Genomic DNA, 70722 nt, shown 5'->3' on the forward strand with positions numbered 1-70722 from the left:
TTCCCCTTTTCATTTTCATAGCAGCGAGAAGAAGCCAAACAAACTGTCAAACGTTGAATAATTTTTATTTTCCTCCAGTTCCTGACCGAACACTGTCAGCGAGGTGTTCCAGAGACAGCCAGGCGAGGTGGACTCCTCAACCCCAGTACCAACACCAGCACCAGTACCAAGCCCAGTACCATCCCCAGCACCAAGCCCAACACCAAGCCCAGCACCATCGCCAGCACCAAGCCCAGCCCCAAGCCCAGCACCATCCCCAGCACCAGTACCAACCCCAGCACCAGCACCAACCCCAGCACTAAGCTCAGCACCATTCCCAGCACCAGTACCAACCCCAGCACCAAACCCAGCACCAAACCCAGCACCAACCCCAGCACTAACCCCAGCACCAACTCCAGCACCATCCCCAGCACCAGTACCAACCCCAGTACCAAACCCAGCACCAAGCCCAGCACCCACCCCAGCACCTTCCCCAGCACCAAGCCCAGCACCAAGCCCAGCACCAACCCCAACACCAGTACCAACCCCAGTACCAACACCAGCACCAGTACCAGCACCAAGCCCAGCACCATCCCCACCACCAGTACCAACCCCAGCACCAGTACCAACCCCAGCACCAACCCCAGCACCCACCCCAGCACCAACCCCAGCACCAAGCCCAGCACCAAGCCCAGCACCAACCCCAACACCAGTACCAACCCCAGTACCAACACCAGCACCAGTACCAGCACCAAGCCCAGCACCATCCCCACCACCAGTACCAACCCCAGCACCAGTACCAACCCCAGCACCAACCCCAGCACCAATCCCAGCACCAAGCTCAGCACCATCCCCAGCACCAGTACCAACCCCAGTACCAACCCCAGCACCAACCCCAGCACCAAGCCCAGCACCAACAGCTGACCACAGCCCACTCTCAACCAGGAAACAGACCTCCAGCTGACCACAGCCCACTCTCAACCAGGAAACAGACCTCCAGCTGACCACAGCCCACTCTCAACCAGGAAACAGACCTCCAGCTGACCACAGCCCACTATCAACCAGGAAACAGACCTCCAGCTGACCACAGCCCACTCTAAACCAAGAAACAGACCTCCAGCTGACCACATCCCACTCTCAACCAGGAACCAGACCTCCAGCTGACCACAGCCCACTCTCAACCAGGAAACAGACCTCCAGCTGACCACAGCCCACTCTCAACCAGGAAACAGACCTCCAGCTGACCACAGCCCACTCTCAACCAGGAACCAGACCTCCAGCTGACCACAGCCCAATCTCAACCAGGAAACAGACCTCCGCTCTGCTCCGCTCGCTTACCAAGAATAGGAGAGGAACTAACTGGGCCCATATTGTGTCTCCACGTCCCAGAAGGACAATAAATAAATGAGTATGTTTATAATCTCACGTAGAGGGAACAATGAAGTTGGAGAAGGAGGGGCTCAACAGTATGTTCAGTGAGGGTCTCTGACTGTCAACAAACATAAACCAGCAGTAGTCTACATGTCTACTGACACGATGAGGGCTGCCCTAAAAGCAGCCGTGAGACTCAGCACTGCAAAAGCCAGCAGCTGCTATGACTAGACCCTTTAGAAAACATGGGAGAAAATAGCCCAAATTGGGACACGTGATTTACGAGCGTCTGTATAAATAGTAAAAACCTCAATCAGATCCTAGTGAAGAGTAAACTTAGTGACTGGGACATGTAATATCTGCATCAGGGAAGGGAAGTGTTGGGACAGGACATTTAATATCTGCATCAGGGAAGGGAAGTGTTGGGACAGGACATGTGATAACTGCATCAGGGAAGGGAAGTGTTGGGACAGAACATGTGATAACTGCATCAGGGAAGGGAAGTGTTTGGACAGGACATGTGATAACTGCATCAGGGAAGGGAAGTGTTGGGACAGGACATGTGATAACTGCATCAGGGAAGGGAAGTGTTGGGACAAAACATGTGATAACTGCATCAGGGAAGGGAAGTGTTTGGACAGGACATGTGATAACTGCATCAGGGAAGGGAAGTGTTGGGACAGGACATGTGATAACTGCATCAGGGAAGGGAAGTGTTGGGACAAAACATGTGATAACTGCATCAGGGAAGGGAAGTGTTGGGACAGGACATGTGATAACTGCATCAGGGAAGGGAAGTGTTGGGACAAAACATGTGATAACTGCATCAGGGAAGGGAAGTGTTGGGACAGGACATGTGATAACTGCATCAGGGAAGGGAAGTGTTTGGACAGGACATGTGATAACTGCATCAGGGAAGGGAAGTGTTTGGACAGGACATGTGATAACTGCATCAGGGAAGGGAAGTGTTTGGACAGGACATGTGATAACTGCATCAGGGAAGGGAAGTGTTGTTCCCCTCGTTTACTAATGGGGGACAGGCATTTCTCACACGTCCTCTCTCTGACAGCCTAGGTTACGTCCTCTCTCTGACAGCCTAGGTTACGTCCTCTCTCTGACAGCCTAGGTTACGTCCTCTCTCTGACAACCTAGGTTACGTCCTCTCTATGACAGCCTAGGTGGCATATTCCTGATCATTTGTCGTTCCCGGTCGTACCCGGTCGAGTCCGGTTGTTCCCGGAAATTCCCGGGCGTTCCCGGGCGTTCCCGTCTCTTCCTTCCTGTTCACTCAGATGGATTTTCCCCGCCGGCTCTGCCTTCAGCTCAGATCTGTGGTTGATTATCTGATAAGGGGAGTTAGTGAATCTACAATCCTTGCCGCTAGTTTTCCTCCCACACAATTCAATTACAGACAACGACAGGAGAGAATGAATAACGGGGGAGAGAGAGAGAGGTATATCTTTAAATAATGACTACATCCATAATAGACGTTTGAGTGTGTGATGATACCCTATAACAACCTCCCTCTCACTACAGAAATACAGATGGGATGCTACTGTCATCAAATACATTCATCACACATAGTCGACTGCCTAGCATTCAATTGACTTTAGAAATCCATGCTTTCATCACTGAAGACTGGATGGAGTGCCAGAGCTCCAGTCCAGTAAATGACTGACAGTTAAATAAGTACAAATATTGTCACATACACCAAATAGGTACAGTGAAATGTGTTGTTTTACATGGTCAGTCATGGTAGTAGCAAATTAGGGTTAAGTGCCTTGCTCAAGGGCACACCAACATATTTTACATCTTGTCGGCTCGGGTATTCAAACCAGAGACCTTTCGGTTACTGGCCCAACACTCCAATCTCTAGACCACCCGCCGCCTCGTTACCATCATGTGCTAAACTGTAGCTGGAATAGCTCACCCAGCCCTGGTCAGAGGGACTGTACAGCTAACCTTCCTTCTTCCCAGGCAGCTGAAGATATCTTTTATTCACTCTCTCTCGGCCATCTCCCATATCTGAAGTGTTATTATATTTCACTATGAGAGATCACAATAAAGGGAGAGACAGAGTGAAAGAGAGGAATAGAGAGAGAGATAGAATGAGTGAACACGATAGAGAGCAGTATAGAGTGATAGAGAGAAAAAGAGCAAGAGAGAGAAAGAAAGAAAGAAAGAGCGAGAGAGAGAAAGAGAAAGGAGAGAGAGAAAGAGCGAGAGAGAGAAAGAGAGAAGAGCGAGAGAGAGAAAGAGAGAACGAGAGAGAGAAAAAGAGAGAGAAAGAGAGAAAGAGAGAGAGAGAAAGAGAGCAAGAGAGAGAGAGAGAGAGAAAGAGAAAGAGAGAGAGGGAGAAAGAGAGAGCGAGAGAAAGAGAGAAAGAGAGAAAGGGAGAAAGAGAGAGCGAGAGAAAGAGAGAAAGAGAGAGAGAGAAAGAGAAAGCGAGCGAGAGAGAGAGAGCGAGAGAAAGAGAGAAAGAGAGCGAGAAAGAGAGTTATAAGTGCTAAAGCTCATCATCTACCTCTCTACACGACAGTACTAGAGGGCAGCGTGACATTTACTGAGAAGGGTCATTTTTACAGAACACTGACATTTTCACACCGAGCTGTTTGGGAAACTGTACCAGAGAGCCAGAGCACCGTGCCCTGAGCTGAACCCATCCTGCCTGGCAGCGTGGCAGTGTTGCAGCAGTAGCTACGGTAACCTGGGAGGATATACCGTACACAAGGAAAGACCATGCTCAAGCTCTTTTCCTCAGACGAGCAGCAACTGCTGTTTTTATCTCCATATAACACCGTATATACGACAATGGTTTCCTGCCACCTTCACCCCTGCTAAAATGGAGGATATACTGTCTCTTTGATCACTGTTAAGTTCTGTTATGCTATAACATAGAAGAGCTTGAGAGACTGCGATGTCAAAAGATCTCATAGCTTTAACCTCTCTTGGGTCGGGGGCAGTATTTTGACGTCCGGATGAAGAAGGTGCCCAGAGTAAACTGCCGGCTACTCAGTCCCAGAAGCTAAGATATGCATATTATTAGTAGGTTTGGATAGAAAACACTCTGAAGTTTCTAAAACTGTTTGAATGATGTCTATGAGTATAACAGAACTCATATGGCAGGCAAAAACCTGAGAAAAAAATCCAACCAGAAAGTGTGGAAATCTGAGGTTTGTAGTTTTTCAAGTGATTGCCTATACAGTATACAGTGACTTAGGGTTCATTTTGCACTTCCTAAGGCTTCCACTAGATGTCAACAGTCTTTAGAACATTGTTTCATGCTTCTACTGTGAAGAGGGAGAGAATAAGAGCTCCTGGAAGTAGATGACTGAGAAAATGACATGAGCTCAGTGGCGCGCACTCCCTTGAGAGTTAGCTGTGTTCCTTTTCTTTTTTGAAGACAAAGGAATCGTCCGGTTGGAATATTATAGAAGATTTATGATAAAAACATCCTAAAGATTGATTCTATACATCGTTTGACATGTTTCTACAAACTGTAGTATAACTTTTTTTTACTTTTCGTCTCTACTCAATGCGCGAGCACAGTGGATTTGGATAACTCGACTGAACGCGCGAACAAAATGGAGGTATTTGGACATAAAGGATGGACTTTATCGAAACAAATCAACATTTATTGTGGAACTGGGATTCCTGGGAGTGCATTCCGATGAAGATCATCAAAGGTAAGTGAATATTTATAATGCTATTTCTGAGTTTTGTTGACTCCACAAAATTGGTTTTGTGACTGAGCGCCGTACTCAGATTATTGCAAAGTTTGCTTTCGCTGTAAAGCTTTTTTGAAATCTGACACAGCGGTTGCATTAAGGAGAAGTGTATCTATAATTCTTTGAATAACAGTTGCATATTTTATCAACGTTTATGATGAGTATTTCTGTAAATTTATGTGCTCATTCACCGGAAGTTTTGGGAGGCAAAACATTTCTGAACATTACACGCCAATGTAAAATGGGGTTTTTGGATATAAATATGAACTTTATCGAGCAAAACATACATGTATTGTGTAACATGAAGTCCTATGAGTGCCATCTGATGAAGATCATCAAAGGTTAGGGATTCATTTTAGCTGTATTTCTGTTTTTTGTGACGCCTCTCCTTGCTTGGAAAATGGCTGTGGGGTTTTTCTTGTCTAGGTGCTATCCTAACATAATCTAATGCTATGCTTTCGCCATAAAGCCTTTTTGAAATCGGACAGTGTGGTTGGATTAATGACAAGATTATCTTTAAAATGGTGTATAATACTTGTATGTGTGAGAAATTTGAATTATGAGATTTTTGTTGTTTTGAATTTGGCGCTCTGCTATTTCACTGGCTGTTGGCGAGGTGGGACGCTACCGTCTCACATACCCTAGAGAAGTTTTAAGCGGACCATATCTGAAAGAATTCAACCAGCAGTGATTCTTAAATGATTGACATGTTGTTTAAACATATAAGTAACACACGTTTGTAATGCAATGCAAAACAAAGGCTGTAGTAAAACATAATGTTTCTAATAACTGGTTTTTACCTGGTTTACCTACACAAATACACCAGCCAGGTCCTTGAAGAAATCAGTAGAATTGGGAGCACAATTACCATACACTGTACCGTCCTCATTGACTGAAACCCTGCTGAGAGTGAATGGTGGAGGGAGGCCTGTTCAAAATAAACAAGCTACGGTACACTTTAAGGGCCATCAGTGCTCTCAGTATCCCACCCACAGCAGAGGGCCCAGAGCCGGATAAATACATCCTCACAGACCAGAGGAGGCAAAGAGAGACACACCAGCAGAATAAATGCTTTTGTAAAAGGCAGACAGTCTTGATAATGAGCCTACTGACATTGCAGTCATTGATTTGTCTTATTTGAAAGATGCCACAATGTAGGCCTATGAATGGCCAGTTCAGTGCAGGTAGCTAAGTATCAAGTAATAAAAAAAAAAATGAATGCAAAAATGTAAAATGACATTATAAAGGATAATTGATTGCTACCTGACCTGTTTATCCTGTGTATGAGGGAACAGCTCGTCATCTCCCATCATAAAACACTTGATAGGATCAGCTCAGTCAGAACAGCAGGTTATCTGCAGTTTTACTGCCCTGCAGTACAATCTAGTACAATATTGACAGTCCAAGCCAAGGACATAATGTAACCGATTGTATTTTTGTTCTCCACTGCTGTTTGTCCTTGACATACCAAGTCCAGCATTCTCAAGGATGGACAAAACATCTGATGAATGACACTGACTCTGGCCTTTGAAAAAAAGCCTTGGTCCTACACTCTGTACAACAAACTGTTCTTTCAAGGATTCAGTCTTTTTTTCAACTTAGTGTAATTTTCCTGACTGTACTAACTATGTCACAGTATATTTTTTAGATACCAAATGTTTCTCAAACATCATTCTGTTTTTCATTTACACTTAGATGATTAAAAAAATCACAATTGTAAAAAACTTTAACTTCGATTTCTGTCAAATTCCATATTCAAGGAGAGAGAGGCCAACATCCACACGGCCCCTCCGTATTTCCTAATCCACAAGACTCTGAGCTGCTTCCAGATTGGCCCGGGCACCTGCTGGCCCCATGGATGTGTTCCTGCTCTCCCAATCCCCTTACACAGCCTCCTGCGTCAGCCACCGCCACACTTCAGCCTCCAGGTCCCTCCAGGGCCCCACCATGCAGGCTTTAACCTCGAAAGGCAAAAAAGCAGGGGACCGAGAAATTAAACTCTCAGCCACGTTGCCTTATCAAAGACAGATCTGAGTCAGCTGGCGAGATTGCAGGGGACCCTTGTCAATGTCGCACAGGCTGAGGAATAGGGTGGATGGTTGAGGCCTTAACCCGCATGTTGACACTCTGTTGTGTATGTGTGTGTGTGTGTGTGTGTGTGTGTGTGTGTGTGTGTGTGTGTGTGTGTGTGTGTGTGTGTGTGTGTGTGTGTGTGTGTGTATATCACAGTATCTCTACTTGCACATTCATCTTCTGACATCTACCATTCCAGTGTTTAATTGCCATATTGTTATTACTTCGTCACTATGGCCTATTTATTGCCTTACCTCTCTTATCTTACCTTATTTGCACACACTGTATATAGACTTTTTCTACTGTATTATTGACTGTATGTTTGTTTATTCCATGTGTAACTCTGTGTTGTTGTTTGTGTCAAACTGCTTTGCTTTATCTTGGCCAGGTCGCAGTTGTAAATGAGAACTTGTTCTCAACTGGCCTACCTGGTTAAATAAAGGTGAAATAAAAATAAATAAAAAAATATAAAAAAGACTACCCAGCTAATTAGTTAAGTTAGCTGCGTTCTTCTTTGCATGTGATTAGCTGTGGTTTTGGGGGCAGCGAGGCAGACAGGGCTGACTGTCAGGCATCGTTCGGGGCTTAAATGCCCCACGAGAGCATTGCGACCAACGCAGCCACAGGGCTCCTTGATGAGGTGGTTATCGTGCATCTGGTACTTTTGATGATCTTCTGATCTTGACAAAACAACTTTCGTCATGTCGTTATCATGATAAAAATAAGTTGCGATAGACATAACGAGGGACATTTTATTTTAATTCATATGTCCTCGATGGACTACCGTAGCTGCTGAGAAACCACGATGAAACAAAAAACTAAACAAAGATGACTCCTCCTGCCAGCCTCAGCAGCACCAGTAGGGCGGGCACAGATTGGGATTGGTACCAGTGCCAGGCTGTGTTTACCAGACCCAATTGCCTACTGGTGGCATTTCATAGGTAGGACTGCCAATGGTCCGATGGCTTGCAGGTAAACTAACATTACCTATGAATCTTCAAGAGAGACTTGTGTGGTTCAGGCCAGAGCAGGTCTACTAGCTTACAGGGGGGGGGGTGGGGCCAGGCTCGGAGTAATAAGTACTTTTAATACGATCAGTAATGGTAAGTGATGTCATAGGGTGAACTTCAAAACAAGGAAGTGTTCCTTCCAGTTAAAAAAATATTGATTGAAAACTGAGAGAGGAGGGGTTAGAAACCTTAATGTGGGATTTATGGCCGATTCTCTGACATGACAATATTCGACTTACAATTACTACCTCATTAAAACAATCATTTGTAACTAAGTAAAACCTGTTGTGAAAACATGTCAATCAATCAAACAGAGTTTTATAGACCACCGAGAAGATGAGCCGCAGGTCTCCTGGAGCTGAAGTTACACTGACGACATAGGAACAGAGAAAATAGTGTGTTTTTTTAGATAATGCGTGTGACAGTGAGTGAGACAGGGAGTGTGTGTGAGACAGGGAGTGTGTGTGAGACAGGGAGTGTGTGAGACAGGGAGTGTGTGTGAGACAGGGAGTGTGTGAGACAGGGAGTGTGTGTGAGACAGGGAGTGTGTGTGTGACAGGGAGTGTGTGTGAGACAGGGAGTGTGTGTGTGACAGGGAGTGTGTGTGAGACAGGGAGTGTGTGTGTGACAGGGAGTGTGTGTGAGACAGGGAGTGTGTGTGTGAGAAAGTGTGTGTGTGACAGGGAGTGTGAGTGAGACAGGGAGTGTGTGTGTGAGAAAGTGTGTGTGTGACAGGGAGTGTGAGTGAGACAGGGAGTGTGTGTGACAGGGAGTGTGTGTGTGAGAAAGTGTTTGTGTGACACAGAGTGTGTGTGAGACGGAGTGTGAGTGAGACAGGTTGTGTGTGTGTGTGACAGGGAGTGTGAGTGAGACAGGGAGTGTGTGTGTGAGAAAGTGTGTGTGTGACAGGGAGTGTGAGTGAGACAGGGAGTGTGTGTGACAGGGAGTGTGTGAGTGACAGGCCTGCTCTACTCTATTATGTGAGCTGTAGATAGGAGGCATCCAGCCTGGCTGCAGCAGCCTTACACTGACCCAATAACTACACTGACCCAATAACAACACTGACCCAATAACTACACTGACCCAATAACAACACTGACCCAATAACAACACTGACCCAATAACTACACTTACCCAATAACAACACTGACCCAATAACAACACTCTAAAGCTCAGTGGCAGCCTGGCTGCAGCAGCCTTACACTGACCCAATAACAACACTGACCCAATAACTACACTGACCCAATAACAACACTGACCCAATAACAACACTGACCCAATAACAACACTCTAAAGCTCAGCTAGAACTCATCCCTCTCCCCCTCAGGGTGGCAAGCGAGGGGAGAAAACACAGCCTTTTAACTCCATAGGCAATCCTAAATCCTCCACTTCACTCACAGTACTGTAGCTCCAGCCAAGAAATATATTGAAAAGATTGGGTGTTCAAAAGCCACAGCATTGAGGAGGCAGGGAGATGCTTAACATCTTGTTCTTGTAGTCCAACTGTTAAAAGATCAACCCAATTAACAGTCTCCACAACAAACATCTGGAGCCGCAGGAAATGGATAGACGTGGTGCTGAACGAACACAGACAGGAAACAGAGGTCAAACACACACTACAGACTGAGGCCAGGCAGGACGATTTCACCAAGTTATTTATTAAAATAGGACACTTTTATATAACAATGTTTCTGTCAGAACACTAAGTTCTCACCACTTTATTTTGAGCCCATCCCTATGGCAACTGTAGAATCTGTCTCCAGACGGGAAATCGGGAGTGAAGGAGGGCCTAGTCTGGGAGGGAGGAAGGGACCTAGTGGTGGAGGGAAGCACCTAGTGGGGGAGGTGAGACCTAGTGGGGAGGGAGGGTCCTAGTGGGGGAGGTGAGACCTAGTGGGGAGGGAGGAAGGGACCTAGTGGGGGAAGGAAGGAAGGGAGGGATGAGGGACCTAGTGGGAGAGGTGAGACCTAGTGGGGAGGAAGGAAGGGACCTAGTGGGGGAAGGAAGGAAGGAAGGGAGGGATGGATGAGGGACCTAGTGGGGGAGGTGAGACCTAGTGGGGAGGGAGGGACCTAGTGGGGGAAGGAAGGAAGGGAGGGATGAGGGACCTAGTGGGAGAGGTGAGACCTAGTGGGGAGGAAGGGACCTAGTGGGGGAGGGAGGGACCTAGTGGGGGAGGGAGGGACCTAGTGGGGAGGGAGGAAGGGACCTAGTGGGGGAGGGAGGGACCTAGTGGGGGAGGGAGGGACCTAGTGGGGGAGGGAGGGACCTAGTGGGGAGGGAGGAAGGGACCTAGTGGGGGAGGGAGGGACCTAGTGGGGGAGGGAGGGACCTAGTGGGGGAGGGAGGGACCTAGTGGGGAGGGAGGGACCTAGTTCTATTACACTGTAAATGAAAGGGACTAGAACACTTTACACAATCAAACATCTGAACTTTTAAGAACCAGTGTCATAATATGATCTTAGTTGGATGCCGCCGTGATGACGTCAAGTGTCTTCATGTTGAAAATACCTCTTTTGGTCTCATGGTACCATTACATTCCTCCTCTTCTGAGAATTAAAAATAACCACCAGGAGATCCCAGAATACTACAGCCCCACAGCCATCTGCTGCAGCTAGGGCAGGGTAGGGCAGCAAGCCTGGACAAGTCAGCCAGCCAGCCCCCAGAATAGTCTCCGGTGCGTTAAACACTGACACTGTGTCAGAGCCTGTGAATGACCTAATCAGTGTTTCCCCTAACACATCTTTATTTGGGCAGCCACCCAACCAGGCAAGGTCATCTCTCCCCCACTTTAAACTATTTGAATATGATTGGTTTCAATTGGATATGTGGGTGTAGGCAGCTCTGGGTTTTTCCTTCAAGGTTCTTTGTGATCAGTCTACTGTATATAAAACAAGGGGGGGGGAAACACTGCCCACAAAACATCAGTGTTTCTTTTGTGATCAACCATTGAGATTCAAGGAGGCCTGTGTTCCTAACGGTCCATTCTTCTCTCTGGAATTGAGCGCAATCTGAATCCTCTACCTTGCTCTCTGAAGAGGGCACTTGGTCACCAACACCTTATGTAAGGAGTCAAAAGCATGGGAGTGGTGTAAGCATAGGCTAAACATGATTCCCAGTTCCCACCATATTTCCTTTCTCTCACCCCTTATCTTTTAATCCATACGGCAGAGTGAAGAGTACACACTGTCTTCAAAGAGAAGGGTAAAGAATTGGATGGCAGCCCGACTCTCTCTTCCCAGGTCAAAGAGGTTGTTAGTTGTTGCTATGCAGAGATAGACTGCCACCTACTGGACTGGTCTGGTCACAGCTGTAATTTTCCTTTCTAGCATTAGAGGGCGCTTGTCAAACTACTGAACATAGCTTTTTACAATGAGGCAAAGTGATCAGACTTTCTAAACAGAAAAAGTTGCACATACATAAAGTTCTCAAATCTCTCCAGTTAAAAACATTTAATCACACAGTTCAACACAGACCACAGCGATAAAGGAGTGAGAAATGGGTTGGGAAGTAACACTCTTAGGAAGGAAGAGAGGGCCAATCATATTCACCATAATGAATCTATCACTGTCACTCACCGCTACTGTCAACTATTCATGCACATCAACACTGACAAAAACAAATGGGCAGATTCACACTAATTTACTCACACTGAAAATTAACAATGAAAAAGGCATTAATTCCAGGGATTTTTTTTAGGACCAAAGATCTTGTCAAGTGGTTAATTAATCTGATTTTTTAGGACTAAATGATAACATTTTAGTTCCTTATATAGGACAGAATGCATTAAATCTCCACTTGTTCCAAACTAACAGATGACCAATGAGATTACTGATATTGTTTGCAGTCAATCAATGGTAAATGAATCTATGCGGTACAGACTGGACCATGCTACTGTGTACTGCTGCCAGACAGACATCCCTGGATCGAGATTAAAGCTCTTAGTCACATCCATTCTCCATCTGATAAGACTAGGCCCGTCTCACTGTCCCTCACTCTAAATAAATATCTAGAAATCTATCGCTAGCTATATTTGTGTGCATATTGGTTACCCATAAAGGAGCAGGAGGAAGTTACCCCCTAGACACTGATCTAAGGTCAATTGTACATTTCTTCCATCTAATAGGATTGGAGAAGCTGGTTGAAGGATGAGCTGATCCCAGATCTGTGCTTACTGGGCAACTTCTAACCCGGTGAAGGTATATATACACACCTAGGCCTATATGTGAATATGTACAAACAGCGCAGCAGTTATTCTTCTATGTTCTAGGTATGTCCAGCAGGTGTGCATCATCTGAGCTTGGGGAAGATCCTGATGAAGAGGATCATACTGATGAAAGTGAAGGAGACCAGGATGAGCATCAGCCACAGGGTCCAGTTGACCGACTTCTTGGTGTGCTGCTCCAAACGCTCCGACTCAACCTTCAGCTTCTCGAAGTTGGTGTCTGCCTGCCGCATAGACTGGGTCAGGGTCTGAGTGAGAGAGGAGAAAAACATACCTATTAGATCAGATCCTCTGCTGTGGCTGAAGGATAGACTAGGTCAGAGAGACAGGATACTATGAATATTTCTGCTGTGGCTGAAGGATAGACTAGGTCAGAGAGACAGGATACTATGAATATTTCTGCTGTGGCTGAAGGATAGACTGGGTCAGAGAGACAGGATACTATGAATATTTCTGCTGTTGCTGAAGGATAGACTGGGTCAGAGAGACAGGATACTATGAATATTTCTGCTGTTGCTGAAGGATAGACTGGGTCAGAGAGACAGGATACTATGAATATTTCTGCTGTGGCTGAAGGATAGACTGGGTCAGAGAGACAGGATACTATGAATATTTCTGCTGTTGCTGAAGGATAGACTGGGTCAGAGAGACAGGATACTATGAATATTTCTGCTGTGGCTGAAGGATAGACTAGGTCAGAGAGACAGGATACTATGAATATTTCTGCTGTGGCTGAAGGATAGACTGGGTCAGAGAGACAGGATACTATGAATATTTCTGCTGTGGCTGAAGGATAGACTGGGTCAGAGAGACAGGATACTATGAATATTTCTGCTGTGGCTGAAGGATAGACTGGGTCAGAGAGACAGGATACTATGAATATTTCTGCTGTGGCTGAAGGATAGACTGGGTCAGAGAGACAGGATACTATGAATATTTCTGCTCTGGCTGAAGGATAGACTTGGTCAGAGAGACAGGATCGGTTTCCATATGACACTCAATGATGATCTGATTTGATATATCAGAAATGGATGCCCATTTAAACAAACTGGTTCGGAGCAATGTTCCCTCTACATGTTTTTGTCACTGAGCAAATTTCAGGTTTTGTGAGCGGAAACTTAAAAGTGGTGAGAATTCTGTACAACTGAGGCTGTACCCACTTTAGTGGCCTTCCCTGTGGCTCAGTTGGTAGAGCATGGTGTTTGCAACGCCAGCATGGTGTGTGCAACGCCAGGGTTGTGGGTTCGATTCCCACGGGGGGCCAGTACAAAAAATGCATGAAATGAAATGTATGAAATGTATGCATTCACTACTGTAAGTCGCTCTGGATAAGAGCGTCTGCTGAATGACTAAAATGTAAAATGTACTATGAATATTTCTGCTGTTGCTGAAGGATAGACTGGGTCAGAGAGACAGGATACTATGAATATTTCTGCTGTGGCTGAAGGATAGACTGGGTCAGAGAGACAGGATACTATGAATATTTCTGCTGTGGCTGAAGGATAGACTAGGTCAGGGTGAACATAGACAAGACTTCTTCTGTGAAACTTTAAGGGGCTGTCGCCAAACACTTGCACTTTTCATAAGAGACTTTACTGGCCTTTGAAATGCATAGTGATGCATATTTTTGTCCAAAAATGGATTGACCCTGGAAATGAACCCTCCTTCCATTTAGACTAGGGGAATTCCAGGCCTCATAGCAGCAGCTGTTAAATCATATATCCCATAAGTTATTCAAGCGCTTTAGTTCTGGAATGTTTCTTATGTAATACCGCCACCTTCTGGATGGATAGCAAAACACTTTTCTGTCAACCAGAATAGAAGCTTTTGCTGAATTCCAAGGATCATATACATTTTAAGTAATATGGAAATAGCTCCAACTTGTTAGTCTGATAAGTTTGGTGAAATTCTCGCCATATTGGATACACCTGTCCAATCCTTTGAGATCTGCAGGAGTGTTAGGCGGCAGGTAGCCTAGTGGTTAGAGCCTAGTAACCAAATAGGTTGCAAGATCGAATCCCCGAGCTGACAAGGTAAAAATCTGTCGTTCTGCCCCTGAACAAGGCAGTTAACCCACCGTTCCTCAGTAGGACATCATTAAAAAATAAGAATTTGTTCTTAACTGACTTGCCTAGTTAAATAAAGGCAAAAAAAATAAAATAACAAAATAACAAAGTGTTAGGCACTAAAACCCCGGGGGGATTATCGTCATTCTTCTAACTCTACAAGTGCAGAGAGAGTCTTCCTGTTGTCTGACCTGAGAATGAGGCTAAGGGTGGAATTGTAATTCAGCATAGAAACTGTTCAGCAGAGCTTTTCTTCTACCACACCTGGTTGTCCTGTTTGATAATGTTCTGGGCCACCAGCGTGTTGTTCTTCAGGTTGCGCGCCAGGTTCAGCATGTCTTCAGCCAACTTTTCCTGTAGGTTGTGATGGTGCTGTAGCACTGCATCCAGCTCAGCTGCTGACTGCCTTTCATCCAGCACCAAACCCCTGGCAGGGGAGGGATTTGTTTTATTGATTGATTTGATTGTGGGTATAAAACAGACAAAATGTGAAATCGTACATTTGGTAAGTCCGGTTTCACATTTTAGAGCAGAGCAAGAGGAAATGAGGTTTTAATGTTACCTTCTGTTTCGCAAGTCTGTTTCCAAATTTCCTGTTTAATTACAGAGAAAATAATTACACTTTAAAATGGTCATAATATTGTACATTTGAATATATATATAAAAAATAAACATGTTTACCTTTGTTCGACAGACCCTATAAAGAAACAAATGCAATAAAACAGTTAGCAGAAATAGCACTTTATAAAGACGACAAATCATGTCTATTAAACAAACTGTAAAATTCTCAAAGTAAAAAACAGACTATTGAGACCCATCCATCAGTGATAGACAGTATGAGGTTATCTTACAGTGCCTAACAGCTCGTTCCTCATCTCCCCTGTGCACCGGGCTTTGGTCTGCATGTGAACTGTCTTACTGGCTGGCATCCTCTCATTGGCTATGGTGGGTGTACGTCCAGGAGCTAGGAACTGATTGGCCAGGGCTTTTTCTGTCCCTGACTATAAAAGAACATAGGCAGCGTATCCTTAGCTCAAGTGAAGAAAACATTAAAAACAAACTTTGGTGAGAAGAAAACACTTGTATAATGTAACGCTAATAGGTTCAAACAGATTTTAAAAAAATCACTTTTAGCTACGTATCAGAATGAAATCCAGTGCATTATACTAACCAGTTTCTCTGCTTCTAGAAGTCCTTTCAAGAAGTCAACCTTTCGTGTGTAGTCTGTCATCACCTCTACTGTGGGTTTGCTGAAGGGAGAGATGGAAAATAAAGAATGAATATTTAAAAACAACGATTTCCTCAGGGGGACATGAATTGGGCTAATACAGATCATTCGGAAAGTATTCAGTCCGATTCTTTCCACATTTTGTTACTTAACAGCCTTATTCTAAAATAGATGAAATCCCCCCCCCTCTCAAATCGACACAATACCTCATAATGACAAAGCAAAAACAGGTTGAGAAACGTTTGCGAATGTATTAAATACCTTATTTACATAAGTATTCAGACCCTTTGCTATGAGACTCGAAATTGATCTCAGGTGCATCCTGTTTCCATTGATCATCCTCAACATGTTTCTACAACTTGATTAGAGTCCACCTGTGGTAAATTAAATGGACATGATTTGGAAAGGCACACACCTGTCTATATAAGGTCCCACAGTTGACAGTGAATGTCAGAGCAAAAACCAAGCCATGAGGTCGAAGTAATTGTCCGTAGAGCTCAGAGACAAGATTGTGGCGAGGCACAGGGTACCAAAACAATGTCTGCAGCATCGAATGTCCCCAAGAACACAGTGTCCTCCATCATTCTTAAATGGAAGAAGTTTGGAACCACCAACACACTTCCTAGAGTTGGCAGCCCGGACAAACTGAGCAATCGGAGGAGAAGGGCTTTGGTCAGGGAGGTGACCAAGATTCCAACAGTCACTCTGACAGAGCTCCAGAGTTCCTCTGTGGAGATGGGAGAACCTTCCAGAAGGTCAACCATCTCTGCAGCACTCCACCAATCAGGCCTTTATGGTAGTGTGACCAGACGGAAGCCACTCCTCAGTAAAAAGGCACCTAAAGCAGGGGTTCTTAAACTTTTTCAGCCTGGGACCCAAATTAGAAGTTCTGTGTTTAGGAACATATGCAACTATACATAAATATTGGTACATTTCATTGCCCTTATGCATAACAACAGATGCAATATAGACAAAAACAAATAATAACAAAAGTAAATGGCCATATAATTAGCTATTCATGTTTATTTTCCCCCATTAAAAACTCTTACATATCTGTCTAGGTTGGAACTGTTGCTGTTAAAATTCCAAAAATCATTTTCATTCTGAACTGGAACAAACTGATTGATCACATCACACATATGAATAACAGAATACACACAGGCTTTTTGATAGTGCAACACTAAGTAACAGTACAGATGAAAAATGATCAGGCCTACTGTACATCTCACTGTACAAATGATCAGGCCTACTGTACATCTTACTGTAGAAATGATCAGGCCTACTGTACATCTCACTGTAGAAATGATCAGGCCTACTGTACATCTCACTGTAGAAATGATCAGGCCTACTGTACATCTTACTGTAGAAATGATTGTCAAAAGAAAGTCTAGGTTGGAACTGTTGCTGTTAAAATAGAAATCATAGTTTTTATTCTGAACTGGAATAAACTGATTGATCCAGGCTGTATCACATCCGGACATGAGTCCCATAGGGCGGCGCACAATTATCCCAGCGTCGTCTAGGTTTGGCCGGGGCAGGCCGTCACTGTAAATAAGAATTTGTTCTTAACTGACTTGCCTAGTTAAAAGGTTCAATTTAAATAAATACAAATATTTCAAAAAACAATCACATGTATGTAGATCAGAAAACAAAAACACACACTCTCCTAATGAGAGGTGTGTGGCTGGTTGAAGTTTTCAACAAGCATGTCTATTCTGGGATCAGTTTGACAGTACAACACTGCTCAGCATTGACACTGTTTCTGTACTTGTTTTTTTATTTTTTAAGTAATCCAGAGTTGAGAACCCTGATTGACATAGGTATGTGGGGCTGAACTGGACCAGGACATCTACTGCTTTCTCAGTTAGGCAGGAGATCACTTCCTGCTGTAGATGAGCAACCCAGAACTGTGTGTGTTTGCCTCAAAAAGTATCTTGCTTCAATAAAAATGACGACTTGTATTTTAACAGCATCGGTTCCAACCTAGACTTGTTTTCAACAATAATTTCTACAGCAAGATGTACATTTTTCATCTGTACTGTTAGTTAGGGTTGCACTATCAGTAGCTAGCTTGCTTTGGCTAACGTTAGCTATTAGCTGTGTACAAGGCCAGGGGATTGTTTGAAAGAGAAACTCACATCTACTACTATGAGATAATACTCCCTTATTTCTGTTTATCATCACCTGTTATAAAATGACAACAATGCCTTGCTAGCTGACTTAATTTTCCACTGTCGAAGCACTGATTCCTGAAGCATTCTGCCCCGTTCTGAAAGAATTCCCTGGGTATACCGTCATGCTGTGGATGTTTGGTCAGGATGTGTCGTTATATGAATTTGTTCGTTTTGATTGACTCATTACTAAGCACTTCACTGCACAAAACACATTGAGGGAGCACCTCGTTATTTCTCAAAGTTTGTATGAAAGAGAGAAACTCAGATGTATTGGCTTTTCATGACGATTGAGCTCAATCAGAACTTGTTTCGAGCATGAGTCCATTTGGTGACGTCGGTGAGTGTGAATGACAAGTCAGTGGCTGACAGCGCATCATCTGCAGCTGAACCACAGCGCTGCAGTGTGTGTCACCGAGTGATCTTCAAAAAAAACTCCAGAAAAAAAGATCTGGTAAACCGCGAAGCACACGGGCATCTCCTTCTCCCACAGCTGCCAAACTCAACAGAGAGCGCACTGAACAGAGACCACAGTTGCACTTGGCCAAATCAATTCCAGTAATTCATTAAATAATTATACATTTACTCTGACACGTTGCGATCCATACTTTCAGAAAGGTCCACCTAAAGGACTCTCAGACAATGAGAAACAACATTCTCTGGTCTGAGGAAACCAAGGTGGAACTCTGTGGCCTGAATGCCAAGCGTCACATCTGGAGGGAACATGGCATCATCCCTATGGTGAAGCATGGTGCTGGCAGCGTCATGCTGTAGGGATGTTTTCAGCCGCAGACTACTCAGGATCGAGGGAAAGATGAATGGAGGAAAGTACAGAGAGATCCTTTATGAAAACCTGCTCCAGAGGGCTCAGGACCTGAGACTGGGGCAAAGTTTAACCTTCCAACAGGACAACGACCCTAAGCATACGGTCAAGACAGAGAGATCTTTTATGAAAACCTTCGGGACAATTCTCTGAATGCCCTTGAGTTGCCCAGCCAGAGCCCAGACTTGAACCCGATCGAACATCTCTGGTGAAGCCCTGAAAATAGCTCTGCAGCGAAGCTGCCCATCCAACCTGACAGAGAGGATCTGCAGAGAAGAATGGGAGAAACTCCAAATTCTGGTGTCCCATTTTTTATTTGTAATAAATTAGTAGGAAATTCTTAACCTGTTTTTGCTTAGTCATTATTTGTATACTGTGAGTAGCTTGTGTGGAAAAAACAATTTAATCAATTTTAGAATAAGGCAGTAACGTAACAAAATGTGAAACAAAAGTCAAGGGGTCTGAATACTTTCAAAACGCAGTTCCCTTCAAGTACAAGCCAATCAATAATATATATTTTTTAAATCATAAATATCTGCATTATCATAATAGCAGTTTATCTGACCGCTTGATTGAGGTGAAAGGATCACCTTTATATAAAATCAGAAACAATAAATACATGTAAGATTTAGTTGAGAGAGAGGTTAGTTAGGTAAGTATTAAGTAAGTTCAAAGTCTGGCATTGCCCTGTTTTAACAATGTTACATTGCCCACAAAATCTACCTAAGTTTGTGTTGTATTGTGAAGACTACAATACTGTACTGTTAGACAATAAAGTAAACTGTTTACGTTTAAACTTTGACACTCATAGGTAAAAGGTCTCAGCCTAGATATACCTTGGACTTTTCCTCAAAGCCACCAACATCTCTTCAAGAGCACCAACATACTAGAAGGAAAGAGCAAAAGTCAAGACCTACAGTTAGGTAGAGTCATAATAGGGATGGCATTTAGAGAGACAATTTCCAAGTTTCTTAAAAACATGGGAACACAGTTTGAGCAGCTATGCAGAAAACAACAACTAGTAAGCAAAATATTCTTTGCAAACGATGACAAAGGCAGGCTATTCGGGGGGGGGGGTGTAACTGTTAGCTGGAACGGTAACTAGTTAGGCTTTCTGAAGGGAGGGGTCAGCTGTAACGTTAGCTAGTTGCCATCAAAACATATGACTGATTGGAAAGGCCTGAACGTAATCTTCTAGCGAACACAATCAGATAAAAAAATAAATTCGCTGGGAAAAGTGTAACTTAGAATTACTGTAGTTCGCTACACAACCTTGTCAAATGATTTAACGTTAGCTTGCCAACTAAACCAAGGTGTGAGATGATCATGGCTAGTTACATAGATCTTTCGCAAGATTCATTGACCTGTCGTATTTAGATTATAGCTAATCTTATAATATAAAATGGTATAAATAAGTCATGTGTGCTTGCATTAGCTAATACTGTTAACTACTACGATTAGCTACTAATTTGCTAGAAAATACAGTCAGTTGTAGTATAGTTAGCCAACTTGCTCGTTCCAAGTTGCTGACGACGTGGCTATCTAGCATGCTAACCTACTGACAAGCTAACGCAACGTTAGCAGACACTGTCAACATCATTTGACAGGACATTCGTTTCTCATTGACTGTGTTTGAAGAAGGTTGCATTGGTCAACGACTACAACGTCTAAATGTCTTACCTTTTCCAACCTCCATTCCGTTTCCACTCGCTTCTCCGAAGCTATAGATTCGCAGCGGGACAATAATCGGATAAAATTGATTTCTAACCTAGACGAAGCCATGTTTGAATATGACAGGGTGTCGCAAAGATTTTGCGGAAGTAGTACCGTTTCCACTAGTTACCACATGTATATCGGAAACATTAATTAAAGTTAAAATAAATTACAAATTTAAGTTTACGGTTAGACATAAGGTTAGCAGAGTGGTTTGGGTTTAACATATTTAAATAATATACATTTTTGTTCTTCGGTGGATTTTTTTTTATGGCGATTTACGAGGATAAATTGTAGACATAGGCGGGGTTGATGAGTTTGTGTCTGTGGTAACTAGTGACGACCACACAAAACCCTAGAATAAACGTTGCACATTTACCACGTTTTGTCTTTAAAAAATCTATAATCTTTTGAGAAAAATGTTATGAAATATATTTACAATTACAATTTATGAATCAAAATGTATTGACCACATTGAAATATATAACAAATTGGCCTGTTTTACAAGAGAAACACGGTATATAAGCAGGCCTAAATAAAACAGAAAAATCACAAAAATCCTGTTTCTAAAGAGCTTTATTATGAGCATATGTTATTAATCAAACTGCATGCTTTATGTTAGTTACAATGTTTCTGTTTGACTGTTCCTCTTTGGCATTTTTCCAGTACATTATTATTTGTTGGATATATGTTTGCTTTAATTTTAATAGCTATTTTATTTTATTTTTTTAAGATTTATACAGCAGGCAGTACATGAGGAGATCAGATTCAGTATACATTACTTTTGAGATATTATAGGAAAGTTGCATATAGGCAGGCTAGAGTCCTACATTGGCATTTAACACATAGGACAAAAAAAAGCTTGAGAACATAAGATGAAGCTAATGCCATGGTGGTCAGCAGCCATCAGGATGGTTCTCTGGACAACTGGGGGATGACTTGCGTTTCCTCCATTTGATCAGGTAAGCCAGCAAGCAGAGAATGGATAGGGATCCCACTGTGGAGCCCAGTGCAACCATGGCTGTGGTGGTGGTGGAGCTGGAGGCCTCCACTGCTGGAGAACATAGTCAAACCATCATCACACTGATGAAGAGGTGGAAACTCAACCAACCCCTTGTCAAATTGGCTTTACTCAACACCATGTATATCACTGGTCTTCCATTGAGTTTGAAAAGTCATGCATGCGATATGAATAAGTAGCCTAATATTTACTTTAGTGATAAGTAGACTGTATTACTATCATTTTAAATGGCATTCAGACCTCAATCGCATCCATTAAATATAGAACTGCCTGCTCAGATTGATCTACGTATCTCACATTGACTTTCGCCTTCCTTATTTTAAATATCTGCATTTACATTTTAGTCATTTAGCAGAAGCTCTTATCCAGAGCGACTTACAGTAGTTAGGAAATACATTTTCTTACTTTTTTACACTAAGCAGGCAGGATTTAATGGATGAGATTGTGGTATGAATGCCATGAAAAAATGAAAGTAATACATTCTACTTATCACTAAAATAAATATTAGGCTACTTATTCATATAGCATGCATGACTTTTCAAACTCAATGGAAGACCAGTGATCTACATGGTGTTGAGTAAAGCCAATTTGACAAGGGGTTGGTTGAGTTTCCACCTCTAAAGCAGTTGCTGCTTTCAAGACAACTGGGAAATCCCCCAAAAACGAGGTCAAATCATGACGTCAGTGATCTTCAGGTTGCAAAGTCGGAGCTCTAGAAAGATGGCAGCGTTTCCGACTCGGAATTTCGAGCTCGTATTTTTCTGAGTTACCAGTTGTCTTGAACCCACTGAAGTCAGATGTTGGAGATATCTGAGTTCCCAGTTGCTTTGAACGCAGCAACAGTCAAACCATCATCAAAGTTGCCACGTTCAGAACAACTGGGAACTCTGAACTCAGAACTCTCAGACTTCCGACTTTAGTGCCTTCAAAACAACTGGGAACTCTGGAAAAAAAACGAGCTCCGACAGAGAAAAATCGTTTTGAACGGTCATCAACTCGGAAACTCAGGCATCTTTCTAGAGCTCCCTTTGTCAAATTGGCTTTACTCAACACCATGTAGATTAAAAAAAGAAAAAGAAATTAACAAAAAAACGAGGTTAAAATCATGACGTCAGTGATCTTCAGGTCGGAATGTCAGAGCTCTAGAAAGATGCCAGAATTTCCGACTTGGAATTCCAAGCTCATATTTTTCAGAGTTACCAGTTGTCTTGAACCCACTGAAGTTGGAAGTTGGAGATATCTGTGTTCACAGTTCACAGTTGCTTTGAATGCAGCAACAGTCAACCCATCATTAAAGTTGCCACGTTCAAAACAACTGGGAACTCGGAACTCAGAACTCTCAGACTTAAGTGCCTTCAAAACAACTGGAAACTCAGAAGAAAAAAAAACGAGCTCCGACTGGGAAAATAGTTTTGAATGGTCATCCAATTCGGAAACTCAGGCATCTTTCTAGAACTCCCCTTGTCAAATTGGCTTTACTCAACACCATGTAGATCACTGGTCTTTCATTGAGTTTGAAAAGTCATGCATGCGATATGAATATGTAGCCTAATATTTACTTTAGTGATAAGTAGACTGTTTTACTATCATTTTAAATGGCATTCAGACCTCAATCTCATCCATTAAATATACTGTAGAACTGCCTGCTCAGATTTATCCATCTCACCTTGACCTTCGCCTTCCGTGTTGACAGGTTCTGACGTTTGTGATCCTATCTGTTCAGCTGACAAAGGAATAACAGTACAGTAAAAAAGAAGTAGGAAAAAATATTCGATTCGTTTTATCTTCAGTCTGAAATGTGGAGACACCCAAAAGATGACGTTCAATTCTATTACATTTAATATAGCATACTCACGAGACGTGGCAGTGCTTCTGGGATTATTATAGACATCACCAGCATCACCTGACAACAACAAATCAACACAGTCAAACCATCATCACACTGATGAAGAGGTGGAAACTCAACCAACCCCTTGTCAAATTGGCTTTACTCAACACCATGTAGATCACTGGTCTTCCATTGAGTTTGAAAAGTCATGCATGCGATATGAATAAGTAGCCTAATATTTACTTTAGTGATAAGTAGACTGTATTACTATCATTTTAAATGGCATTCAGACCTCAATCGCATCCATTAAATATAGAACTGCCTGCTCAGATTGATCTACGTATCTCACATTGACTTTCGCCTTCCTTATTTTAAATATCTGCATTTATATTTTAGTCATTTAGCAGAAGCTCTTATCCAGAGCGACTTACAGTAGTTAGGAAATACATTTTCTTACTTTTTTACACTAAGCAGGCAGGATTTAATGGATGAGATTGTGGTATGAATGCCATGAAAAAATGAAAGTAATACATTCTACTTATCACTAAAATAAATATTAGGCTACTTATTCATATAGCATGCATGACTTTTCAAACTCAATGGAAGACCAGTGATCTACATGGTGTTGAGTAAAGCCAATTTGACAAGGGGTTGGTTGAGTTTCCACCTCTAAAGCAGTTGCTGCTTTCAAGACAACTGGGAAATCCCCCAAAAACGAGGTCAAATCATGACGTCAGTGATCTTCAGGTTGCAAAGTCGGAGCTCTAGAAAGATGGCAGCGTTTCCGACTCGGAATTTCGAGCTCGTATTTTTCTGAGTTACCAGTTGTCTTGAACCCACTGAAGTCAGATGTTGGAGATATCTGAGTTCCCAGTTGCTTTGAACGCAGCAACAGTCAAACCATCATCAAAGTTGCCACGTTCAGAACAACTGGGAACTCTGAACTCAGAACTCTCAGACTTCCGACTTTAGTGCCTTCAAAACAACTGGGAACTCTGGAAAAAAACGAGCTCCGACAGAGAAAAATCGTTTTGAACGGTCATCAACTCGGAAACTCAGGCATCTTTCTAGAGCTCCCTTTGTCAAATTGGCTTTACTCAACACCATGTAGATTAAAAAAAAGAAAAAGAAATTAACAAAAAACGAGGTTAAAATCATGACGTCAGTGATCTTCAGGTCGGAATGTCAGAGCTCTAGAAAGATGCCAGAATTTCCGACTTGGAATTCCAAGCTCATATTTTTCAGAGTTACCAGTTGTCTTGAACCCACTGAAGTTGGAAGTTGGAGATATCTGTGTTCACAGTTCACAGTTGCTTTGAATGCAGCAACAGTCAACCCATCATTAAAGTTGCCACGTTCAAAACAACTGGGAACTCGGAACTCAGAACTCTCAGACTTAAGTGCCTTCAAAACAACTGGAAACTCAGAAGAAAAAAAAACGAGCTCCGACTGGGAAAAATAGTTTTGAATGGTCATCCAATTCGGAAACTCAGGCATCTTTCTAGAACTCCCCTTGTCAAATTGGCTTTACTCAACACCATGTAGATCACTGGTCTTCCATTGAGTTTGAAAAGTCATGCATGCGATATGAATAAGTAGCCTAATATTTACTTTAGTGATAAGTAGACTGTATTACTATCATTTTAAATGGCATTCAGACCTCAATCGCATCCATTAAATATAGAACTGCCTGCTCAGATTGATCTACGTATCTCACATTGACTTTCGCCTTCCTTATTTTAAATATCTGCATTTATATTTTAGTCATTTAGCAGAAGCTCTTATCCAGAGCGACTTACAGTAGTTAGGAAATACATTTTCTTACTTTTTTACACTAAGCAGGCAGGATTTAATGGATGAGATTGTGGTATGAATGCCATGAAAAAATGAAAGTAATACATTCTACTTATCACTAAAATAAATATTAGGCTACTTATTCATATAGCATGCATGACTTTTCAAACTCAATGGAAGACCAGTGATCTACATGGTGTTGAGTAAAGCCAATTTGACAAGGGGTTGGTTGAGTTTCCACCTCTAAAGCAGTTGCTGCTTTCAAGACAACTGGGAAATCCCCCAAAAACGAGGTCAAATCATGACGTCAGTGATCTTCAGGTTGCAAAGTCGGAGCTCTAGAAAGATGGCAGCGTTTCCGACTCGGAATTTCGAGCTCGTATTTTTCTGAGTTACCAGTTGTCTTGAACCCACTGAAGTCAGATGTTGGAGATATCTGAGTTCCCAGTTGCTTTGAACGCAGCAACAGTCAAACCATCATCAAAGTTGCCACGTTCAGAACAACTGGGAACTCTGAACTCAGAACTCTCAGACTTCCGACTTTAGTGCCTTCAAAACAACTGGGAACTCTGGAAAAAAAACGAGCTCCGACAGAGAAAAATCGTTTTGAACGGTCATCAACTCGGAAACTCAGGCATCTTTCTAGAGCTCCCTTTGTCAAATTGGCTTTACTCAACACCATGTAGATTAAAAAAAAGAAAAAAGAAATTAACAAAAAAACGAGGTTAAAATCATGACGTCAGTGATCTTCAGGTCGGAATGTCAGAGCTCTAGAAAGATGCCAGAATTTCCGACTTGGAATTCCAAGCTCATATTTTTCAGAGTTACCAGTTGTCTTGAACCCACTGAAGTTGGAAGTTGGAGATATCTGTGTTCACAGTTCACAGTTGCTTTGAATGCAGCAACAGTCAACCCATCATTAAAGTTGCCACGTTCAAAACAACTGGGAACTCGGAACTCAGAACTCTCAGACTTAAGTGCCTTCAAAACAACTGGAAACTCAGAAGAAAAAAAAACGAGCTCCGACTGGGAAAAATAGTTTTGAATGGTCATCCAATTCGGAAACTCAGGCATCTTTCTAGAACTCCCCTTGTCAAATTGGCTTTACTCAACACCATGTAGATCACTGGTCTTTCATTGAGTTTGAAAAGTCATGCATGCGATATGAATATGTAGCCTAATATTTACTTTAGTGATAAGTAGACTGTTTTACTATCATTTTAAATGGCATTCAGACCTCAATCTCATCCATTAAATATACTGTAGAACTGCCTGCTCAGATTTATCCATCTCACCTTGACCTTCGCCTTCCGTGTTGACAGGTTCTGACGTTTGTGATCCTATCTGTTCAGCTGACAAAGGAATAACAGTACAGTAAAAAAAGAAGTAGGAAAAAATATTCGATTCGTTTTATCTTCAGTCTGAAATGTGGAGACACCCAAAAGATGACGTTCAATTCTATTACATTTAATATAGCATACTCACGAGACGTGGCAGTGCTTCTGGGATTATTATAGACATCACCAGCATCACCTGACAACAACAAATCAACACAGTCAAACCATCATCACACTGATGAAGAGGTGGAAACTCAACCAACCCCTTGTCAAATTGGCTTTACTCAACACCATGTAGATCACTGGTCTTCCATTGAGTTTGAAAAGTCATGCATGCGATATGAATAAGTAGCCTAATATTTACTTTAGTGATAAGTAGACTGTATTACTATCATTTTAAATGGCATTCAGACCTCAATCGCATCCATTAAATATAGAACTGCCTGCTCAGATTGATCTACGTATCTCACATTGACTTTCGCCTTCCTTATTTTAAATATCTGCATTTACATTTTAGTCATTTAGCAGAAGCTCTTATCCAGAGTGACTTACAGTAGTTAGGAAATACATTTTCTTACTTTTTTACACTAAGCAGGCAGGATTTAATGGATGAGATTGTGGTATGAATGCCATGAAAAAATGAAAGTAATACATTCTACTTATCACTAAAATAAATATTAGGCTACTTATTCATATAGCATGCATGACTTTTCAAACTCAATGGAAGACCAGTGATCTACATGGTGTTGAGTAAAGCCAATTTGACAAGGGGTTGGTTGAGTTTCCACCTCTAAAGCAGTTGCTGCTTTCAAGACAACTGGGAAATCCCCCAAAAACGAGGTCAAATCATGACGTCAGTGATCTTCAGGTTGCAAAGTCGGAGCTCTAGAAAGATGGCAGCGTTTCCGACTCGGAATTTCGAGCTCGTATTTTTCTGAGTTACCAGTTGTCTTGAACCCACTGAAGTCAGATGTTGGAGATATCTGAGTTCCCAGTTGCTTTGAACGCAGCAACAGTCAAACCATCATCAAAGTTGCCACGTTCAGAACAACTGGGAACTCTGAACTCAGAACTCTCAGACTTCCGACTTTAGTGCCTTCAAAACAACTGGGAACTCTGGAAAAAAAACGAGCTCCGACAGAGAAAAATCGTTTTGAACGGTCATCAACTCGGAAACTCAGGCATCTTTCTAGAGCTCCCTTTGTCAAATTGGCTTTACTCAACACCATGTAGATTAAAAAAAAGAAAAAAGAAATTAACAAAAAAACGAGGTTAAAATCATGACGTCAGTGATCTTCAGGTCGGAATGTCAGAGCTCTAGAAAGATGCCAGAATTTCCGACTTGGAATTCCAAGCTCATATTTTTCAGAGTTACCAGTTGTCTTGAACCCACTGAAGTTGGAAGTTGGAGATATCTGTGTTCACAGTTCACAGTTGCTTTGAATGCAGCAACAGTCAACCCATCATTAAAGTTGCCACGTTCAAAACAACTGGGAACTCGGAACTCAGAACTCTCAGACTTAAGTGCCTTCAAAACAACTGGAAACTCAGAAGAAAAAAAAACGAGCTCCGACTGGGAAAAATAGTTTTGAATGGTCATCCAATTCGGAAACTCAGGCATCTTTCTAGAACTCCCCTTGTCAAATTGGCTTTACTCAACACCATGTAGATCACTGGTCTTTCATTGAGTTTGAAAAGTCATGCATGCGATATGAATATGTAGCCTAATATTTACTTTAGTGATAAGTAGACTGTTTTACTATCATTTTAAATGGCATTCAGACCTCAATCTCATCCATTAAATATACTGTAGAACTGCCTGCTCAGATTTATCCATCTCACCTCGACCTTCGCCTTCCGTGTTGACAGGTTCTGACGTTTGTGATCCTATCTGTTCAGCTGACAAAGGAATAACAGTACAGTAAAAAAGAAGTAGGAAAAAATATTCGATTCGTTTTATCTTCAGTCTGAAATGTGGAGACACCCAAAAGATGACGTTCAATTCTATTACATTTAATATAGCATACTCACGAGACGTGGCAGTGCTTCTGGGATTATTATAGACATCACCAGCATCACCTGACAACAACAAATCAACACAGTCAAACCATCATCACACTGATGAAGAGGTGGAAACTCAACCAACCCCTTGTCAAATTGGCTTTACTCAACACCATGTAGATCACTGGTCTTCCATTGAGTTTGAAAAGTCATGCATGCGATATGAATAAGTAGCCTAATATTTACTTTAGTGATAAGTAGACTGTATTACTATCATTTTAAATGGCATTCAGACCTCAATCGCATCCATTAAATATAGAACTGCCTGCTCAGATTGATCTACGTATCTCACATTGACTTTCGCCTTCCTTATTTTAAATATCTGCATTTACATTTTAGTCATTTAGCAGAAGCTCTTATCCAGAGCGACTTACAGTAGTTAGGAAATACATTTTCTTACTTTTTTACACTAAGCAGGCAGGATTTAATGGATGAGATTGTGGTATGAATGCCATGAAAAAATGAAAGTAATACATTCTACTTATCACTAAAATAAATATTAGGCTACTTATTCATATAGCATGCATGACTTTTCAAACTCAATGGAAGACCAGTGATCTACATGGTGTTGAGTAAAGCCAATTTGACAAGGGGTTGGTTGAGTTTCCACCTCTAAAGCAGTTGCTGCTTTCAAGACAACTGGGAAATCCCCCAAAAACGAGGTCAAATCATGACGTCAGTGATCTTCAGGTTGCAAAGTCGGAGCTCTAGAAAGATGGCAGCGTTTCCGACTCGGAATTTCGAGCTCGTATTTTTCTGAGTTACCAGTTGGCTTGAACCCACTGAAGTCAGATGTTGGAGATATCTGAGTTCCCAGTTGCTTTGAACGCAGCAACAGTCAAACCATCATCAAAGTTGCCACGTTCAGAACAACTGGGAACTCTGAACTCAGAACTCTCAGACTTCCGACTTTAGTGCCTTCAAAACAACTGGGAACTCTGGAAAAAAACGAGCTCCGACAGAGAAAAATCGTTTTGAACGGTCATCAACTCGGAAACTCAGGCATCTTTCTAGAGCTCCCTTTGTCAAATTGGCTTTACTCAACACCATGTAGATTAAAAAAAGAAAAAGAAATTAACAAAAAACGAGGTTAAAATCATGACGTCAGTGATCTTCAGGTCGGAATGTCAGAGCTCTAGAAAGATGCCAGAATTTCCGACTTGGAATTCCAAGCTCATATTTTTCAGAGTTACCAGTTGTCTTGAACCCACTGAAGTTGGAAGTTGGAGATATCTGTGTTCACAGTTCACAGTTGCTTTGAATGCAGCAACAGTCAACCCATCATTAAAGTTGCCACGTTCAAAACAACTGGGAACTCGGAACTCAGAACTCTCAGACTTAAGTGCCTTCAAAACAACTGGAAACTCAGAAGAAAAAAAAACGAGCTCCGACTGGGAAAAATAGTTTTGAATGGTCATCCAATTCGGAAACTCAGGCATCTTTCTAGAACTCCCCTTGTCAAATTGGCTTTACTCAACACCATGTAGATCACTGGTCTTTCATTGAGTTTGAAAAGTCATGCATGCGATATGAATATGTAGCCTAATATTTACTTTAGTGATAAGTAGACTGTTTTACTATCATTTTAAATGGCATTCAGACCTCAATCTCATCCATTAAATATACTGTAGAACTGCCTGCTCAGATTTATCCATCTCACCTTGACCTTCGCCTTCCGTGTTGACAGGTTCTGACGTTTGTGATCCTATCTGTTCAGCTGACAAAGGAATAACAGTACAGTAAAAAAAGAAGTAGGAAAAAATATTCGATTCGTTTTATCTTCAGTCTGAAATGTGGAGACACCCAAAAGATGACGTTCAATTCTATTACATTTAATATAGCATACTCACGAGACGTGGCAGTGCTTCTGGGATTATTATAGACATCACCAGCATCACCTGACAACAACAAATCAACACAGTCAAACCATCATCACACTGATGAAGAGGTGGAAACTCAACCAACCCCTTGTCAAATTGGCTTTACTCAACACCATGTAGATCACTGGTCTTCCATTGAGTTTGAAAAGTCATGCATGCGATATGAATAAGTAGCCTAATATTTACTTTAGTGATAAGTAGACTGTATTACTATCATTTTAAATGGCATTCAGACCTCAATCGCATCCATTAAATATAGAACTGCCTGCTCAGATTGATCTACGTATCTCACATTGACTTTCGCCTTCCTTATTTTAAATATCTGCATTTACATTTTAGTCATTTAGCAGAAGCTCTTATCCAGAGCGACTTACAGTAGTTAGGAAATACATTTTCTTACTTTTTTACACTAAGCAGGCAGGATTTAATGGATGAGATTGTGGTATGAATGCCATGAAAAAATGAAAGTAATACATTCTACTTATCACTAAAATAAATATTAGGCTACTTATTCATATAGCATGCATGACTTTTCAAACTCAATGGAAGACCAGTGATCTACATGGTGTTGAGTAAAGCCAATTTGACAAGGGGTTGGTTGAGTTTCCACCTCTAAAGCAGTTGCTGCTTTCAAGACAACTGGGAAATCCCCCAAAAACGAGGTCAAATCATGACGTCAGTGATCTTCAGGTTGCAAAGTCGGAGCTCTAGAAAGATGGCAGCGTTTCCGACTCGGAATTTCGAGCTCGTATTTTTCTGAGTTACCAGTTGTCTTGAACCCACTGAAGTCAGATGTTGGAGATATCTGAGTTCCCAGTTGCTTTGAACGCAGCAACAGTCAAACCATCATCAAAGTTGCCACGTTCAGAACAACTGGGAACTCTGAACTCAGAACTCTCAGACTTCCGACTTTAGTGCCTTCAAAACAACTGGGAACTCTGGAAAAAAAACGAGCTCCGACAGAGAAAAATCGTTTTGAACGGTCATCAACTCGGAAACTCAGGCATCTTTCTAGAGCTCCCTTTGTCAAATTGGCTTTACTCAACACCATGTAGATTAAAAAAAGAAAAAAGAAATTAACAAAAAACGAGGTTAAAATCATGACGTCAGTGATCTTCAGGTCGGAATGTCAGAGCTCTAGAAAGATGCCAGAATTTCCGACTTGGAATTCCAAGCTCATATTTTTCAGAGTTACCAGTTGTCTTGAACCCACTGAAGTTGGAAGTTGGAGATATCTGTGTTCACAGTTCACAGTTGCTTTGAATGCAGCAACAGTCAACCCATCATTAAAGTTGCCACGTTCAAAACAACTGGGAACTCGGAACTCAGAACTCTCAGACTTAAGTGCCTTCAAAACAACTGGAAACTCAGAAGAAAAAAAACGAGCTCCGACTGGGAAAAATAGTTTTGAATGGTCATCCAATTCGGAAACTCAGGCATCTTTCTAGAACTCCCCTTGTCAAATTGGCTTTACTCAACACCATGTAGATCACTGGTCTTTCATTGAGTTTGAAAAGTCATGCATGCGATATGAATATGTAGCCTAATATTTACTTTAGTGATAAGTAGACTGTTTTACTATCATTTTAAATGGCATTCAGACCTCAATCTCATCCATTAAATATACTGTAGAACTGCCTGCTCAGATTTATCCATCTCACCTTGACCTTCGCCTTCCGTGTTGACAGGTTCTGACGTTTGTGATCCTATCTGTTCAGCTGACAAAGGAATAACAGTACAGTAAAAAAAGAAGTAGGAAAAAATATTCGATTCGTTTTATCTTCAGTCTGAAATGTGGAGACACCCAAAAGATGACGTTCAATTCTATTACATTTAATATAGCATACTCACGAGACGTGGCAGTGCTTCTGGGATTATTATAGACATCACCAGCATCACCTGACAACAACAAATCAACACAGTCAAACCATCATCACACTGATGAAGAGGTGGAAACTCAACCAACCCCTTGTCAAATTGGCTTTACTCAACACCATGTAGATCACTGGTCTTCCATTGAGTTTGAAAAGTCATGCATGCTATATGAATAAGTAGCCTAATATTTACTTTAGTGATAAGTAGACTGTTTTACTATCATTTTAAATGGCATTCAGACCTCAATCTCATCCATTAAATATACTGTAGAACTGCCTGCTCAGATTGATCTACGTATCTCACATTGACTTTCGCCTTCCTTATTTTAAATATCTGCATTTACATTTTAGTCATTTAGCAGAAGCTCTTATCCAGAGCGACTTACAGTAGTTAGGAAATACATTTTCTTACTTTTTTACACTAAGCAGGCAGGATTTAATGGATGATATTGTGGTATGAATGCCATGAAAAAATGATAGTAGTACATTCTACTTATCACTAAAGTAAATATTAGGCTAGTTATTCATCTAGCATGCATGACTTTTCAAACTCAATGAAAGACCAGTGATCTACATGGTGTTGAGTAAAGCCAACTGAACAAGGGGTTGGTTGAGTTTCCACCTCTTAATCAGTTGCTGCTTTCAAGACAACTGGGAAATCCCCCAAAAACGAGGTCAAATCATGACGTCAGTGATCTTCAGGTTGCAAAGTCGGAGCTCTAGAAAGATGGCAGCGTTTCCGACTCGGAATTTCGAGCTCGTATTTTTCAGAGTTACCAGTTGTCTTGAACCCACTGAAGTCAGATGTTGGAGATATCTGAGTTCCCAGTTGCTTTGAATGCAGCAACAGTCAAACCATCATCAAAGTTGCCACGTTCAAAACAACTGGGAACTCGGAACTCAGAACGCTCAGACTTAAGTGCCTTCAAAACAACTGGAAACTCAGAAGAAAAAAAAACGAGCTCCGACTGGGAAAAATAGTTTTCAATGGTCATCCAATTCGGAAACTCAGGCATCTTTCTAGAACTCCCCTTGTCAAATTGGCTTTACTCAACACCATGTAGATCACTGGTCTTCCATTGAGTTTGAAAATTCATGCATGCTATATGAATAAGTAGCCTAATATTTACTTTAGTGATAAGTAGACTGTATTACTATCATTTTAAGTGGCATTCAGACCTCAATCTCATCCATTAAATATACTGTAGAACTGCCTGCTCAGATTGATCTAAACTCAGCAAAAAAAGAAACGTCCTCTCACTGTCAACTGTCTAAATATTGGTATTTAGACTGTCTAAATATTTTTATGAACATAACAAGATTCAACTGAGACATGAACTGAACAAGTTCCACAGACATGTGACTAACAGAAATGGAATAATGTGTCCCTGAATAAGGGGGGGTCAAAATCAAAAGTAACAGTCACTATCTGGTGTGGCCACCAGCTGCATTAAGTACTGCAGTGCATCTCCTCCTCATGGACTGCACCAGATTTGCCAGTTCTTGCTGTGAGATGTTACCCCAATCTTCCACCAAGGCACCTGCAAGTTCCCGGACATTTCTGGGGGGAATGGCCCAAACCCTCACCCTCCGATCCTACAGGTCCCAGACGTGCTCAATGGGATTGATATCCGGGCTCTTTGCTGGCCATGGCAGAACACTGATATTCCTGACATTCACGCACAGAACGAGCAGTGTGGCTGGTGGTATTGTCATGCTGGAGGGTCATGTCAGGATGAGCTTGCAGGAAGGGTACCACATGAGGGAGGAGGATGTCTTCCCTGTAACGCACAGCGTTGAGATTGCCTGCAATGCCAACAAGCTCAGTCCGATGATGCTGTAACACACCGCCCCAGACCATGACGGACCCTCCACCTCCAAATCGATCCCGCTCCAGAGTACAACGTGGTGTAACGCTTATTCCTTCGACGACAAACGCGGATCCGGCCATCACCCCTGGTGAGACAAAACCGCGACTCTTCAGTGAAGAGCACTTTTTGCCAGTCTTGTCTGGTTAAGCGACGGTGGGTTTGTGCCCATAGGCGACATTGTTGCCGGTAATGTCTTGTGAGGACCTGCCTTACAACAGGCCTACAAGCCCCCAGTCCAGCCTCTCTCAGCCTATTGCGGACAGTCTGAGCACTGATGGAGGGATTGTGCGTTCCTGGTGTAACTCGGGCAGTTGTTGTTGCCATCCTGTAACTGTCCCGCAGGTGTGATGTTCGGATGTACCGATCCTGTGCAGGTGTTGTTACACGTGGTCTGCCACTGCGAGGACGATCAGCTGTCCGTCCTGTCTCCCTGTAGCGCTGTCTTTGGCGTCTCACAATATGGACATTGCAATTTATTGCCCTGGCCACATCTGCTGACCCATGCCTCTTTGCAGCATGCCTAAGGCATGTTCACACAGATGAGCAGGGACCCTAGGCATCTTTCTTTTGGTGTTTTTCAGAGTCAGTAGAAAGGCCTCTTTAGTGTCCTAAGTTTTCATAACTGTGACCTTAATTGAACAAGCATGGGAAACAGTGTTTAAACCCTTTACAATGAAGATCTGTGAAGTTATTTGGATTTTTACAAATTGTCTTTGAAAGACAGCGTCCTGAAAAAGGGATGTTTCTTTTTTTTGCTAAGTTTATGTATCTCACCTTGACCTTCGCCTTCCTCATTTATATGTTCTGACGTTGGTGCTTCCATGGGTTTAACTGACAAAGGAATAACAGGAATAACAATAGTTTTTACAACAGTTATGTTCAAATGTCAACCAGTTTAAAAAACATATACACTTTATAATAACAATAAGGACAGACTCACTCAGAGACCCTAGGCTAGGGGTCTCCTGGTTACTTCATGGTTTTGATTTAACCAACCTGGAAAACCATATATTTGGAATTCAGGCAATCACTGAACTGATCAATTAGCTCAGTTGGTTTGGTGTGGTGCGTAGTAGGAACAGAACTCTGCAGTAGTTGCAGCACTCCAGGAAAAGGGTTCCCCAACCCTGCCATATGCTATCTGGGAAAGGTGTGTTTTGATTTTTCCCCAAAATTATTATGAGTTGACTGCGTTTCTATAGGCTACTAACATAGAAACTACTAACATTGAGTCTACTAACATAGAACCTACTAACATAGAAACGACTAACATAGAGTCTACTAACATAGAGCCTACTAACATAGAACCTACTAACATAGAACCTACTAACATAGAGCCTACTAACATAGAACCTACTAACGTAGAGCCTACTAACATAGAGCCTACTAACATAGAGCCTACTAACATAGAACATACTAACATTCAGCCTACTAACATAGAGCCACTAACATAGAGTCACTAACATAGAGCCTACTAACATAGAACCTACTAACATTCAGCCTACTAACATAGAGTCAACTAACATAGAGCCTACAAACATAGAACCTACTAACATAGAGCCCACTAACATCGAACCTACTAACATTCAGCCTACTAACATTCAGCCTACTAACATAGAGCTGACTAACACAGAACCGACTAACACAGAACCGACTAACAGAGTCAACTGTATTAAATATACTGTATGAAATACCTAAAATTTAAACAACTTACCCTGGAAATGTATGGTAAGACGAGCCTTTTCAGTAAAGCTGTTAGGGGCAATAGTAAGATTGGTTTCACACTGATAATCTGTTTTGCTAGTGCCCGTCTGATTCTTAGAAGACCACGTGTGATCACAAAATCTGTCATCAGTACAGTTTTTGGAGTGTTCTGTTTCAAGCTTGTCAAGGTGGAAGAGACGCATCTCAACGTTGTCATCATCTCTGTGGTAAACTTTTGTCAGTGTACATTTCACCTCAAAAGGTTGACCAGAGACAGGGTTCTCTGGCACCGTGGACAGGACAGGCACCGGGAAAGCTAGAGGAGTAGAAACCATGATATATATCAGTCACAGTTAAGGAGCAGAGAATAGAGTAAATTTAACTAGCCGGTACGTAATCACAGTTAAGGAGCAGAGAATAGAGTAAATTTAGCTAGCCGGTATGTAATCACGGTTAAGGAGCAGAGAATAGAGTAAATTTAACTAGCCGGTATGTAATCACGGTTAAGGAGCAGAGAAGAGAGTAAATTTAACTAGCCGGTATGTAATCACGGTTAAGGAGCAGAGAATAGAGTAAATTTAACTAGCCGGTATGTAATCACGGTTAAGGAGCAGAGAATAGAGTAAATTTAACTAGCCGGTATGTAATCACGGTTAAGGAGCAGAGAAGAGAGTAAATTTAACTAGCCGGTACGTAATCACAGTTAAGGAGCAGAGAATAGAGTAAATTTAACTAGCCGGTATGTAATCACGGTTAAGGAGCAGAGAATAGAGTAAATTTAACTAGCCGGTATGTAATCACAGTTAAGGAGCAGAGAAGAGAGTAAATTTAACTAGCCGGTACGTAATCACAGTTAAGGACCAGAGAAGAGAGTAAATTTAACTAGCCGGTACGTAATCACAGTTAAGGAGCAGAGAAGAGAGTAAATTTAACTAGCCGGTACGTAATCACAGTTAAGGAGCAGAGAAGAGAGTAAATTTAACTAGCCGGTACGTAATCACAGTTAAGGAGCAGAGAAGAGAGTAAATTTAACTAGCCGGTATGTAATCACGGTTAAGGAGCAGAGAATATAGTATTTTAGCCGGTAGAGAAGAGAGTATCTGAGCCGATATGTAATCATTAAGGGGTAGAGAAGCTGACTTTAAAACCCATTGACCTACATAAATGATCCCAGGTCAGTAACTTACAGTAAACTCTGAGCTGGATTGTTTCCTTCTTCTGTTTGCTACATTTTGCTGCTGTGCAGGTATACTTTCCCTCGTGATTCAGCTGTACAGCTGCAATATGTAGATAACTTCTGTTGTTTGTGGTATTCTGAATGACATCGCTCTCGTCTAGTTCCATCCAGCGTGGTTTGACTTGGGGACAGGTTGTCTCACAGATCAAGGTCACAGCATCTCCCAGCTTGACAATGGGTTTGTCTGGGCTAACAGTGATCTCTTTAGCACAGAGTGCAGGATCTAAATAAAAGTTGTTAATCGGAAACAGTAAATGACACGGTGTATTGAATATGGATTTTTGTTTTTTACAGTCTTATAGATAGCTTTGTTTTACAAAAATCTTAAATTAGTCACTTCAATTTTTTTTCAACAATAAACATTACATTATTGTTAATACATGTATTTAAGAAAAAGTAGAATGGAGGATGGGTACCTCTAAGAGCCAGCAGAAAGTAGCAGAGTAAACAGTGATAAGATTGCAGGTACTCCATTGTCCTCTTCAGTTGTCTCCTGTGACTGTAGTCTGCAAGAGCTCCAGTGGAACTGACGACTGAGATGAGGGGGATTTCACGTCAGTTCATACACTCTACAGCAGGCCAGGCAGTTCTTGGCCCCCCTGCAGGGCCCCTCTACAGCAGACTCCTTTCTGTCTTCCCAGGCCCGCCAACATCCTCACACGCAAACCCAGGAACATTAACATTGAAACAATTTATACAAAAATACACACACTGATATAACAAACAGAATAACAACGGCTGTGTTTCTCGAAATTTTGTAAAAAATAAAGTTAAATAAAGCTCTTATCTAGAAATGAGAATCTTCCAGATGACACAGATTAGCATTTTTCATAATCTAAGTATAAAAATAATACTTCTAATTTATCTGGCCTCATTCAAATTTATTAGGAAAAGGAGTAACGCAAAATATCTGTTTGGCTTGTTTCATAGTCAGACAAAACAAATAAACCACTCTTTTGAGATCTGAGGTAAATGAGTAGATTTAATATATTAATCTGTCATGGCATTACTTCACCAGCCTAATCAAAAGGGAAACAGCCTTACTGACAAGGAAAGTGATGGGCAGGTTAAAACAAGGGGCTGGAGATTCCCTCTATCAAACCGGATGATTTAAAAAAAATATGTTTTAACCTTTATTTAACCAGGCAAGTCAGTTAAGAACAAATTGTTATTTACAATGACGGCCTACCCAGGCCAAACCCAGACGATGCTGGGCCAATTGTGCTCCGCCCTATGGGACTCCCAATCACGGCCGGATGTGATACAGCTTGGATTCAAACCAGGGACTGTAGTGACACCTTTTGCACTGAGATGCAGTGCCTTAGACCGCTACGCCACTCGGGAGCCCATGATGTACATCCAGCAAGGAAGAGACGGGGGGTTGGCTTTCCATATCTGGTGGGGGTTCTATCAGGGTGTGACTATTCCTTAAAAAGAGTCTCCTGGGTAGTTAATTATCGCTCTATACCAAGGTCAGGGGGAAGTGTTTAACAAAGGAACATTCTAGAAAAAAGTCATTTCTGTGAAAAGCTTGTTGAATAAATAAAGTCTTACCTAATTTTACAGCCCCCCGTTTCATAAACAGTCAATGGTGCGGAAACTCGAATATAACCTATGACCCCTTCTCTCAATGAAGGACAGGTATTTTTGTTTTGTAATAAATATGTATCTCTTTAAACCAGTGGAGCAGAAATATAATGACCAGAGAATCGTTTTATACAAAGTGGAGGTCTTGTTTTATTAAAATGTCTTTCTCCTCCAACATCAGCATGTTTCTCTTTATTTTGCTTTATCAAAAGGAAACATCTTATGCCACTTCATGAGAACAGCTATTGTTTCTACTGTGTGTTAACACCAAGGTCAGTTTTTTTTAAACCCTTTTTGTGATATTGTCTCATTGTGGCAACTCCTCAATGGGCTCGGGAGAGGGGAAGGTCGAGTCATGCATCCTCCGAAACATGACCCACCAAGCCATGCTTCTTAACACCCGCTCGCTTCACTCGGATGCCAGCCGCACCAATGTGTCGGAGGAAACACCGTTCAACTGACAACTGAAGTCAGCCTGCAGGAGCCCGGCCCGCCACAAGGAGTCGCTAGAGCGCGATGAACCAAGGGAAAACGCTCCCTTAACCTGGACGAAGCAGGGCCAATTGTGCACCGCCCTATGGGACTCCCGGTCACGGCCGGTTCTGACATAGCCTGGGATCGAATCCCAGGCTGTAGTGAGGGCACAACACTGCGATGCAGTGCCTTAGACCGCTGCGCCACTCGGAAGGCCCCACCAAGTTTAGTTTTAACCTCTATCATTGAAAGTCTCCTGTTCCCAAAGATTGGTTCTGGAGGTAGGGCTGCCATAACCTTACCCACAGGATAACTGCTAGAGAAAGAGTCAACTGGTGGACGAGAATAGGGCTGTCACGGCGCGTGATATCACGAAATGTACAAGAGTCACAAAGTTAAATGAGGTTATGATAATGTTACCATAGGATGTCAGTTGAGAAAAATTCGGTAACTTCTTTGGAAGCTTGTCTGTTGTTCTGTTATTCCACAAGATACAGTAGGTTTTATTCAGGGATAGACAGTTTTTTTCTCCCTACCGATGTCACTGTTCAAGAGTCCACACATTTGACATTCAGCTCTTCCTTTTGACACTCAACCCTCAGTGAGCGATTCTAACAATAGACCATCATTACCAGCTCATTAGTGAAGGGAACTGACCACAGATAATATAAATCAAGAGACTTCCTGCAAAAAGACCATTAGTAATGCTCTTGGAAGTGCATCCCTGTGGATAACATGTGAATAATTGTATCATGAACTTTGTTCCTCAAGCTAAGAAAAACAAATCCCCCTCAGATGAATAAAGTCAATAAGCAACTATTAAACTATTTTATTATTATAGGAAAACCAAAACAATCAAAGAGAACATACTTATTCAGGTGAAAGCAATACAAAATATCTTAGTTACAACAACAGAGCATAAACTAAGAAATATTTCTCAGTGGAAAGAAAATAGTTGGTGCTGGGACAGGTTGTTGAATTACTTGGTTCAATATTCATCTTCATCACTGAGTAATTTGGTGCAACACCAATTAAAATATTCTATAAAAAGGCACAATGTCTGACTGGCAATACCAGTTATGTAATATACATTTTTGATTGACTGTTTCAATCAGTTCAGATTATACTGCTAAATTATGCCAACACATTCTGCAATAATCTAGAATTGTTTACTTCATTAAGACACTCAAGCATTTTGAGAAAAAAAAGCAACAAAAAAAAGCATCATAGCAGTAAGAATTTGATAAATTACAGCGATCTCTCTTCTTCCATAATTCTTGGAATTTCAGTGTGAAAATATCATATTCAACATCTCTTCTCTTTACCCCCCCCACCCAACTTGTCTTATAAAAATAGAACTACCACTGAACAATTATTTCAAAATATTTCCAATATAGTCATTTAATAATATTTTTCATTAAGCAAATACTACACTATAACACACACACACACACACACACACACACACACACACACACACACACACACACACACACACACACACACACACACACACACACACACACACACACACACACACACACACACACAGAGAGAGAGAGCGAGATAGAGACAAACCAAATGCAGCATCCCAAATTACGATTATTTCCGTCTCCATGTCTGCCAATCGTCGAGGTGAGCTGGTAGGTTGAAAATGTAAAGCCAGAGAATTAGTGCAAGACATTTCAGCTAAATATGCAGGGAATGGAGGTATTGAAATTATATTTTTAAAATATGTATACATAAGCGTTTAACAGCAGAAAAGGAACTCCGTTTTCAGTCACTTTACCAACGCATGGATCACTGGTGAAATCCTGGAATTTAAACTCAGATTCAATTTCATGCAGCAACAAACACTAAATTGAATAGCAAAAGGACTTTCTTTTTTCAATTAAAAACAAGGTAACGATTTCATTTTCAGTACAGTAGAAAAGACAAAACAAGAAAAACGTGAAACAATAGATGTCATATAAAATCAATGCTGTACATCTCTATAAAGCAAACTTTGGGTCTGAAATAAAAACAAGCCACAACAAACTGTTGTCCTCAACCCAGACCTTCACTCTGTGATGACTTCCTGATTTCAGCAGCTGGCAGTTGTGAAATGATCAGAAATAGGACAGAGGACCAGAAAGAGAGGACAGCTCAGTTAAAACTAAACAGTGCAGTTGGGCTGAATATTAAATGTTGGTTTGGATCTGTCAGCATAGAAATCTCTATTAAGAGCATATGACCTCTGGAAGATATCACCTCTAGGTCCTAGAGTTCACCTGTGAAGTCCAAAAAACCCAGAGAGACACAGAGCACCTCGGTGTGTCTTCACACCATCACCCCTCAGCTACAGAGCCACAGCTACTCCAGAGCTCCATAAAGACAGAGAGGAGCCCAGCGAGCCTGCTCCTACCTAGCCAGACATCTCCTGTAGCTGCCAGTTCAGTCCATGCATCCTCCCTGCTCTATGCTCTCCTCTACTGCCACCGGCAGGACCAGGTGGGAGATACGGCTCCATAGTCCACTCAGCTTGTCCCGGTCCATCCGATTAAAGGAGCCAGGCTTGTCTGAGCTGTTACTTTCCACAAAGGTGTCCGTAATATAATCCTGGACCCTCTCCTCCACCTCATTCAGACTGAGCTCCTTCCCCAAATCCTCCTCAGGCAGCAGCACAGTGAAGAGCAGGAACACCTCTTTGTAGGCTGCATTCTCGTGGTCACAGTAGCGGTAGAATATGATCGTGGAACCCGGGGGTAGCTCCTCAAAGCGGTGGATGACGGCTACAGGCTGATCCCCCTCGAAGGCTCTCCCCAGCTGGGTGTCGATGTCCAGCTTGACCTGGTCGCTGTCCTGGCCAGTCTTGCTGGCCCCGTCGATGTGGACGGAGGAGGCGTTGAGGGCAGAGGAGAAGGCGGAGGCCAGACGCAGGGCAAGGCAGTGCAGCGTCTTCTCCCCCCTGCGGCCTGCTGTCAGCATCAGGCTGACTGGCTCCGTGGGCCGGGCCGTCTGGAGGTGCCTCTCCAGGTGGATCCTGCTCCTCCTCCACAGCTCAGAGCGCTGCCCGGGGAACAGGGCCTCCAGAGCAGATAACTGAGAAACAAACTTCCCCTCTCTCACAGGCCAGGCTGGATGGTCTCCACCCCCTGAAGGCCTGCGGGGCAGTGGGAGGTGCTGGTAGGCCAGGAGGCCCAGAACACCAGAGACAAGCAGCACCAGAGCCTGACACAGTTTCCACATGCACCCTGCAGGGATGAGAAGATGACCATGTTTAATTCCAGAAACAAATGCAAATATAAATAATATTAAAATGCCTCCTACTTTAGGACAATTCAAGGAGAATTTTTATTTTTTATTTTTTTCAAACTTACCCCCAAAAGCTTTCCCAGGAATTGCCTTGATAACAGCTGATTTCTTAATATCTTAAAATAGAAAAATATTCATATTGAAATAATACTGAAATAATGTCAAACACTACTTCCTCAATAAAAATGCACCAGTATACATAACGGTACCTTGTTTTCTGAGTTTGGTAGTTTGTTTTCGAGTAGGAATATTGTTCACCCGACAGCTCGATGTGAAGGACTCTTCAGAGGTAGGGTAACTTCTCATGCTATGATGGTTAGCACTGGGCAATCCTACACGGAGAACAGTGTTAAAATACGTGTTAAAATACACAACACTTTAGATTGACTAGGAAAACTACATTAGCTCCGTCATCTTACCAGTTATTTTGTCTTTCCTCTGCATCTTCTCCCTGTACTCCGCCATGCTGCTAGTCTTGTAAGTCAGAACCTCTGGTCGGTTCTCCAGGGGTCTGAGTTGGGTTGCAGGCTTGGTACCAGATGCAGCTCTTCTTGACGTTTCCACTGAAAACAAAACACATGAAAAGCCCTTTAGAGAAAAATATCAGTTTGATATTCACTGATCTTTAGAGATCGTCAAGATTAGAGGTTAAAATTAGGTCCTACTTCTCTTGGTTTTGAATAGATCTGTTTTCAGCTCCTCGGTTGTGTGAATGGAACTGCGACTCAGTAGGTACAACCTGGGATCTACAATCTCTTGGGAGCCAACACCGACCGTCTTCGGTACGTTCACATTCATTTTCCCCATCAAAGTTTTATCAAAGGGACCTGTTACAGAATGGGTAAGCCACAGGACAATCATCAAGCCTAGTATGCACCATTAAAGCTGCAATATGTAACTTTTTCGGCACACCAACCAAATTCACATAGAAATGTGAGTTATAGATCTGTCATTCGCAATGAAAGCATTTCTATGCTTCCCGCTATTAAGTTTTTTCTTCTACTTTGGGTTTTGTACACCAGTTTCAAACAGCTGAATATTCAATATTTGTGGTTATTGAAATTATATTTCATAGCAGTTTAGATGATACAATGATTCTCTACACTATGACTGCTTGTTTTGTCACAAACTGAAATTAGGCAAACTAGTTTTTGCAAACAGGAAATGGCAGAGCGATTTTTGCATATTGCACCTTTATGTGGGCTAAGAAAAAAGCATCAAGAATCAGTTATGTTTCCTATATGTGAATTTGGTCGGGTTGGGGTGAACGGTAATGCGGTCCTCCTAAACTCACGTTTATGCTGTGTGACATTGTGATGGGAGGAGTCTTCCTCTGCACTCATCTCCTGGTCCTCGTTCTGCTCAGAGTCCAGATCTTCATCCCCAGTGGTCTCCTGGACATCCATCTTATCCTCATCACAACTGCCATCCCCTGCCACTCCAATCTCTGACTTAGTCTTCTTGCCAGGGGACTCTTAAGTTGGGAAAGGAAAGCAGTAGATAAAGTACTACAATCTCAATCATCTGTTTAACCTCCACAAGCCTTTACGACTAGTAGCCTATTGACTTTTACCATCGTCCTCCATGGAGCCATTGACAGGTGTGGACGGGATCTTGTTCTCTTCCCTCTTCCTCTTCAGCGGACCTCTGGGTGTCAACTCTAAAGTAACTGCTGGCAAGGGCGAGAAAAGGAGTTTAGTGAGTAACAATAACGTCAGCTAAAAGTTACATCCAAGCTGGATATATCTGACTGCTGACTTCCAAATTCTTGACTGGTTAACCATTAACTTAGCTAGTTAACTCATAAGTAATTAAATTGGAAAGGCTAGGTTTGTAATGGATGAGTAACGTTAGCTCCGGCTAGGTTATTTAATGAGGACCATGTTAATACTAAAAAATAATAATAATATATATTTTTTAAAGACCATGTTAATACTTTTAATGACTGCTAATAAATAGATAGCTAAGTTAACTAACAAACTAACATGTCAAAACATCGTGTTAACTAGCAAATGTTTGTTTTCATGCATTTTTACGATATAGCCAATTTTGACTTTGTGGGTGTGTTATCTAGTTTGCGGAAACAGCTAGAGGAAACGGAAGGCTAGTTAGCTAGCTAGCTCGGCTAGGCAGATAGGATTAGGGTAGCTTTCTGGCTGACAAACCTTTCATCGATTGTCTTGTCGACCTCCTCGCTGGTTGAGCAGAGTTGTTTTGTAAAATCTCAGGATCCATGGTTCCACTCGAAATTATACCTTATAGCGCAAATTAAATATTCACCCTATAGTGCAACTTCTCAAACGCATTTCCTAGGATGGGCCGTTTTTTACAAAACAGGAAATAAACTGTACGTTCTACAGATTTCGTTGGAAACACATAGCTGGCGAATCTATGTTCCGGATATAAGCGGTCATTCTGCGACTCCACATCTGTCACATTTGTTATTGCTCCTCTGCAACAAGGGGCAAATTCAAAGCTGGTATTTATCTGAGGAATACGATACAGTGGGTATGTTCATAACACTATAGAAATGCAAATAATGCTGTTAAAGGGGCCCCCTGCCGACTCCTCGGCCCCACAGTTTGGGAACCACGGTACTATGTAAATCAGTGTTAAATATATTTTCAATAAGCCAAAAATTGTATTTACAGTTGTTCGAAGCTGTGTACAAAACCGAAATTTTAAGGGATACTTTGGGATTTTGGCAATTAAGTCCTTTATCTACTTCCCAAGAGTCAGATGAACTCATGGATACCATTTTTATGTATCTGCATCCAGTATGAAGGAAACTAGTTAGCAATTGCGCTAACGCTAGTTAGCAATCACCTTCAAACTCCAAGAAAAACACATAAAAATGGAATCGACGGGTTGATTTGACTCTGGGGAAGTAGATAAAGGGCTTCATTGACAAAATCCTGAAGTATCCCTTTAAGAACAGGAAGCATAGCAATAGCTCACATTGTGTGGCTCAGCAGTCTAAGGTACTGCATCTCAGTGCTAGAGGCGTCACTACAGACCCTGGTTCGATCCCGGGCTGTATCACAACCAGCCGTGATCGGGAGTCTCATAGGGCGGCACACAATTGGCACAGCATCGTCCGGGTTAGGGGAGGATTTGGTCGGGGTAAGCCATCAGTGTAAATAAGAATTTGTTCTTAACTGACTTGCCTAGTTAAATAAAGGTAAACAAAAATAAAAAATCTCTCCTCCTGAACTGTTTTCAGACACGCCAGGTTACACCACACTGGTGGAGCACAAGATCCCACTCAAACACCCCACTCCAGTTCACCAGAGAATGTACAGGATTCCAGAGCGGCTGCTCCCGATACTCAAGAAAGAGCTGGTGGTGATGTAGTCTCTAGGGGTCGTTGAAAGGTCAAACATTGAGTGGAGTAGCCCTGTTGTTCTTGTCCCCAAGAATTCCATGCGCTCGTATTTAGAATGTTGTGTGGGAACCGCCAAGTTCAAAGGGAAGGCCTAGTGCTGTATCTATTGATTATCATGTTAATGAATCATGTATTGAGCGCTATTATTATGCCATTGATGTTGTGTGAAACTGTTTACCAATAGTTATCATGTTCGAAAGCATTTATCTGAACTTCCAGTTGTGTAGCCTACCCTCAGTAAATGTTCAGTGCAAGCTGGGTAGGGCTCCATGTATGTACAGTATATAGCTGGGTATTTGAGCTCAGACGGTTGGTTGGTTAACTGCTTGTTCTGAGGCTGTGGAGACTTTTGTAAGTTTCTTTGTTCTAATTAATTACGCTTGCTTTTTCCATTCTCATATCCCGGCATCCTTAAAGGGGAATTTCACCCTGGAGGAATATGGGCCTTTTTTCATCATGTCCGAGGCATTTCTAGGACAGTGAGATGTGTTTCACACATAATGGCCCAGGAGGAAGGCAGGTCTGGGCTTCGCTCGCTGAATTATACACCCTATGACGGCTTCCAGTGTATTGATGAGGATTTTCCTGCGTGTAGATATGGTTTTCCTTTGTTCGATAGAGCCCTTGGATGTCTTTCAGCAATGTTTCTATCAGCGGATTCATTGCTAAATATACAAGCAGACACATTTTGTTCAGTCTCTGAAAGACTACAACTTGAGGTGGGCAGTGCTTCGTGCTCTGGCCCCGTCCCTCTCCCAAGTCAGGCTTTTTTTTTTAAAAGGAGGCGAACACGAACAACACAATCCTTTGGGCAAAACTGAAAGAACTGACCGGACGCAATGGCTTCAAGTGACGCCTCTCATCAACACGAATTTGACGATGGAGCATTTTTTTATGTTCTATTAGCTACTTGGTGACTTTCCAATGGAATATAGCAAAGAGAATTTGAAACAAAGAGTTGGATTTAGCTAATGTTAGAAGCTCAGCTACAGTCAATGCTGTAGAGGGCAGATGACAAATACGGTGCCTAGCTAAGTAAGTTATTTTTCCTGCAAGCCACCTACCTGCCTAGCTATCTAGCTAACTTTAGTTTATCTACTGAAACCCATATTGTGTATCGCTAACATACTACTGTGTCACAGTGGGGAGAAATCAAATTATTTTTCTGTTTGCTAACTTAGCTACATAGCTAGCTAGGTAGCTAGCTAAGTTAGCTAAACAACTACTGGTAGCCATATCTCTGATTAAAAATCTTTAGTATCTCGATTGTAAAACCTCTTCTCTTTTTAGTCGTAGATATGGCTATTAAACAGCAAGCTACAATGTTACAACCAGCCACCTAATGCTAGGTTAACCAGCAAACTAGATGGCTAGCTAGTTAGCCTGGCGCCTGCTAACTTGTTATGCGCCACGCCTCACATTTGTCACTTGTTAGCAAACGTGTAAGATCAGCAACTGTAAATAATTTTACTAGCTAGCTATGTAACATAACTGACGAGGGTTGACATTGGTTATGATTATGATCGTGGATGCATTTCAGTCTCACAAAATTATAGGCATGACGCAAGATAGGATTCCAAACAGATGTAAATAACATGTATATCCAGCAAGCTAGCTAGCTAAGTTTACTAGCAAACAGTGATAAGAAACAATAATACAACAATTTTTTGTTGTAAATCTCTTAAACTGAAGCTGGTTTTATTACACAAATATTTGCCTAAGCATGCCTAATAGACATGGATGTAGGTAGATACTGTCTGCCTACCTAGGTACATTTGTACAGTCTGGTCACTGTGCAAAGCATGAGGGTTATGCCACATTTCTTTCTATTAGGCTAAATATTGTTGTAAATGTAATCTCTGTGCCTGTGCCCATGTATGCATGGTCATCTAGTCTACTATAATGTTGATGTTATGCTGGCACTGTTCAACTGTTGTTCACAAAGTACAATAGAGTATAATTTATTATCTTTTTTTGTGTCACAGACAATACAGTGTGGTGCCTGGGCTTCATCCTCGATTTCTAGTTGATTCTCGATACAGAAACAGAATTCCTTTGCCTTCGTGTGACATTGTAGCGGAATTGTATCCCGTGAACTGTATCTCTCTCTCTCTCTGTATCTCTCTCTCTTTATCTCGGGATTAGACATTATGCTAGATTTCAAGCAGATGACTCATGAATGGCAGTTAGATCATGATAACACTCCTTCCACATCTTTACAAGTATTCCCTGAACTTTACTACACTGATCATACTGTGTTGTCTTACTGTATGTTTCTTTGTGAATGGCAATTTCATCATGAACACCAGTTCTATTAGCTACAGGTTGGTACATCAGATAATGTGATTTAACCAAAGATTTGTGGTATATATTACTGGGAGTTACAGGATAGGTACTGCTTGGTGTAGCTCATAGAATTTTCGACCAACCTTAGCAATGAGGTCTTCGTCCTCAATTTGGGGAAACCGGACTCTCAAAATGTCAGTGTCCAGTTGCAGGGGTTCAGTTTGAATGTAGAAAATGCTCCGTTATTAAAATATAGATTTTTTTCTCCATTAAGTAATCCAACAATGTGTACTCCAGCTGGCCAAGAACAGACCGGCATGTCTTGCTCTTCATTGTAATCAGAGGGCTGATATAAATACTATGCAAATATGCTGTGTGTATGCAAATATAGTTTCAAAAAACACCTCTCCCCTATTTGACATGGATAGTTTGTGTGTATGTATTGATATATAGGTTATATGTGCCTTTAAAAAAAATTTGGGAACATTTCAGGGATCTTTAATTTCAGCTCATGAAACATGAGACAAATACTTTACATGTTGCGTTTTATATTTTTGTTCAATATAGAACTGAACCGACTGGGGAAAATCGTTGCGAATGGTCATCCAACTCGGAAACTCAGGCATCTTTCTAGAACTCCCCTTGTCAAATTGGCTTTACTCAACACTATGTAGATCACTGGTCTTTCATTGAGTTTGAAAAGTCATGCATGCGATATGAATAAGTAGCCTAATATTTACTTTAGTGATAAGTAGAATGTATTTTATCCCGTTCCGTTTGCTTCCATTGAAGAAAGGTTTTTCAACAGAATCAGCGGAATGAATACACAGTTCACTTTTCAAAACAGCATGATCACTTTGCTCGTTGTATTTATAATTCCATCTCACAACTATCTAAGTGCTCTCCTCCTATCACCTTTCCCTTCGCTTGTGTACTTCAGTGCACAACACATCAGCTGTCTGTGACCAGGCAAAAAAACCTTTCCAAGCCAAACCATATTATGACCACCATAACCGCTACACACAGCCTACATCGTTGTCACATCATAGTCAACATAGCTACTAGAACTAACGCATTAGTAAACCCGCTACCAATCATACAGTACAGAATACAGTCAGAAAGCAGTTTAGCAGTTACACCAGTGGTCCCCGGTGGCAATACATTTATGAAATTCAGTGAGGAGGATGGTCCTCCCCTTGAGGATTCTACTGTTGATACTTTAATCCAAAGACAAAACAAAACAATACAATAGACAGGGATTGACTGATATAACAAACATAATAACAATGGCTGTGATTTTGTTCAACTTTTTGGCAATTTAGTAAAAAATAAATAATAGTTAAAACTCTTGTCTACAAATGCTAATCTTCCAGATGATACAGATTAGCATTTTTCATAATCTAAGTATAAAAATATGGAAATAATATACGTTTTTTGTCTGGCCTAATTTTAATTAACAGGAAAAGGAGTAACGCGACATATCTGTTTGGCTTGTTTCATGGTCAGACAAAACAACTAAAACACTCTTTTGAGATCTGAGGTAAATGAGTAGATTTAATATATTAATCTATCATGACATTACTTCACCAGCCTAATCAAAAGGGAAACAGCCTTACTGACAAGGAAAGCTGGAGATCCCCTCTATCAAGCATATCAAACCTGATGTATGTCCTGCAAGGAAGAGACAGGAGTTTGTCATTCCATGTCTGGGGGGGTTATATCAGGGTGTGACTATAAGATAGAAAGTCTCCTGGGTAGTTAATCAACACTCTACACAGAGGTTAGGAGGAAGTTTTTAACAAAGAACATTCCAGACTAAAGTCATTTCTGGGAAACGCTTGTTGAATAAATAAACATTTCCATCCCCCGTTTCCAATACGGTCTATGGTGCGGACACTAATATAACCTATGACCCCTTCTCTCAATGAAGGACAGGTATTTTTGTTTTGTAATAAATATGTATCTCTTTAAACCAGTGGAGCAGAAATATAATGACCAGAGAATCGTTTTATACAAAGTGGAGGTCTTGTTTTATTAAAATGTCTTTCTCCTCCAACATCAGCATGTTTCTCTTTATTTTGCTTTATCAAAAGGAAACATCTTATGCCACTTCATGAGAACAGCTATTGTTTCTACTGTGTGCTAACACCAAGGTCAGTTTTAACCTCTACCATTGAAAGTCCCCTATCCCTGAAAACTGGTTCTGGAGGTAGGGCTGCCATAACCTTACCCACAGGATAACTGCTAGAGAAAGAGTCAACTGGTGGACGAGAATAGGGCTGTCACGGTGCGTGATATCACGAAATGTACAAGAGTCACAAAGTTAAATGAGGTTATGATAATGTTACCATAGGATGTCAGTTGAGAAAAATTCCCTTTCGGTAACTGCCTTGGAAGCTTGTCTGTTGTTCTGTTATTCCACAAGATACAGTAGGTTTTATTCAGGGATAAACAGTTTATTTTATTTCATTTGTTTCTTTTTTTTTAGGGGGTGGATCAGCTTTAATATTGAAGATAGATGGTAGCTTCCATCAATGTAACAAGTTGAGTATCTGGAGCATCAGCAATTGTGAGTTCGATTACAGTCTCAAAATGGCCAGAAACAAATAACTTTCTTCTGAAACTTGTCAGTCTATTCTTGTTCTGAGAAATGAAGGCCATTCCATGCGAGAAATTGCCAAGGAACTGAAGATCTCAAACAACCCTGTGTACTAATCCCTTCACAGAACAGTGCAAACTGCCCCTGACCAGAATAAAAAGAGGAATGAGGCTGGTACACAACTGAGCAACAGGACAAGTACATTAGTGTCTAGTTTGAGAAACAGATGCCTCACAAATCCTCAACTGGCAGCTTCATTAAATAGTACCCGCAAAACACCAGTCTCAACGTCAACAGTGAAGAGGCGAATCTGGGATGCTGACCTTCTAGGCAGAGTTCCTCTGTCCAGTCTGTGTTCTTTTGCCTATCTTAATCTTTTATTTTTATAGGCCAGTCTGAGATATGTATTTTTCTTTGCAACTCTGCTTTTGGCCATTGACAGGTGAGGATGGGATCTTGTTCTCTTCCCTCCTCCTCTTCAGCGGATCTGTTGGTGTCAACTCTACAGTAACTGCTGGCGAAGGCGAGAAAAGGAGTTTAGTGAGTGACAATAATATATATATATATATATATATTTATATCTCTATATCTGACCGCCAACTTCCAAATTTTGGACCGGTTAACCATTAACTTAGCTAGCTACTAGCTAACTCATAACTAATTAAATTGAAACACTAAATTCTTAGCTAGGTATGTAGCTTCAACAAGCTAATTAATGAGTAACATTAGCGCCGGTTAAGCTAATTAATGAGGACCATGTGAATACTTTTAATGACTACTAATGAAGAGAGAGCATATTTTTGGTTTTATATTTTTACGATATATCCAATTTTGACTTGTGGGTGTGTATCTAGACAAGTTAGCAGAAACAGTTAGTGGAAACCTATATACAGAGATGCAAAACAATATTGTAATGCTTTTGACAGCAAAGATGGATGAAAGGGCAAATGGCTTGGAGGTCATGGTTAGTGAGAATACGATGAAAATTGAGGCCATTAAAAAATCTGTTGACTTTATCTTTGGAGAAGTGAAAACCCTCAAAAGTGACATGAAGAAAGTGGAAGTTATCTGCCAGGAAAATGAAAAGAAGGTGGCTGAACCCGAGCAAAATGTGAATGAGGCGGAGAGATACCAACGCAGGTGGAACCTGAGGCTCCATGGAATTCCAGAGCAGGCAGGTGAGGACATCAAATGCAGAGTTGTTGACATCTGTGGAGCTGTCATTCCCGAATCAAAAGCCAAACTTCAGGAAAATGTAGACATCGTCCATCGTTTGGGAAGACTTAAGGATCAAGAGAAGAGACCGAGGACAACCATCATCCGGTTCACCAACAGATCTACACGGGATCTTCTTTGGAGGCGAGCAAAGAATTGTGAATTCCTCATCAAACAAAAATTGAGGTTCACGGAGGATCTGACCTCAGCAGACAAAGTGACAAGAGAGAAACTGTGGCCAATGGTGGCTGCAGCTCGAAAGGCAGGGAAAACTGCATTTTTGTATCGGTGCAAGAGTGATCATCGATGGGAAAGAAATACGGCCAAATCAGAACATTTGAGTGAGAGCCAGAGTCTAACTCGGACAGAACTGTCAGGCCAAAAAACTGATTACTAGGTGAAAAGCAGCCTTTTATTATAAAAATGTACACAAACACTTGAATGAGAAAAGGCTGACCTGAGAACTGGTAACTAAACACTTACTATAGGTGAATAACTGCTTATTGTAAAGTCTACACAATGTCTCCCCCTTGTGGGAGTAACAATACTTTGGTAATTTTATGACCAATATTTCTTTAGTTTTTTTGTTGTTGGAGGTTAATAATGGGATGGAAATCCTTTTGAGTTACATATCCTTAGGAAAAGCTTATATTAGCATAACAAGGTTGTTGGTTGAAGTTTATGTCTGTATCTCTTTGTTCAATTAATGTCAGGGGTATTCTTCATTTACTCAAGCGTAAGGCTATTTTCCTGTATTGCAAACGGTTTAATGCAGACTTTTACTTTTTACAAGAGACTCATGCTTGTTCTTCCAATCTATCTTTTTGGAAAATCTATGGGGTAACGATATCTGGTTATCATATGGCAACAACCACTCTGCAGGTGTAGCAGTTTTAAGAGGTGCATTTAAAGGGAAGGTCATCAGTAGTAAGACTCACCACTCTGCAGGTGTAGCAGTTTTAAGAGGTGCATTTAAAGGGAAGGTCATCAGTAGTAAGACTCACCACTCTGGACGTTGGTTAATTTTAACAGTGAATTTAAACAGTGAAATGTTTTATTAGGGAATATTTATGCATCCAACAACAAACCAAACAACAGGATATTATTTCAAGAATTTGAAGAAGAAATTAATAGAGTTATAGGTGTATTTTAGGGTATCAAAATTATCTTAGGTGGAGATTTTAATTCTGTATCTAATGTGATGATTGACAGATATCCCCCTCCTAACAGATCCTGCATAGTTAAGCCTGAGTTTAATAACCTATGTCTTGGTCTTGGATTAGTCGATATTTGGAGATCTAAATATCCTGATAAAAAGGAATTCACTTGGAGTAACAAGGACATGTTCAGACAGTCAAGAATTGACTTCTGGTTGATTTCTAATTCATTAGATAATTCTGTAGTCAAGGTATCAATTGAACCATCAATTCTTACTGACCATAAAGTTATATTCTTATCTTTAAATATGAATGGATCTGAAGTTAAACCGAATCGGAGTTATTGGAAACTCAATAGTAGACTGTTGGAAGATGATCATTTTAAGATGGATGCCAAAGATATTATACAAGACAATTGGAGGAAAGCCCAACTATTTAAGTCTTATGGGAAATATTGGGAATTAATGAAGTATGAAATAAGACAAACAGCCATGAAGAGAGGTAAAGAAATTGCTGAACTTAAAAGATTGAGGGAAGATAAACTTGTTAAGGAAATACTTTCTCTAATCTCTATGGAGGACCTTGATGAAGAAGGAAAGGGTCAGTTATTCTCTTTACAACTATAAATGGACCGAATGTATGAAGAGAGCAAAAGGGGCATTTGTAAGATCAAGAAGGAGATGGTTGGAGGAAGGTGAAAAAAATACAAAATACTTTTACAATTTAGAAAGAAAGAATTCTGAATTTACATCTATTCATAAGCTCAATATAGATGGCAAAGAAAATGAAAACCCCAAAGATATTTCAAAATATGTTTTGAAATTTTATGGTAACCTTTATACCAGTAATGCCTGTCCTACTAGTGACATATCTGCCTTTCTAGACTCTGTCAAAGCCTGTGCAAAATTCATAGATGAAGACTTCCAAAAGTCTTGTGATTAATTTATTTCTATTAATGAAATAAAAAAATGTATCAGCAAGTTAAAGAGAACAAATCTCCAGGAAATGATGGCATTATCAGTGAATTCTATAAATATTTTCAGGAGGATATTATTGAATTTATATTTAATGTTTTTAAGGAGGCAATTGATTTAGGGGTCCTGCCTGTTTCTATGACACAGGGCCTAATTTCTGTAGTACCAAAACCAAACAAAGATTCTATGATGTTAGAAAATTGGAGACCAATCACATTAATGAACAATGATGGAAAGATACTTGCATCCGTCTTTGCAGAAAGACTTAAAAAAGGTCTTGACCAAATCATTGAGGATACCCAGTCTGGTTTTATGAAGGGCAGATATATATGTAATAGTATTAGACTAGATAGACTACAATGAGCATATTATGGAAGATAGCTTTATTTTATTTGTAGACTTTTACAAGGCATTTGATACAGTTGAACATTATTTTCTTTTTGAGACTCTTCGATTTTTTGGTTTTGGTCAATATTTTCAAAATTTAATTAAGATACTTTACAATAATAGTAACAGCTCTGTTAAATTATCCCATGGAACTTCACAAAGATTCGACATTAGACGTGGAATTAAACAAGGATGCCCAATGGCACTTCATATAAATAAGGATAGTTTTAGGGGTATTCAGATACAAGACAAAGAGATAAAATGTTCACAATTGGCTGACGACACCACCATTTTTTGGAAAGATCATAATGAAGTCAAGAAAGCTATTGAGTGTATTAATGCCTTCACACATGTATCAGATTTATCTCTGAATATTAGGAAATGTGAATTATTTGCGTTGAAAAGATGTGACTTAAACTCAGTATGTAATATCCCTGTAAAAGATGTGATCACATATCTTGGAATCACATTTAGCAAAGATCAGAAAGAAAGGGTCAACTTAAATTTCTCTCCTATTGTAGAGAAAATTGGAAAGAGATTTAACTCCTGGTTATTAAGAGATCTTTCTTTATCTGGATGTGTACTTTTATCAAAATCTGAAGGTCTGTCCAGATTAGTTTATACCTCCCTTGCCTTGGATGTTCCTCTGTCAGTCACTAAAATGGTTGATACGAAATTATTTAACTTCATATGGAGGAATAAACCACATTATTTAAGAAAAGCGGTAATATGAAGCACCCAAGGTGAGGGAGGGTTGAATGCTCTGGATTTTAAAACCTCTAATATAATATTTATTTATTTAAGAAATAAGGATTGCATCTGGAATATCATCCCTAATTTAATATTCCAACAAATTGGTGGTCTAGAATTCTTACTGAAATGCAACTTTGATTTGGGTAAAATCCCTATTAAGCTTGCAAACTTTCATAAACAAGTACTTCTAACTTGGACCCTCATGTACAAACACAATTTTTCCCCTCATAGGTATACAATCTGGAATAATAAAGACATAAAATACAAAAACAAGTCTTTGTTTTTCCAAAACTGGTTTCATTATTTGGGTTAAACAATTACTGAACAATGATGGACAACTATATGATTATCCAGAATTTATTAGAACACACAATGTTACATTCACTCCTGAGTATCTAATGGTTGTTAGAGCTGTCCCTAAAGGTGCTATTCTTCTTTTAGGAGAATATAACAATACTCCAAGTGCAACTGTTGAGGATTTTGTAGCCTCAATACAATTAGAAGGAATTGTAATTTTAAACTATAAATGTAATAACATGTATATAAGGAAACTATGTCAATATGTTACTATTCCCTCTGCTAAAATGTACTGGAATGCAGCCCGAGGACAAGTGAACTGGAAGAAAGTTTTGTTGTTATCTGGTAAATATTGTATATCTAATAAGGTGAAAGAATTATCATACAAACTCATTCATAAAATCTACCCTGTGCACACACGGACAGATGATGAAACTCTGGGTTTCCACAACCAATTCATTTCTGTACAAAACCGTCTCAGGGAAGCTCATTTGGGTGCTCATCGTTCTCACCAGGGTCTTGACCTGACTGCCGATCGGCATCGTAACCGACTTCAGTGGGCAGATGCTCACCTTCCTGGCCTGCTAGACAAGTGTGCTTTTCACTGATGAATCCCAGTTTCAATTGTACTGGGAATATGGTGTTGTGTGGGTGAGTGGATTTGCTGATGTCAACGTTGTGAACAGACTGCTCCATGGGGGTTGGTGGGGTTATGGTATGGGCAGGCATAACCTACGGAAAACAAACACAATTGCATTTTATCGATGGCACAGAGATACTGTGACAAGATCCTGAGGCCCATTGACGTGCAATTCATCCATCGACATCACCTCAGGTTTCAGCATGATAATGTGCGGCCCCATGTCGCAAGGATCTGTACACAATTCCTGGAAGCTTAAAATGTCCCGGTTCTTCCATGGCCTGCATACTCGCCAGTCACCCATTAAACATGTTTGGGATGCTCTGGATCAACATGTACAACAGTGTGCTACAGTTCCTGCCAATAGCCAGCAACTTTGCACAGCCATTGAAGAGGAGTGGGACAACATTCCACAGGCCACAATCAACAATCCTCTATGCAAAGGAGATGTGGCGCTGCATGAGGCAAATGTTGGTCACACCAGATACTGACTGGTTTTCTGATATACACCCCTACTTCATTTTTTTTTTTTTACTATCAATCTGTGACCAACAGATGCATATCTGTATATTCCCAGTCATTTGAAATCCATAGATTAGGACCCTATTAATTTATTTCAATTGACTGATTTACTAATTTGAACTGTAACTTTCATCAATTACTTTTGTCGACCTCCTCGCTGGTTGAGTAGGGTTGTTTAGTAAAATCTCAGGATCCATGGTTCCACTATAAATTATACCGTATAGCGCAAATTAAATATTTAGACTAGGTAGCTATATCGTTCTCCGAAGCGTTTCCTAGGAGGGGCTGTTTCGACAGAACACCGGAAATAAGTGCTACGTTCTATAGAGTTCGTTGTGAAACAAATAGCTAACGAATCTATTTTCCGGCTATAAGCGGTCATTCTGCGACATTTCTTATTGCTCCTCTGTACCAAGAGGCAAATTCAAAGCGGATATTTATCTGAGGAAGGCGATACAGTGGGTAAGTATATTCATAACACTATAGAAATACAAACAATTATGGTAAATAACCACTACAGTGGTTATACTAATGGCTAGCAACACTAACTTAATATCACTTCAGATAAACAGAAATCGTTCCGCCATTTTCTGTTTGCTAAAATTCTAACGTTAACAGTTTGCCTAATTTAAGTTTGTGACAAAACAATCACTAAGTGTACAGAATCAACGCACCATCTAAACCGCTGGGAAATATGTATCCAAAAATATTGTATTTTCCGCTGTTTAAAGCTGGTGTACAAAACCGAAAGTAAAAGAGCAAAACAAAAATAAAAGGGACACTTCGGGATTTTGGCCATTAAGGCCTTTATCTAAATCTCTAATGTCATATGAATTTATGGTTACCACTTTGGTGTCTGCATCCAGTATGAAGGAAGCTAGCAATTATGCTAGTTAGCGATTTCCTTCAAACTGCAAACAGAGAAATAAAAGGAACCCACGGTTCATTTTATGAGGAAGTAGATGAAGGGCTTTATTGTCAAAATCCCGAAGAATCTCTAAGAACGGAGAGCATAGAAATAGCGCACATAGAACAGATCTACCGCCTCCTAGACTTGCTTTCAATGAGTGACAGATCTATAACACACTTCTATGTACATTTTATTGGGTTGTCCAAAACGTGACATTAAATCTTTAAGCCAGAGTATAGGCGGGTCCCATGTTTCATGAGCTGAAATAAAAGATCCCAGAAAATTTCCCTATGCACAAAAAGCTTAATTCTCTCAAATTTTGTGTACACCTTTGTTTACATCCCTGTTAGTTAGGTATTTCTAATTTTCCAAGATAATCCATCCACCTGACAGGTGTGGCATGTCAAGAAGCGGATTAAACAGCATATCATTACACAGGTGCACCTTGTGCTGGGGACAACAAAAGGCCACTCTAAAATGTGCAGTTTTGTCGCAACACAATGCCATAGATTCTCAAGTTTTGATGGCGCGTGCAATTGCCATGCTGACTGCAGGAATGTCCACCAGAGCTGTTGCCAGTGAATTGAATATTAATTTCTCTACCATAAGCCGCCTCCAACATCGTTTTAGAGAATTTGCCAGTACGTCCAACCGACCTCACAATCGCAGACCACGTGTAACCACGCCAGCCCAGGACCTCCACATCCAGCTTCTTCACCTGTGGGATCGTTTGAGACCAGCCACCCAGACAGCTGATGAAACTGTGGGTTTGCACAACCAAAGAATTTCTGCACAAACTGTCAAACTGTCTCAGGGCAGCTCATCTGCGTGCCCGTCGTCCTCACCAGGGTCTTGACCTGACTGCAGTTCAGCGTCGTGACCTACTTCAGTGGGCAAATGCTCACCTTCAATGGCCACTGGCACACTGGAGAAGTGTGCTCTTCATGGGTGAATTCCGGTTTCAACTGTACCGGGCAGAGCGGTTTGCTGATGTCAATGTTGTGACCAGAGTGCCCAATGGTGGTGGTGGGGTTATGGTATGGGCAGGCATAAGCTACGGACAATGAACACAAATGTATTTTGTTGATGGCAATTTGAATGCACAGAGATACCGTGACGAGATCCTGAGGCCCATTGTTGTGCCGTTCATCACCTCATGTTTCAGCATGATAATTCACAGCCCCATGTCGCAAGGATCTGTACACAATTCCTGGAAGTGAAATGTCCCAGTTCTTCCATGGCCTGCGTACTCACCAGACATGTCGACATTGAGCATGTTTGGGATGCTCTGGATCGACGCGTAGGACAACGTGTTCCATTTCCTGCCAATCTCCAGCAACTTCGCACAGCCATTGAAGAGAAGTGGGACAACATTCCACAGGCCACAATCAACAGCCTGATCAACTCTATGCAAAGGAGATGTGTTACTCTGCATGAGGTAAATGGTGGTCACACCAGATACTAACTGGTTTTCTGACCCACGCCCCTACTTTTTTTTTAAGGTATCTGTGACCATCCGGTGCATATCTGTATTCCCAGTCATGTGAAATCCATAGATTAGGGCCTAATGATTTCCACAACCAATTTATTCACAACAAACACAATCTAAAAAGTCAAAGAATGTAATTAAGAACGAGCAATGTCGGAGTCCGGTGTGTGTGTGTGTATGAGGGGAATTTATAGACAGAATATGTAGTATATCCACATACTGTCTATCTGAAGAACACAGGATAGAATAGTATATGGACAGCAATAGTTAAATAGAATGGGCTAGAATACAGTATATACATATGAAGTGGGTAAAACAGTATGTGAACATTATTAAAGTTGACCAGTGTTCCATGTCTGTACATAAGACAGCAGCATTTAAGGTGCAGGATTGAGTAACCGGTTGATAGCCGGCTAATGACAGGGACCAAAGTTCAGGGCAAGGTACTGGGCGGAGGCCAGCTAGTGGTGACTATTTAACAGTCTGATGGCCTTGAGATAGAGACTGAAAAACAGCTTCTCTGTCCCAGCTTTGATGCACCTGTACTTACCGCGCCTTCTGTATGGTAGTGAGATGAACAGGCTGTGGCTGGGGTCCTTGACCTTCTTGGCCTTCCTGTGACACCGGGTGCTGTAGGTGTTCTGGAGGGCAGGCAGTTGGCCCCTGGTGACTTGTTGGGCCGGCCGCACCAATGTGTCGGGCTGTATCACTGCCTGGTACGACAAATGCACCGTTCACAACCGCAGTGCTCTCTAGAGGGTGGTGCGTCCTGCCCAACGAGTCACCAGGGGCACATCAAATGTAATCCCTTTTCAGATATGTTTTGTACACTGTATGTTGCCCTAAGAGTTGTGCAAGGTTGGAAGAATCTTATTCAAAATGATTTACTTCTGTAATGGCTGCAAAAGCTGGAGTAGGTTGTGTAGATCTGTAAGAAAAACATCCTTTTTAATCAAATTTTGTTGTTTAAATTGATGGCATCAAAATGGGAAAGGGGGATACCTAGTCAATTGTACAACAATGTATTCAACTGAAATGTGTCTTCTGCATTTAACCCAACCCCTCTGAATCAGAGAGGTGCACGACTGTGCAAGGGGTGTGTATACTTTCACTAGACACTGCTTATTGTGTTCATCCTCTGTTTGTGTTTCCTGTGGCTCTAGTAAAAAAGGAGACGGAGCCTTCTGCTGCAGGGATGGAACAGCCAGGCCGTGATCCAGAGAAGAACACCACTGCCCAAGTGGAGAGCAGTGAGAGAGGCTCTACAGAGGAAGATGTTCCGGCAGAGCAGAGAACCGCAGATGGGGATACTCCGGCAGAGCAGAGAACGGCAGATGGGGATACTCCGGCAGAGCAGAGAACTGCAGATGGGGATACTCCGGCAGAGCAGAGAACCGCAGATGGGGATACTCCGGCAGAGCAGAGAACCGCAGATGGGGATACTCCGGCAGAGCAGAGAACCGCAGATGGGGATACTCCGGCAGAGCAGAGAACCGCAGATGGGGATACTGCGGCAGAGCAGAGAACCGCAGGTGGGGATACTCCGGCAGAGCAGAGAACCGCAGGTGGGGATACTCCGGCAGAGCAGAGAACCGCAGGTGGGGATACTCCGGCAGAGCAGAGAACCGCAGATGGGGATACTCCGGCAGAGCAGAGAACCGCAGATGGGGATACTCCGGTAGAGCAGAGAACCGCAGATGGGGATACTCCGGCAGAGCAGAGAACCGCAGATGGGGATACTCCGGCAGAGCAGAGAACCGCAGATGGGGATACTGCAGCAGAGCAGAGAACCGCAGGTGGGGATACTCCGGCAGAGCAGAGAACCGCAGGTGGGGATACTCCGGCAGAGCAGAGAACCGCAGGTGGGGATACTCCGGCAGAGCAGAGAACCGCAGATGGGGATACTCCGGCAGAGCAGAGAACCGCAGATGGGGATACTCCGGCAGAGCAGAGAACCGCAGGTGGGGATACTCCGGCAGAGCAGAGAACCGCAGATGGGGATACTCCGGCAGAGCAGAGAAACCAGAACCAGGATTCCTCTTTACCCCCTAGTTCATCAAGTGGTCAGGGGAGCCAGAACTTGGAGGATCTTGATACTGAAGGTGAGAAAAGTTCAATGTTTCACCCCTAAAAAATGGTACCGTCTAATTCCCTGATTCTGTCTTATTGCAGGTCTTGACATTAACACTTGTTCTCTTTCCAGGACAAGTTTAAACAAATGTTGGACACAAAAAATATACATTTCAGTTTTCCAAATGGATAAGTAAAAAAAATCACACTTCACAATCTCAAGGAATTTCTACGATCAGAATTGGATCAGCGAGGCCACCATTGGAATAATATTTAAATACATGTTTAATGTAGCCTACATAAAACAATATCCTACATGACAAAGTGTATGTGATATGCATATTGGCTACAGCCTCATGTCCAAACCAGTGATGCACAAAACATTAAGAACACCTTCCTAGTATTGATACACTGATTGAAGTGGATTTAACAAGTGACGTCAATAAGGGATCAAAGCTTTCACCTGGTCAGTCTATGTCATGAAAAGAGCAGGTGTTCTTAAAGTTTTTTTACATTGTGTATATCCATAGTTTTTGTCAAAGTTGCTCCAGCTCAGTTCATTTGTTTAGGAATCATTGATGGACAGAAATATTGAAACTGTCTCTAATTTTTAAGCAATTTTAAGTCAGGACTGAGACTGGAACACTCAAAACCTATTGGAAAGCCATTCTGGTGTCTCCTTGGCAATATACACTGCTCAAAAAAATAAAGGGAACACTTAAACAACACAATGTAACTCCAAGTCAATCACACTTCTGTGAAATCAAACTGTCCACTTAGGAAGCAACACTGATTGACAATAAATTTCACATGCTGTTGTGCAAATGGAATAGACAACAGGTGGAAATGATAGGCAATTAGCAAGACACCCCCAATAAAGGACTGGTTCTGCAGGTGGTGACCACAGACCACTTCTCAGTTCCTATGCTTCCTGGCTGATGTTTTGGTCACTTTTGAATGCTGGTGGTGCTTTCACTCTAGTGGTAGCATGAGATGGAGTCTACAACCCACACAAGTGGCTCAGGTAGTGCAGCTCATCCAGGATGGCACATCAATGCGAGCTGTGGCAAGAAGGTTTGCTGTGTCTGTCAGCGTAGTGTCCAGAGCATGGAGGCGCTACCAGGAGACAGGCCAGTACATCAGGAGACGTGGAGGAGGCCGTAGGAGGGCAACAACCCAGCAGCAGGACCGCTACCTCCGCCTTTGTGCAAGGAAGAGCAGGAGGAGCACTGTCAGAGCCCTGCAAAATGACCTCCAGCAGGCCACACATGTGCATGTGTCTGCTCAAACGGTCAGAAACAGACTCCATGAGGGTGGTATGAGGGCCCGACGTCCACAGGAGGGGGTTGTGCTTACAGCCCAACACCGTGCAGGACGTTTGGCATTTGCCAGAGAACACCAAGATTGGCAAATTCGCCACTGGCGCCCTGTGCTCTTCACAGATGAAAGCAGGTTCACACTGAGCACATATGACAGAGTCTGGAGACGCCGTGGAGAACGTTCTGCTGCCTGCAACATCCTCCAGCATGACCGGTTTGGCGGTGGGTCAGTCATGGTGTGGGGTGGCATTTCTTTGGGGGGCCGCACAGCCCCCATGTGCTCGCCAGAGGTAGCCTGACTGCCATTAGGTACCGAGATGAGATCCTCAGACCCCTTGTGAGACCATATGCTGGTGCGGTTGGCCCTGGGTTCCTCCTAATGCAAGACAATGCTAGACCTCATGTGGCTGGAGTGTGTCAGCAGTTCCTGCAAGAGGAAGGCATTGATGCTATGGACTGGCCCCCCCGTTCCCCAGACCTGAATCCAATTGAGCACATCTGGGACATCATGTCTCGCTCCATCCACCAACGCCACGTTGCACCACAGACTGTCCAGGAGTTGGCGGACGCTTTAGTCCAGGTCTGGGAGGAGATCCCTCAGGAGACCATCTGCCACCTCATCAGGAGCATGCCCAGGCATTGTAGGGAGGTCATACAGGCACGTGGAGGCCACACACACTACTGAGCCTCATTTTGACTTGTTTTAATGACATTACATCAAAGTTGGATCAGCCTGTAGTGTGGTTTTCCACTTTAATTTTGAGTGCGACTCCAAATCCAGACCTCCATGGGTTGATAAATTGGATTTCCATTGATTATTTTTGTGTGATTTTGTTGTCAGCACATTCAACTATGTAAAGAAAAAAGTATTTAATAAGATTATTTCATTCATTCAGATCTAGGATGTGTTATTTTAGTGTTCCCTTTTATTTTTTTGAGCAGTTTATTTAGTTTATTTGAAAACCTAAACCTGGGATAGTTTTAGTTTTCAGAAGACTGAGGTGGCTTTTCCTCTTAACATTTTACCTGGGCTTTGTTCCTTTCATATTTCTTCTGATCCTGACAAACTCCCCAGTTTTGCTGGTGACAAGCATACCCATAACATGATGCTGCCACCACAATACTTGAACGTGCAGAGGGTTTTACTCTGTTGTATTGGATTTGACCCAATCTAGTTTTTAATTTAGGCCAAAAAGTGGATGTCTTTGCCGTGTTGTCTTGCAGTATTACTTAACGGCTTTGTTGCAAACAGAATGGATGATTTGGAGTGGATTTTGTTTCACTTTGTAAATGTGGAATAGATCTGTAGGATAAAACAATCAAATGTAATCCCTTTTCAGATATAATGTTTTGTACACTGTATGTTGCCCTAAGAGTTGTGCAAGGTTGGTAGAATCTTATTCAAAATGATTTACTTCTGTAATGGCTGCCAAAGCTGCTTCCACCAAGTATTAACTCTGGGGTATAAAGACATACACAATCAAACCATCTCCATCTAAATCTATAATTTCTTTAACTTTGATCATGTGGAGTAGGATGTGTAGATCTGTAAGAAAAACATAATTTTGTCAATTTTTGTTATTTAAATTGATGGCATCAAAATGGGAAAGGGGGATACCTAGTCAATTGTACAACAATGTATTCAACTGAAATGTGTCTTCTGCATTTAACCCAACCCCTCTGAATCAGAGAGGTGCACGACTGTGCAAGGGGTGTGTATACTTTCACTAGACACTGCTTATTGTGTTCATCCTCTGTTTGTGTTTCCTGTGGCTCTAGTAAAAAAGGAGACGGAGCCTTCTGCTGCAGGGATGGAACAGCCAGGCCGTGATCCAGAGAAGAACACCACTGCCCAAGTGGAGAGCAGTGAGAGAGGCTCTACAGAGGAAGATAAGGATGGAGCTGTAGAGCCCCAGATCCCACTCATCATAGACCAGAGGGCTACTAAAAAACGTGAAGACCGATCCCGTAAGACTGCCACTTCCTTTCTGTTTTCATTGGTTAGTAGACACTAGGTAGTCTCTGACTGATTTGATGTGGCACTTGCAATTCAAGGAATTTTATATTTTATTTTATTCTCCCTCGGGACTAATTCTAAACCATGGAAATCATAACAACAAATAACTGAAGCCTGTTTCTGCTTTTTCTACAGGAAATGCATCAATGTTGAAGCTCACTGGGCTTCTAGTGTTGCTGCTGGCCGTGGCAGTGATGTTGTTCAACCCTGAGTCTCCCCCTGACCACACAGCATTCAACCGAACAGAGACTTTCCACAGAGAGATGAAGAAGATGGAGGCCCTGTTCCCCGGGCAGCGCTCTGAGCTGTGGAGGAGGAGCAGGATCCACCTGGAGAGGCACCTCCAGACGGCCCGGCCCACGGAGCCAGTCAGCCTGATGCTGACAGCAGGCCGCAGGGGGGAGAAGACGCTGCACTGCCTTGCCCTGCGTCTGGCCTCCGCCTTCTCCTCTGCCCTCAACGCCTCCTCCGTCCACATCGACGGGGCCAGCAAGACTGGCCAGGACAGCGACCAGGTCAAGCTGGACATCGACACCCAGCTGCGGGGTGCCTTCGAGGGAGGCCAGCCTGTAGCCGTCATCCACCGCTTTGAGGAGCTACCCCCGGGTTCCACGATCATATTCTACCGCTACTGTGACCACGAGAATGCAGCCTACAAGGAGGCCTTGCTCATCTTCACTGTGTTGCTGGGGGGTGAGGAGGAGCTGCCGGCCAGCCTGGGACTGAGTGCTGTGGAGGAGATGGTTGATGACCACCTGCAGGACAAGTTCCTCTCCTCTGACCAGCCGGCAGCCTTTGACATGATGGACTTGGACAAATTCAGTGGTCTGTGGAGCCGCATCTCCCACCTGGTCCTGCCAGTGGCAGTAGAGCAGAGCATAGAGCAGAGTGGCTGTGTGTAAAACCCCCTGTCTGTTTTTACTGTTCCACCTTCTGCTAGCCTGGTCCCAGATCAGTTTGTGATTTTTTTTTTTTTTTGCCTACTTCAATTGTCAATGCCATTTTTTTGGGGGGGGGGGCGGTCACAATTCCATAGGGAGTTGACGAGAGAGCAGGAAGACTGGCACCCAGGCTAATCTTCTAATACACCAATCACTAAACTATCTGAAACATCTATCCTCACATCCTTCATAACGTTGCCATCATCATCATCATCATCATCAGATGTGATGTTTTAATGATGCTCACAGCACACAGGGACATGAATAGCAATGGTTGACCACTTGCCACTTTATAAGTTCAGTCTACTACAAAAGGCAGAACCAAGAAAGAAAAACACACACCCAGAGAGAAATGAGAGTAATGTAGTAATTAGTAATCTGGAAGACACTGCAGGGTGTGTATTGTATGTACAGCATGATTGAGATTGGGTTATTAATGAAGGTTGTGATTATTATGAGTCTGTTTACTCTGTCATATTTTAATTATCCTATATATGTCTATTGAAGTGCAGCCTTCTGGAGTGTGTGTGTGTGTGTGTGTGTGTGTGTGTGTGTGTGTGTGTGTGTGTGTGTGTGTGTGTTGTTGTAACCAGGGGTTTACCTTGTCAGGATTACCCAGATTGCCTCACCTGTCAAGGACTTTGACGAGAGCAAAGATATCAATAAAACAATGTGCCTTAAATGGAAATAATAAATATGGGGTATGTGTGTATTCTCTTCTTCGTAGAATGAGTGTATATTTCATGAGCTGGCTCGTTCTCCAGAAATCTAGAAATGGCTAAATGACAGGTGCAAAGTAGTCTTTGGTCTGCCTCGTGGAGTACCACCAGAGGGCACCAAAGACCATATTGCATGGCTGTAGCTTGGTTCATTCTCTTCTGTCTAGGAAAGTTGCTTCATAAACTATTTAAAGACAAACTACTCACAAAATGTATGTGACGGACATGATCACGATTCAACCATTTAAATGGACACTCATATTCATTATATTTCCAACAGGGCTACCCTTTGTGTTCACTGTGTGCGCCACTTGGCATTTCCCCTTTGCGCAGTTAAACTCCTCCTTGCCCCCGTTCTTTCAGGTCCTCTCCTTTCTCTCGTCCGTCCTAGGACTCCAGCGCACTGAGCCCAGTCCCTCTCATCCCCCGCAGTCACTCCCAGCAGATGCACTTACACACAGAGGACCATAAAACACTTGCTTTTCACTTACCAAGCAGGAAAAGGCGATTTGCTGATGAAATAGAAAGATGCATTTCATCTAGGATTAAATGAAAATATAATCTCAAATTTAGAGTGATAGGCATTTTTTTTTAAGCAGGTTTTTTCTTCTGGGCCTTAGCCTACATGATGTGTAAAAGGGCTTTCCTGTGCGTAATATGGTGCGTGTTTTTTGCGTTGTGTTCAGCTGCCCCAAAGGAGTGTGCGGGCACGGCCATACCTGCGGACACTAATCCTGGGATTAAACCCGAACACAAAGAGGACCTTGGAGATCAGAATGACACGCTACAGGAAGAGATGGACACGCATCATAACATTCTGACCCAGGTAGGTCCATGGTGACATCACCTAGCCTGTCATCAACTGGAAGAGTAGTTCATGTCAACAGATCTGTTATTTGCATTAGTCAATATTGATTCAGTATTTTAATATATGGTGGTGCTGAACGCATGCCTATAGTGAACACATGCCAATACTGAAAACATGCCTATAGTGGAAACATGCCTATACTGAAAACATGCCTATACTGAAAACATGCCAATACTGAAAACATGCCTATACTGAAAACATGCCTATACTGAAAACATGCCAATACTGAAAACATGCCTATAGTGAAAACATGCCTATAGTGAAAACATGCCTATACTGAAAACATGCCAATACTGAAAACATGCCTATAGTGAAAACATGCCTATACTGAAAACATGCCAATACTGAAAACATGCCTATAGTGAAAACATGCCTATACTGAAAACATGCCTGTAGTGAAAACATGCCTATAGTGAAAACATGCCAATACTGAAAACATGCCTGTAGTGAAAACATGCCTATAGTGAAAACATGCCAATACTGAAAACATGCCTATACTGAAAACATGCCTATAGTGAAAACATGCCAATACTGAAAACATGCCTATACTGAAAACATGCCTATAGTGAAAACATGCCAATACTGAAAACATGCCTGTAGTGAAAACATGCCTATACTGAAAACATGCCAATACTGAAAACATGCCTATACTGAAAACATGCCTATACTGAAAACATGCCTATACTGAAAGCATGCCAAAATGGAAAGCATGCCTTCACTAAAAACAGGGCACTATTGAAAGCATTCCTACACTGAAAAGTCCTATACTGAAAGCATGCCTATACTGAACATATGGTCAAAATGCATTTGTATCAAGTAAAATGTGTTCTGATTATACGTGGTGGAAAATGCGTCCGTCCTCTTCTCTTTGTAGCTGCTGGGTGATTATGACAAAGTGAAAGCCCTCTCGGAAGGCTCTGACTGTCGCTGTAAATGTGTTGTCAGACCCCTGAGCAGGAGCGCCTGCAGGCGGATAGAAGAAGGCAGCGACACGGCGCAGGACTACTACACGGTGGAGACGATCACCTCGGGGCCAGAGTGCAAGTGCGCCTGCATCGCTCCTCCGTCGGCGGTCAACCCCTGCGAGGGGGACTTCAGGTTGAAGCAGCTACGGGAAGCTGGGAAGGATAACATCAAGGTGATAGCCTGGATCTACTCCATCATATTTCAAATGATGACTGTCTGTGTCCTTCTCAACAGTGTCAAGTTGACGAGGGGCTATCAGTGTCACTGCAGCTTCTATCTTCTGACACCTTTTAGGATTCATTTGAGGATTTGGATGTTCAATTTCAAATTTTATACACATGGATGGAGTTTTATAGCATGTCTGTGCTGAGAGAGTAATCCCTATGGATGGGCTATGGAGTTTTATGGCATGTCTGTGCTGAGAGAGTAATCCCTATGGATGGGCTATGGAGTTTTATGGCATGTCTGTGCTGAGAGAGTAATCCCTATGGATGGGCTATGGAGTTTTATGGCATGTCTGTGCTGAGAGAGTAATCCCTATGAATGGGCTATGGAGTTTTATGGCATGTCTGTGCTGAGAGAGTAATCCTTATGGATGGGCTGTGGGAAATAGTTTGATTATGGCATGTCTGTGCTGAGAGAGTAATCCCTATGGATGGGCTGTGGGAAATAGTTTGATTATGGCATGTCTGTGCTGAGAGAGTAATCCCTATGGATGGGCTGTGGGAAATAGTTTGATAATGGCATGTCTGTGCTGAGAGAGTAATCCCTATGGATGGGCTGTGGGAAATAGTTTGATAATGGCATGTCTGTGCTGTGCTCAGAATGAGAGCAACCCGTCTGATGGAAATGACTTAATCCGTTCTAGCTCTCCATGATTACTGAATTGTTGGAGGGATCCTTCTATGGCCTGGATCTCCTGAAGCTCCACTCCGTCACCACTAAGCTCCTGGACCGTGTGGAAAACATTGAAAAGGTAAGTCCTCCATCACCGAGGAAGACAGCCTTATCTCACCTGTAAAGTGTAGGCTATATACATCATGGGCTGACGGGCACATACAGTACTTGGACAAAGGGAGTGAAATGAATCTGAGATGTGGTGAGCACAGCAGTACGCCCACACACTGAATGAAAACAGAACTCCATATGAAACAGTAAGTAGACTGGGTGTATACTGTATGTTGTAGATTAGGACAACCAGACGGGCCAGCTGAATGGAAGGAAACCAATCACTTAGAATAGAACGGGTCTCCCAGGAGCCATTACTCTGCTTTATTAGTGGTTCTGATGCATGCCACAGGCGACTGGCCTTTATGGACCTTGAGGTTGTGTCCAACACACTCCATTTAAATGATGGAAATTAGAAATGAATTATGCCTGAAGCATAACTTTTCTTAATGGAGACTCATATCTCCCTCACTAGCTTTAAGCACCAGCTGTCAGAGCAGCTCACAGATCACTGCACATAGCCCATCTGTAAACAGCACACCCATCTACCTCATCCCCATACTGTATTTATTTATCTTGCTCCTTTGCACCCCAGTATCTCAACTTGTACATTCATCTTCTGCACATCTAACATTCCACTGTTAATTGCTATGTTGTAATTACTTTGCCACCATGGCCTATTTATTGCCTTACCTCTCTTATCCTACCTCATTTGCACACGCTGTATATAGATTTTTCTACTGTATGTTTTGTTTATTCCATGTGTAACTCTGTTGTATGTGTCGAATTGCTATGCTTTATCTTGGTCAGGTCGCAGTTGCAAATGAGAACTTGTTCTCAACTAGCCTACCTGGTTAAATAAAGGTGAAATAAAAAATAAATAAAATATAAATTGTGAGTTAAACATTTTATGTCTTGAAAAACACCCTTCTTTGGTCAAGGTACCCTTTCTCAGAGAACATGCTCACTTATTGAGTGCCTGATATTTATTAAATGTAGCTGCTTGTGAATGAGATACAGTCTATTTTAAAGTACCGACAAACATTGTCATCATTATTTTACCATAAGAAAACATCCTATATGTGTCCAACTAGAACCAAGCAGTCTCTCAGAACCACAGCCAGGATGAGGCTGGTCCAGGCCAAGAGAAGAGACCCTCTATCCAGCCACAGCAGGTGAAGGAGACACCACCCCCCTCGCTCCCCCTGAGGCAGGAGAAGAAGAGGCTGAGTGATGTGGCTACAGCCTATCAGAATAAAGAGGTGGGTAGGATCTGGGGGTCATCAGGTTTGGTAGCACTGCAGCACCAATGCTCTCGAGTGGCTTTACAAAAAAACTTTAAAAAAACACATTGGGATCCCATTGTATCAACATCGATTACTTTCTTCATGCCAGCAGCATACCACCCTGCATCCCACCGCTGGCTTGCCTCTGAAGCTAAGCAGGGTCGGTCCCTGAATGTGAGACCAAATGCTGCTGGAAGTGGTGTTGGAGGGCCAATAGGAGAAACTCTTTCCTCTGGTCTAAAAAAAGATCCCAATTCCCCAGGGCAGTGATCGGGGTCAATGTAAATAGTCCAGGTGGCTATTTGATTAATTGTTCAGCAGTCTTATGGTTTGAGGGTAGAAGCTGTTAAGGAGTCTTTTGGACCTAGACTTGGCGCTCCGGTACCACTTGCCGTGTGGTAGCAGAGAGAACAGTTATGACTTGGGTGACTAGAGTCTGTGACCATTTCTATGGCCTCCCTCTGACACCGCCTGGTATTGAGGTCCTGGATGGCAGGAAGCTTGGCCCCAGTGATGTACTGGGCAGTACGCACTACCCTCTGTAGTGACTTACGGTCGGATGCAGAGCAGTTGTCATGCCAGGCGGTGTTGTAACCGGTCAGAATGCTCTCGCTGGTGCAGCTG

At 42.0% G+C, this 70722-nt stretch overlaps 5 protein-coding genes and 1 long non-coding RNA gene across 11 annotated transcripts in view; 2 read left to right on the top strand and 4 right to left on the bottom strand.

Moving 5' to 3' along the window:
• Nucleotides 1-11599: 11599 nt before the first annotated feature.
• On the bottom strand, nucleotides 11600-20509 carry use1 (unconventional SNARE in the ER 1 homolog (S. cerevisiae)). The gene is made up of 8 exons (XM_014123462.2): nucleotides 20356-20509; nucleotides 19512-19561; nucleotides 15625-15703; nucleotides 15305-15454; nucleotides 15135-15150; nucleotides 15016-15046; nucleotides 14718-14880; nucleotides 11600-12635 (listed from the first exon to the last, which is right to left on the bottom strand). Exons 1-8 carry the CDS (start codon nucleotides 20455-20457, stop codon nucleotides 12453-12455), a joined length of 774 nt encoding a protein of 257 aa, XP_013978937.1. The 5' UTR covers nucleotides 20458-20509; the 3' UTR covers nucleotides 11600-12452.
• A 437-nt stretch (nucleotides 20510-20946) lies between these two features.
• LOC106560505 (uncharacterized) lies at nucleotides 20947-37635 on the bottom strand. 4 transcript variants are annotated; one of them, XM_045687932.1, is made up of 15 exons: nucleotides 37412-37635; nucleotides 36946-37218; nucleotides 35769-36074; nucleotides 34829-34885; nucleotides 32161-32208; nucleotides 31971-32027; nucleotides 30280-30327; nucleotides 30090-30146; nucleotides 28400-28447; nucleotides 28211-28267; nucleotides 26517-26564; nucleotides 26327-26383; nucleotides 23265-23312; nucleotides 23076-23132; nucleotides 20947-21439 (listed from the first exon to the last, which is right to left on the bottom strand). In XM_045687932.1, exons 1-15 carry the CDS (start codon nucleotides 37467-37469, stop codon nucleotides 21285-21287), a joined length of 1374 nt encoding a protein of 457 aa, XP_045543888.1. In that variant the 5' UTR covers nucleotides 37470-37635; the 3' UTR covers nucleotides 20947-21284. The 4 variants fall into 4 exon arrangements, with proteins under 4 accessions (XP_045543888.1, XP_045543887.1, XP_013978946.2 ...); XM_045687931.1 differs by having other exon boundaries at nucleotides 20947-21442; XM_014123471.2 differs by lacking the exons at nucleotides 23076-23132; nucleotides 23265-23312; nucleotides 26327-26383; nucleotides 26517-26564.
• A 2235-nt stretch (nucleotides 37636-39870) lies between these two features.
• LOC106560500 (torsin-1A-interacting protein 2) lies at nucleotides 39871-44770 on the bottom strand. Of its 2 annotated transcripts, none has more exons than XM_014123463.2 (8): nucleotides 44516-44770; nucleotides 43924-44022; nucleotides 43645-43824; nucleotides 43016-43177; nucleotides 42770-42913; nucleotides 42560-42682; nucleotides 42416-42466; nucleotides 39871-42289 (listed from the first exon to the last, which is right to left on the bottom strand). In XM_014123463.2, the coding sequence occupies exons 1-8, from the start codon at nucleotides 44583-44585 to the stop codon at nucleotides 41490-41492; spliced, it is 1629 nt and encodes a 542-aa protein (XP_013978938.1). In that variant the 5' UTR covers nucleotides 44586-44770; the 3' UTR covers nucleotides 39871-41489. The 2 variants fall into 2 exon arrangements, with proteins under 2 accessions (XP_013978938.1, XP_013978939.1); XM_014123464.2 differs by having other exon boundaries at nucleotides 43924-44019; nucleotides 44516-44710.
• Nucleotides 44771-55382: 10612 nt separating this feature from the next.
• Nucleotides 55383-56834, bottom strand: LOC123724425 (uncharacterized). Its single transcript, XR_006756970.1, has 2 exons — nucleotides 56706-56834; nucleotides 55383-56135 (listed from the first exon to the last, which is right to left on the bottom strand). It is a non-coding gene; the product is annotated as an uncharacterized lncRNA (long non-coding RNA).
• Nucleotides 56835-56869: 35 nt separating this feature from the next.
• On the top strand, nucleotides 56870-66006 carry LOC106560502 (torsin-1A-interacting protein 2). The gene is made up of 4 exons (XM_014123467.2): nucleotides 56870-57027; nucleotides 60128-61066; nucleotides 64133-64321; nucleotides 64506-66006. The coding sequence occupies exons 2-4, from the start codon at nucleotides 60160-60162 to the stop codon at nucleotides 65270-65272; spliced, it is 1863 nt and encodes a 620-aa protein (XP_013978942.1). The 5' UTR covers nucleotides 56870-57027; nucleotides 60128-60159; the 3' UTR covers nucleotides 65273-66006.
• Nucleotides 66007-66407: 401 nt separating this feature from the next.
• The window catches only part of olfml2ba (olfactomedin-like 2Ba), an 18427-nt gene continuing 14112 nt past the window's right edge, over nucleotides 66408-70722 (top strand). Inside the window, exons 1-4 of one of the 2 annotated variants that reach the window (XM_014123465.2) lie at nucleotides 66408-66856; nucleotides 67773-68036; nucleotides 68733-68840; nucleotides 69907-70074. In XM_014123465.2, coding sequence (XP_013978940.2) covers nucleotides 66656-66856; nucleotides 67773-68036; nucleotides 68733-68840; nucleotides 69907-70074 — 741 coding nt within the window. In that variant the 5' untranslated portion in view covers nucleotides 66408-66655. The remainder of the gene's footprint in view (nucleotides 66857-67772; nucleotides 68037-68732; nucleotides 68841-69906; nucleotides 70075-70722) is intronic. The other variant, XM_045687934.1, reaches the window with a different exon arrangement.

Source organism: Salmo salar, chromosome ssa10 (genome assembly GCF_905237065.1).
Source record: "Salmo salar chromosome ssa10, Ssal_v3.1, whole genome shotgun sequence".
NCBI lineage: Eukaryota > Metazoa > Chordata > Actinopteri > Salmoniformes > Salmonidae > Salmo > Salmo salar.

Coding starts and splice junctions, on each gene's coding strand:
- use1 (XM_014123462.2), bottom strand. CDS start 20,457: ATGGCTTCGTCTAGGTTAGAAATCAATTTTATCCGATTATTGTCCCGC. Junction 15,455..15,624: donor TTCTAGAAGCAGAGAAACTG/GTTAGTATAATG, acceptor GTTCTTTTATAG/TCAGGGACAGAAAAAGCCCT. Junction 12,636..14,717: donor TTATCAAACAGGACAACCAG/GTGTGGTAGAAG, acceptor TCTCTCACTCAG/ACCCTGACCCAGTCTATGCG.
- LOC106560505 (XM_045687931.1), bottom strand. CDS start 37,469: ATGGAGTACCTGCAATCTTATCACTGTTTACTCTGCTACTTTCTGCTG. Junction 34,886..35,768: donor TCTTACCATACATTTCCAGG/GTAAGTTGTTTA, acceptor TTCCTTTGTCAG/TTAAACCCATGGAAGCACCA. Junction 32,028..32,160: donor CAGAAGCACTGCCACGTCTC/GTGAGTATGCTA, acceptor TTCCTTTGTCAG/CTGAACAGATAGGATCACAA.
- LOC106560500 (XM_014123463.2), bottom strand. CDS start 44,585: ATGGATCCTGAGATTTTACAAAACAACTCTGCTCAACCAGCGAGGAGG. Junction 43,178..43,644: donor CAATGTCACACAGCATAAAC/GTGAGTTTAGGA, acceptor ATTCTGTAACAG/GTCCCTTTGATAAAACTTTG. Junction 42,467..42,559: donor TACCAAACTCAGAAAACAAG/GTACCGTTATGT, acceptor TTCTATTTTAAG/ATATTAAGAAATCAGCTGTT.
- LOC106560502 (XM_014123467.2), top strand. CDS start 60,160: ATGGAACAGCCAGGCCGTGATCCAGAGAAGAACACCACTGCCCAAGTG. Junction 61,067..64,132: donor GGAGGATCTTGATACTGAAG/GTGAGAAAAGTT, acceptor CTGTGGCTCTAG/TAAAAAAGGAGACGGAGCCT. Junction 64,322..64,505: donor AAAACGTGAAGACCGATCCC/GTAAGACTGCCA, acceptor CTTTTTCTACAG/GAAATGCATCAATGTTGAAG.